Raw genomic sequence first — 72,089 nt, forward strand, 5'->3', positions numbered from 1 at the left:
TTTCTATTGCAATGTATTTATTGCAAGTGTCTTTGAATGTTCCCAGAAAAAAATGGGGTGAAAATCCAAGAACAAATATTATATTAGACTGTGCTATTTGAGAAATATTATCTGTTCCTTTAATTAAAGACTGCTGTAATGAACACATGCAGAGACAAAGTTAAAGTTGTACGTTCCACAGAACAGACTGAATATTTGGCACAGCTATTTAGGAAACAGTACTATACAAAAAAGAATGAATTATTTGACCAGCAATAGAACTGATCCAAGGAAAAAAATAAGGGGTGTGTGAGACAATTTTCACAATAAATGTCCAAGCCATTAGTAGGATGCATTATCCATCTAATAATAAGACACCATAAAGAATGGGCAATGTAACACTTAACACTGCAACCTCATCCATCTGTTTACATCGGTTCTATAATATAGAACAAAAATTCAGGGATAGTTTATATTTCTGGTCATCCTTAAAATCTTCTCTGTAGCATGATATCAATAGATGCCTTTTTAAATATTCCCAAATGAAAATATTTTTACCTTCTTTCTTCTTCCTCCCCCTGCCCCGATTCAATTTGCACTTAATCTTTGAAGTTTACTCTCTGCCTTTAATTAGCTTTGATGGACTGGTAAGACTCCACAGAACAGTTTATAGACTTAGTCTAATATATCATAAATGAGAAATCTCCTGCTTAAAACACCATTTTAAAGCACCATTTTAAACTGGAAAGGCACGTCACATTGACATACACTCAATAATAACATTTCACAGCTTTTAACTAAGCTGGTAAGCGTGTTTTGGTTGGGGGGGGGGGGGTGTGTTACCTTTTTTTTTTTCTTTCCCCTCTTAGAGACAGCTGTCCATTCCTGTTCATATACTGTTTCTGTCAAAACTCAGATATCTTTATTTAGGGAATTATAAAGAATTGCTTGGAATCTTCTGCAGTTTCAAAAAACTAGCCATTGAAGGGGAGGAGGATAAAACCTATTCAGAAGACGGATGACAGCTTTTCATCTGGGGATCACACAGAAGGATGCTCCCTTCCATAAAAATAGATCCTGCAATGTTGTTTGCTCCTCACATTTCACAAGGGCCAATCATTCTTAAAAAGAAAAAATACCCTTAAAACTATGAAGTCAGCTGAATCCTACAATCCTCATTCAGCCAAACTGGTATTTTTTTCAATTATTAGTATTTTACACAGTAAGGCATGCGGAGTTGGCTCCTGAAAGAAACAGATTGTTCTCACAGCCACCTCTCCCATCCTTCAAGAAACAATCCCAGCCTGAGTCAAATCAGCTCGCCCAAATTTTGTTTCATAAAGAGACAATTTGAATTGCGTTTGTCTACAGTATCTTTTTTGTATCAGAATGCTGCTAGAGAGGGAAAAAAGCCACAGAAAAAAGGAACATTGTGATCATTATTAAATAAACTGTCATCCTATTTAACTGAATGGAGGAATTTAAATGTCACCATAATGAGCTGTTTGGAGTTTATTTTTTAAATTATAATCTGTTAATTAACGATTAATGTGTGCCTTTAAGACATAGCCCACTGCAGGAGGTACTGGCGAGGCATTTTGCCTCAGCAGGAGTGCTAGGCAGTAGTTAACACAAAATAAGCAACTGGGACAGATCCTCAGCTGGTTAGGATTTAACTTTGTATTTTCTGGAGTACAAAAGAAACTATACTTTCATATGGAAATAGGTTACAGAAGCGTCTTTCAGCAGGTGGGGAAAGGGTAGGGTTGGAACATGGGAGGGTACCGGTTAATTGTATTCCCCAGGGATGGAAAAGAGGTGATAACGCTGGAGTTTCATTAGCAATATAGACAAGCCGGGATGAGCCATTTAGCTGACCCGCTCCTACCGATTACACCAAGTACTGAAGGATCCCTGACCCTGCTATTTGTCAGAGCAAGCGTTTCAAACTTAAATAAAGAGCAAAGCGAGCAACCGTGGTACTTACAGGGTGGCAGTAGGGGAGTTACAAAGTTTGTCATTCCTATGTACTTCCAGGGCTCACGGAGGGCTGATGTCTGGCTGAAAGAATTCGGCCACTGAAACTTTCAGTTTCAACTGCACTAGTTAGTTATGCAGAAATGCAAAGTAAATATGATCGCATTTACTGAGTTAATATCGAATTGTTCTGTTAGTCCAGTTATTGGGTTGATGATTGCTTTGTGCCATATGAACCAATGTCGTCTTAACAAATAATTAAATAATGGAGAAGGCTCATGTCTCTTTTAGGTATCAGCCGCAAGTTAGCTGACTCTGTGCCAACCATTTCATTTAGGTTCTGGGTGAACAGTTCGTTGGGAAGGTCAAATTATCCCATGTGACTCCTGACCACATACCTGTGTGGATGCCATTGGTCCTTATAACACCAAAAGCCTTCCAGTCCTCTACAGATAGAAACTGGAAATTTTTATTTAAAATAGATGTACACTCCACCCCATATTTATATAAGATGATTGTGCAGTTTTTGCAATTTTCTTCAATTTCGCCATGCCAGAATGTGCTTGAGAAATGTCATCTGAACTTTTTTTTTCTTTCTTAAATTAGTGATTAAAACCAGTGGCTACAGGTTGCTCAGCTAATATCAGATCTTTGAGATTACACATTACTGGCATTTTGTTTCATCTCACCTGGTTTAAACTGGGAAGAAACCTCAAACTCATTGGTATTGCTTGATTGTCTTGCAGAGTTAGAGGACAGCAAATACGTCTGTCACGTAAATGAAAAGCTGTATCTGGCACTTGTAGAAAGACTTCCTCTCTGCTGCGTTCAGGTTTGCAGCCAGCTGAATGTTTCCTATGTCCTGCCTGCCTGTACAATCATGGCCCCAGAATGGATCATTTGCATTTTCATTCTGTATTTTTATGCCTCTTGCCTTATATACAGGCTTCCTTCTTCACTGAGTCTGAATTTCATAAAATATTAAGTCACTATCTAAAGTCCTCACCATATTCTGTGGGTTTTTTTCTGTTTGTTTGCATTGTCTAAAATATATTTTTGAAATACAGTTGTAAACAAGTTATAATGGCATAAACAAATGCAAGACATGTTGAAGAAGTTCAGTACAGAGAAACAGAGAACTCTTAAAAAGGGAAACATTTAGCTGGGCTTAAAGGAAAAATAATGCAGAAAAAGGAGCAGACAAAGGAAGAGGAAAAGATACTTTTGAGGCTATTTGGAAACATCAAGGTTTTAATTTAAACACAATCATCAGCTATGCTAGCTGACACAGGACAGCTTGTGTTCATGATACCAGAATCTCTGCCTAATTAACGAGAACTGCTGTGGCCCAGGCCAGCTACTGACCCATCCCCAGGAAGTCTACGTGAGAGTGCCGGGTGGCTTCAGCCAAAACTGCTCAAGGAGCAGTACTAATAACCAGAGGCCGTAGGTGAATGAATGGTTCTGAGAGCGTAACTACATGGTATTTGAAAACAGAGTTTGTGCTGCGGAGCTGTGGTTTTTGTCCGATTATTCAGCCTGTGCTGCAGCTGCTAGTACAGTTCTGCACCCTCTCTAACGAGCCCCTTTCTCACCTGCGTAGTTTTGAGGTTGGAGTTGGATCACCTCAGGGGTGCTCTGGTTGAGCTCAAATGTGCTTTCAAAAGGCTGAGTAGACATCATCCTTGGCTTCTTTACTATTAGATGGAATATAAACATGGTGTAAAACTAGGCCCATAGGATATGACATATATTTTCTATTCCCTCATATGAAATTTGATTTTTTTCTTGAGAGGGAAAAAAATATGTATCATATCAGAAATAACAATTACAATTCTTTATTCTACTAAAAATTATTATATCCTTCACTCTCACTCCAAAAAACAAAACAAAAAAGTTGTGTTTTGTTTTTTTTTTCTTTTCTTTTCCTTACCAGAAAGTCTTATGCTACAGTGAATTTCATATGATTATTTCCAGCACTTTGCTTATCACAATGCAGTCTTCAGATAAATAAAATAACAATTTTCCCCCATTCACTACAAAGGGTAAATTCAGAGATAACAGTGATCTGGGGATTTAGAAATTGTACTAAATTCATATGGTAATGAACATCTGTGATGTTTTGGTGACTCACTTGCTCAAAAGGATACAATCCCCAGGTTTCATCATTGTCTTTGAAAACTTGCAGGAAGTCCCACACTGAACACTGATGACAGACAACACAGGATGGTTTTAAGCAGTCTCCCAGTATGATACAGGGCAATGCTAGGCTACATCCCAGTGTGATACAATGGCTAATGTCTAATACAGGGAAAACTTCTCAATATTTTAGTGTTTTAATGACATCCTCAAACATTAACAAAAATGTAACTTAATGAATCACCTTGACTGCGATTGTAATTTTTTGCTTGTTTGTTTCTTTTTCTCCATTTGCTGAGGTGGCACGAATCGAGCCACCTGCCAGGAAACTCTCTTCTGAATGGCTTAATTCCTTTCTTTTGCCTCTCCTCCCACTCCTCCCTTGACAGATAAGACTTTTTTTCAAGTGTGTTCTGAGAATTTCGGAGCATATTTTCCTATTCAACTGTGTTAAGACGCTCAGCCCTTTACACCGGAGGATTTTCTTTCACAAAATAGGAGTACCTCCCTCTCAAGTTATTCTGTCACTGGGCTTGCACCAACGCAGTTTAATATGCTCAAGCAATTCAAAGTGAGGAAAACACTAAAAAGCAGTTTTGAAAGGAAAGCCACGCCATACCTGTTATTCAGAGAGTTGTGGAAAAGCCAAGAAAGGGTAGGATAATGCAGAAAATCCAAATGCATGCTACTATGCAGAATAGAAAATGAATGGCTAGGAAAGGTACTAAGACGTGAAAAGTATGTTGCAGGTGAAAGCAGCCAAACTGTTGTAGTAGTCTGAAGCATTACATCTCTGCCAAAACGGTCTATATTCCCGGAACACAAGGGAAACAGCACTAAGCCCGTGCCAAGGCAGCGCGTGCTACGTCAGGCCCGCTGGAGCCTGTAGTGACAGGAGTGTGAAGGTAAGCTGCCCAGGTGGGGAAGGAGGTAGCTGGACAACAGCATCCACCAACCAGCACTGATTTTATCCATCTTCTCCTGTGTGGTCTTGGCCACCATTAATCCTACTGAGCAGTCTGCAGCAGGTATTTTTGCGTCACCAAAAGCTCCTTTTGTACAGGGTCATCTATGTCTCTTAAGTCTTGTCAATAGGAAATAAAAAATATTTTCTTCCTGAGAGGAACATGAACTCAATACATGCTGCTTTCGAATTCCTCTTTTTTCCCTTCTCAGTTTTTTTCACAAGATGCAAGCATCTTTACAGTAACTCACAGGATAATGAACTTCTTATAGGGTTAAAATACATGTAAGTATTTTATTGGATAGGTGACATACTTGGGTTTTTTTAGTCTAATGGTAATTCACCTAATGAGCCTCATAAAGTGACATTCTTGTTATAGTGGAAAAGAAGATTTGGAGACACTGCATTTTTGTGCGCATTTTTCATCACTGCTGGTTTCAACATGTATTTAAATTTTTAACTTGTGCCCAGATATTCTAGTCTTCCTGGAAATCTTTTAGTTCTCTGGAGACTGTAGTTTCTGAAGCCATAATCTGAACCAAAAAAGCTGAACTTACAGATTGATATCAAAAGTACATGGGATTTTTATAATTAACAACAATTTTATTGAAGCGATCTTTACATTCAGGCTTTGGGGTTTAAGCTTTCTCTGATATCAAAGATCAGGAAGAGACCTAACTATAAATGCAGATTTTTCTACACTCTCTTGCTGTGAGCTTTTTAGACCTTTTTTCTGAAACTCTTTGAACTGGCCACAATACGAGACAGTCTATCAAACCTGACAGATTTAAAGTTTGGTCCATCATAGCAATTTCCTTTTTTCCTGAGAATGCTTACAAATCTGTTTTAACTTTCAGGACATTTGGCCAAGCCATAAATCTCCTTTCCAATCACTTAGCTCTCTTAAATCCTGGGTAGTTTAAATTGTTCTAAACTTTGTTGGAGGGATTATTCTTTTAATTGCAATTATACAATGAGTATTTCATGATCTGTATTCATTGTACAATCATAGAAAAATTTTAATCCTAAATAAGATGTTGAATAATAATTAAAACTACTGAAGACTTGATTAAGAGTGCTCAGGGATTAGAAATGAGAATTAAAGATGGCTATTGGGCCCAGGGGTAAATTCAAGGACTTCAAACACCTTTTCAAGGAAAAAAAAAAAAAAAAAAAAAACAAAACAACCCCACACAAACAAAACAAAATGAAACATGTTTTTCAAAGTGATTAAGAAATTTATTGGACTAAGGATTTCCTCCAGGAAGCAGTTTAAAAAAGCCACATAAAAACAATAGAATCTACTTGCTGAGCTCCTCAGAGAGTTCATTGTGTATCACGGGGGACACAATCTCTGATTAGCTTCAGAGGGAGTGTTAAATGCCTGAACCGCTAAAGAAAAAAAAAAAAAGTCATATCTAATAAAGAAGTGGAGTAAAAGAAAACTTTGAGGTGAAAGAACAAATCAGGAAATGCTGGCTGAATTTTATTTCCCATAATAAATGTTATATGTTTATAAACTGGGCAAGTACCTCATATTTTCCTTTTTTCCCCAAAGAAGTTTCATTATAAAATGTGCTTTAAAACCCCTCTTATCTAAATCAAATGGAGGACATTTTGCATAAATTACAAATACATTTGAAATGAATGAAAGTGAAGTATTTTGTCCTGACTACCACAGAGCAAAAATTCATCCTCTTAAGCAAGCTAAGAACTTCATACTTTGCCTAAGCAATAATATATACATATTTATATGTAAAAAAATGTACATAAGTATGTATATGTATATGTATATGTATATATATTTTACTTTTTACTGCAGCTCTTTGCTGTTCTTCATCACAGTACTGAGCCTTAGGTTGATTGCATATCCTTCATTTCCAGTAAATGAATAGAAGATGTCAGTGAAAGTGCAGAGCAAATCACAAATGTGTGAATCTTGAGAAATATTTTCCAAAAATATCAGCACCATCTATGTTTTAAAATAAAGTTTTATGGGAAGATTCTGTTCTAGTACCAATTGATGTAACTCTACTGGCTTCGGTGATGCTAAGATGATTTCTACCAGACAAACTCATTAAAATACCTAAGGTCTCACCTTCAAATTACACATGTGGTCATGTTCATAGAAATGCTCACTTCCTAACAGAAATAGGCCAAGAAGTGATTCCCCCAACAAAAGCAGCACCCCTCTGACATCTCTGAGGTACTCAGGCACTTAGAAGCATCTAGCTGGAAAATGTGGCGGACAAGGTCGCTTTCTGATTTCCTTTGTATAAATTTACCTGGGAGTCACAACAAATAGGACTTGACTATTTCGAAATTGAACTCTGCTACTTTCACATTTTCTACATTTTTGCACAAGCTATTCTATATTTCCTCATCAGTGTATATTAAAAGCCTCCTGGATATGCAGCTGAAACTTTATATCAGTAAATGATGAAAATAACTCATAAAATCAATTAATTTGCCTCTTGTAAGGCATCAATTTTACATATGAATAGAAACAGTAAATCTTTCTGAGCACTGCAATTTCCCTAATACCTTTCTTTTTTTAATTCCAGACTGGAACAAAAATTGAAAAGGTTAACATTTTTGATTAGAAAACAATCAATTTTGATTTGATCAAAAAGTGTTGCTAGGGTAGAAATAATATGAATGTGATTCGGGCATATTGTATTTTCTGAGCTACATATTGAAATATGATTTATTTTCAAAGAATGCGTTTTAAATGAAAGCTTGAAGAAGTCAATAGCAAATGCAGAAATGGAATATTTTTATACTATTAATAAGTTTTGAATTTTTTTTTTTAAAGTGTATCAGAAGATAATTCTTCCGATTTGACAATAGAGGGCTTGTTTCATTCTTCTTAAAAACCCTCACAAAACCTACACGGTTATAAGAAACATATTTCAGAAAAGGCTTTTTAAAATACAAAACAGCTTTGATTAAACTGTCTAAGTGGTCATGATTTGATTTAACTGTATGAGGTATGGCACAAGCTTTTAAAGTCATGTAAGCTTAACCTCCGCCTTGAGCATCTCTAAAACAATTTATGTAGGCATGTAGCTAGTGCTGACTGATAATTGCCTTTCCATGTTATTCTGAGAAGGAATTAGCCTGTCAATCAACAAGAAATTAATTATTATTATTTTCAGTGATCTCACAAACTGACATTGTAGATTATTGACAGAGGAAGGAGATGCAGTACATATGGTCATTGCCCGAGTGTCACACTGATAGAAAAGCCTACACCCAAAGTACCAAGATAATTCCTCTTTGCTTTTGCAGTCAACTGTAAAAAGAAAACAGTGAGCTATAAAGCAGAACGGTGCCAGACCAGAGGATACAGATTACTAAGCGCTGCTAATTATGCCTCACATGTGTGAAGTGGGGATGACAGCATCATTGTGAGTGACAGCAGATACTAAAACTCCCTGTGGAAAGACACAGTCTTAAATGATGTCCCACAGACAGATGCAGAAGTAATACAGGTCCCGTGGCTTGAAATTAAAATTCAGCAGAATTGTCTGTATCAACTGAGAAGCTGAAGTTGCCTGAGACTGAAAACAGGGTGTATTAGGCTCCATGACAGCACCTTTAGGCAGCACCCCAGGCCTATATCCTCTCTAAACCTCGTAACTTTTATGAATGATTTATTATTTGTCATTATTCCATCTAGTGCTACATGTGTTTTTAAATACTAGCCTTGTAATTATTTGTCCCTCTGCACTTTATCAGCTCAATTACACCTGTATTCTTCAACATGCCGAGAAGTAGGTGTTTATCATGGAAGATTTCAAACAATTGATGATAGTTTTATAAAGCAATTATCATGAAATTATTATTTGTGTGAATGTATTACTGTCTCCTGCCTGATGACTTAATTCTGGCTGCATACATATGTCCTTCTGCATCTCCTGTGGAATCAGCTATTATGCATGTGCAGTGACAGGTACCTGCAGATGGGAGATTACAAGTGTTCTGTAATTTCCTTCTGTGTATTCCTTGATAATGTGTACATTTTTGAATTTGCAAATTCTCTGAGCCAATGAGGATCATGCATATTTTCTGTGAATTTCACTCTACATTTTTTATGGCATGAACTATAAAAAGTATCTTTTGAATATGTCCAATGAAAGAGATATACCTGATCTCAAGATACTTTAAAAAAAAATTAGATAAAGAGACTTTGTCCGGAGGCAAAGTTAATAAATAAAGGAGAAAAGCCACTCTGTATATTAAACTGCAGGGATGGCTGGAGCTTCAACTTGTTTAAGATAAATATTCCAAAGCTCACAGACTTTTAATTCATTATTCAATCTCATATCCAAATTTATCTGAATTACTTGAAGTTTTCTTAAATGTCATAAGAATAGGAATTTGTATGAAACATCCTGTGTGTGCTCCTCACCAGACCATAGTATCAAAAACAAAATTGGGTTTAGGTATTTTGCAGAAATATACAATTATGGCAGTGTTGTTTTTTTTTTTTTTTTTAACTGAATATTCGTCCCATCAAAAAAAAAAAAAAAGGATGTCTTCAATAGAAGTTTTGTTTCCATAAGACTTCAGGAAAAGTTGACTTTCAGGTTTGATTTCAAAAGAAATTCAGATTTGCAGCTCTAGAGCCTGATGCAAAGCCAAGCAGATCTACATTAGATCTACTACACTCAATATGTTTAAGATAATGAGAAAAAAATGCAAATTTATGTAAATTTTGTAATTGTTAATTTAAATATTTTCTTTTCCTTTTATTTTAATGAACACAATTCACATTTTTTCTGAATTTAAAACCATCTTACTAAAATACTTAAAACAGTTTCTAGAGCTTTCCATTAATACAATTTACTTGCTTGCTAGAACATATTTAATTTTATATTATCTATTGCTTTGCTTATAGATGGAGAAATTTAAATTAAGTACTATTTTTTTTATTTTTCAAAATTAACATGGCAATCGCAAAAGGATAAACTGCTCCATATGCAGGAATATATCATACCCATAGGGGCACCTTTCCTCAAGTTCAAAGGGAGATTAATGCACTTGTTAGGATGTAAATTATACTTCTAGCACTGACATGAAAGAATTGCTGTAAAAGATGTACTGTAAATATATATAACTTTGGCACCAGATAATACTTATGTGCAATTAATTTAGAAGGTATATTTTCCTCTGTAAAGCCCTCCAATAGGATACAAACATTTTTTTACCTGCATGTCTCCTTTGTTCCCTCCCAAAAAGATCCACTGTTTCTCAATTACATATGACAATTGAAATATAACTTAGAAATTCACATCTATCTGAATCCAGGATGCTGGGAAAAAAGTTAACTCCCTATATTGTACTTTTCAATCTACTTTTACTTTGCAGTGTATTAACTTTTAGATATGTGAATGTTTTTGTTATTTGTTTGAGCAAGTCTAATGGGTTTTGATTTTCCACAGAGATAAAGCATATTTGATTTTCATTAAGGATTTTTAAAATATTTTGGAAAAAGAAAAAAAAATAAAAAAACCCAACGTCCATGGTTCGTTATACATTTAACATTTTATTTATATTGATGAATTGAAAATATATCCTCAGTTGGCATTTTTTCTTCTACTGTAAGTAGAATTAACGCTTTAAGCTGGGTAACCTATGACCCAGAGTGTATGAGATCATACAGATTGCAGCTTGACGACACACTGAAGGCAAAATAAAGTAAGCAACCTGAAAGTCTGGCTGAATGCAACCCACATCTAGATTATTTAGACTGAAATTTTTCATATCTGGTGTTCAGTGTAAAGGAAAAGCCTGAGACATGAAAGGAAAGAAATACCTGAGTCTTTGGGAAAGCCTGAAGTAGCAATAAGTGGTAAACCTCATTGCTATCTAAGCAGCATGACTGAGGTTAGAAGAAAGATGAGGTATAGGAGTGGGAGCTATCAGTTTTAGGGAAGAGAGTCTATTAGACCTTCAGACGACTCAAAGACACAATAAGTAGGTCTTTAGCACGAGCAAGCAGGCATCACAAACTCAGGAAAGCAACAGGTAGAGGAAGGAGAAGGGAGGAAAAGGAGATCTAGGAGAATGAAGGCAGAGGTACACAGAGGCAGAGTGTAGGACATCAAAGATAGAGGAATTATCCTTAACATTTTTAGCACTGAGTAGTGTTTTGGGGCTGCAGGCTTGCGACTAGGCCATTGGCTAAGCCCTGGCCTGAGGTTAAGCAGCAGAAAAAATGAGTCTTCCTGGTGTGTATGGATCTTTTAGCAGGAGCAGAACAAGGTTTTTGTTCTGGAATCCACCATGATGCACCCATTGTACGCTACTGTTGCTATGGTATAGAACACATACAGTTTGCACAAGATGCAGTTTTAGGACCAACTAGCTCTTTGACCCACCATACCTACCCTTTCAGAGCTATACCTACAAAACTACTGACCTGAAAAGTAGCTCCCTGACAACCAACACGTTCAGAGGAAATTCAGCTTTGCCAAATTGACTTGGCCTATAAGTGTTATATTAAATATAACACAATACTGAAAAGGAGCCAAAAATGGGTCAGGAAATGTTTGCTTTAGATACTGGCAGTGTAAACAGTTATGCTGAAAGTAACAGAGAGCTATTGCACTGTGTAAAGTTTTATTAGGTTTAATCTCCCATTAAAGTTAGTTCCTCTGCAGTTCAGGAGTGAAGAATTATTTTATAAGCACTGCAGATCAATATAAAATGGAAGCTTAGTTTCCAGATAATCTAGTTCTCATGAAACAAATGCATGTCCTAATAGGAAGAAGAAGAAACCCAGGATACTAATTCTAATATTTATAAGTGACCAATGATTTTACAGCTTCAGACAATGTACTGGCTAAAAAAAAAAAAAAAAAAAAAGTCTTTTTAAATATTGCCATGCCAAAGATTGTATCAAGGAGTACAATGGAAGAAAACAAAAATAACTCTAGTTTTACAAGGAGGTATTTAACATACTTGTTTTTGAAAAAAATGCATTATATTTGCAGAAAATTAATTCCACTAAGTCCAGCACAAATAGCCATCTTCAACTTCAAAGTTTAATATCTGGCCCCCAGGAAGGCAGTGGGACAGCATCCAGTTCATCCAAATGTTCCATGAAGGGAGGTCATCATCTCTGAAGACCCATGGAGAAGGATCCATCCCCTACAACCTACGTACTGTATTCATTTCCTCTGCCTGGCAAATGCAGAGACTCTCAGAGGATGATCTAGCTTGCTAAAAATAGATACTTATTAGATACTCCAGAGAGTAGGAAATTAACCGGAAATATTAGGCATCTCTCTTCACCTAGTATCCAGTTCCTTGCCTGCAACAACACAGAGAAGAGGTCATGTCTCTGTGGTTAGAGCATCTGGATGTGGGAAGAGAGCAGCTCTGAGCTCCAGGCCCTGCCCCACCTTAGGGGTCTGAACAGCCATGCCCTGAGCAGCGCAGCAGTCACAGGCCCCAGTGAAAGGGAGATGGGGCCTAGATTAGAGTTTAGGGCACTCATTTACAGTCAGGAAAGATACAGGTCTCTCCTCCTGGGATTCTGTCTTCTTTCATCTTCAATGCACTCACATTCCTGGAAGCAGGGAGCACTCCTCCGCATGGGAGACTGCAGCCGAGCCCTTGGAAATCCTCAGGGAGGGCAGGGAGATTCCTCAAATAGCTGGGCAGCTTCCACCACTGCTGAAAAGCAGAGTGAGTTGCTTTAAATGGAACCTAAGAAGGCTTTTGGTGCTCCGTCCCTGTTCAGGTGAACAGGATCTTTCAGAAGGAAATCCATGGAGCCTTTCAATTATCCCATCTGCTATGATAGCTTCACTTGAACTTAATTCTAGTTTCTAATGAAAGACCTGTTCTTTTCCTATTTAAAAAGATTTCCTTTAACTCAGTTTGCAGCCAACTTACCAGGTTGCCAAATTGGTACAAGGATGCTTAAAAATAAGTGATCAGGATTTCAGCTATAAGTTTCTAGATCCTGTAACTGTGAGTCAGATTTTTAGATGGGTTCTGAGATAAGTATTTTCCTTATTTCGAAATAAACCTATAAGTGTATTCTACTCTGTATTATTTCAAGCTTGGCCTTTTACACTGCCTTGAAGTTCTGATGCAGAATAAGACAATAGGATCTATCCTCACAGTTCCTTTGAGTACTATTTTTCTCTCCCTCTCCCAAACACTTTCAGTGTATGAATTTCAGTTTTAATTTTTAATATTATAAGAATAAGGTTATACTAACTATAACCCATTATAAATGGTTATAAACTGTTATAGTTTTGTTGGGGTTTTTTGGTTTTTGTTTTGTTTTTTTTTACATATGATCCAGCATATAAGTCAACTGAGGCACTAGGTGCAATGATTATTTTATAAATATCTCCTGTCAGAGAACAGATTTTATACCCTCATCATTCAGTAAAACTTATTGTATACCTGACTTCAGGTAAAACTCTTACATATTTTATTTTGTGACTAAGTTTATATAATAAAGAAGAGATCAGAAAAGACAGTATTTGTCCTGTTAAAATCATGAGATTCTTAAAATAACAGCACAAAGGAACTTAGATATAACTTTATCATCACTGTATTTTTTTTATGAGATTATCACTTTATTTTTTTTTATGAGCTGACTTAGTGATCTTGAAAGTGTATATTTTCCAAACTATATTGATGCTTCAGCAAATGTAGTCCCACAGAGCTCTTTAAGCTCTGTGGAAGTGCCATAGGCATAACTAAGCCTTGGAGGCTTAGGGAGACTAATATCAGCAGGAGACACTAAGATGCAGAATACAACTGACTGGGAAAATAACAACACAGTGGAATTTCCCACAGTTACAGGTGACTGGTATGAAAAAAGAAGCTTGATTTCAGGATAAATATTATATTAATCCAGATGAACATTTATTCCTGCCTGACGGCACTGGAAGTTGTAATGGCCTTCACGTGGGACAGAGCTAGTCAGAAAGTAACGCTGTGATGGAATGTGACTCCTTTCTGCTGTCTGTAGGCTGCTAAGGTAGTATGGCTACAGTTGTGACAGTTCAAAGTGTAGTTTGAAATTGTTAATCATTCATAGGAAGAGGACTTTCTTACTTACAAGGGTCTGGGAATTTTGTTTTCAAGATTTACCCGACTACACCTAATGACCTTGAAACTGATTCCCAGCCAGCAGAAATCACTGAAGGCAGTAAAAAAAAAAGTGGTGATTTATCCCAGCTGAGTTTCTGGTCATCTTATCTTTCCAATGTTTTTTTCTTCCAGATAAGATTTTTGATATCACTTGAAGCTATATTGAGATTGGAACTTTAATTTTCTTCACATTTTCTGTTCCCACTCCAGAATTTAATTGAATGGACATGTTGTTGTCATTCCTATTATTGTTATAATTATTCTTGTTGTTCATTCTTAGGGAAATGTGGTATGTGCATTTGAACCTAAAATATATTTCCCACATTCACTTGTTAGTTGGCATGTTATTATGCATGTCTCCTCTGACCAATAGCACGTACATATTTATTATTGCATTGGATCTTCTACCAAACTCAACATGCCTTTTTAACGCATACCCAGTAAACTACTAAATAAGGTGAGCAAGAAAAGTTCATTGAAATAACAGGGAAATGTTTCCTCTTTCAGTTCATCTGGACAGCCAGAAATAATTGTATTGGAGTTTAAATTTCAAACTTCCATTGCAAATATTTTGACATCGATGCATTGAAGGTTTGGGTAATTTGGTATGGAGGAATGCTGTCTTGAAATTTGACAGTATTGTGTGTGTCAATGCATCTGATCAACGTGTTTGACATGAGACATTCTTTCCCTAGAATGCTTCCAGATATTTGTCAGAATGTATTTCCTCAAAAGAAGTCAAACTGCTAAATTCATTTTGCCTTCTAACAAGAACCATCCACACTGCACAGCAAAGCTAAAGCTCCTGTGTGGAAACAACAGCAGGAGATATTCAATACAATTTTACACTCTGGTTATTGCTGAACACAACTGTGAGTAGTGGTGACTCTCAAATTAGATTGCCTTAATACCAAAGTACTGTTGTTTCATGAAGCCATGTAAATGAAAAATAAAAATCTAAGCCTCCTTCTGGGAAAAATGTTGTATCATTTTATATCTGCTTCCCAAATCAAAGTGAAGCAAAAATTAGAGAATATGTACAGTGTACCTAGAGAGTGCAGGGGTTTTATTATCTTGAAAGAAGTTAGTAACTTCAGTCAAAAGGTTAGTCATGACACATGGTAAGTTTTGTCTTTATGAATGCAATGGAACTTGCATGTTCTAGTAGAAATATACATTTCCATTATTTTCATCATCTTATGGTATATGTTTGCAGACAGAAATATAGCTCTAGCTTGTCACGCTTCATATCATTCAGCATTTGAGTGACAGTAAATACAAAGCCATTATGATCATACTGCTTTGTCTTATCAGGGATAGCTAGCTATTTTGTGATTTCCAGTTGGGAAAAGCTTGTATAGCTCATCTGTCTTGCTGGAAGGAGAATTATCTCTTGGCTCATTTGACAGACTTAAGTGGTGGCCTTGGAGTAAGATACCCATGTTTTACAGAAGACGAAAGTACAGGGACACTAAGATAGAAGACACTTTGGGGAGGAAAGTCCCTTTGGTTCAGAAGTGAACAAATGAACTTACTAGCACTGTTCCGGGAGTACTGCAGTCACCAAGGTGTAACGCAGTGCCACCACCTTCCTGTGATGACCTGTTCCATAGTCCAGCTTGGCTGTTGAATTGTGAAACTCAGGCTGTGCTCCTATAGGATCCAAGAAGGCTCACATAGACACAGAATGAGTCTCTTTTACCTGCTTTTGGCTAAGCCTTAGCTCAAACTTGACAGTTCATATTTTCCTCTCGTCAGCCCATTAAAATGTCCATCTGCTTTTCAGTAGAAATAATGAAATTATCTCCAACAGTGAAGCTACTCTCCTCTCTCCATGCATACACACCTCTCATCCCCTGTTAAGGCGAGCCACATGTTAAGTCTCAATCTATGTACACCATGGTAAATTATTGGAAAATGGAGAATATTATCCCTCATCTGGCCACTATTTGTAAACAATGAAATCCTTTTAACTTAGCAGCTAATTTTTGCTGAATATTTTATCTCAGAATCAGTTCTATTGTTATGGATCACATTGAACCATGCAAAGTGATTCACATCACCAGAAAGACAGTGTGGAGCTTCTTAAAGTAGAATTTTTTATATATATTTAAAAATATGCATCCTTCATGCTTAAACTGACATAAATGTTGACTTAGTATGTGATGTCTTCTTATAGGAAAAAAACCCAACAAATCAAAACAAAACAACCAAAAAACCAAACCAAAAGGTAAATCGAATGATGAAATGGCATAAATTTCACTTTGGTGTGTTTAGCATCTAAAGCAAAGGACTGAATTTCCTTTGGACATTTTCCTATGGATATTCCATACCATATGATGTCATGCTCAGCATATATAGCTAGGGCAAGAAGGAAAGGAAGGGACATTCAGAGTGATGGCATTTGTCTTCCCAAGTAACAAACTGACCAAAGGGATACTCCATATCATATGATGGGCCTTGGGGAAGAGGAAGGACTGGGGGATGGGGTGGCAGCATTGGGAGTAATGGCGTTTGTCTTCCCAAGTCACCATTACGTGTGATGGAGCCCTGCTTTCCTGGAGATGGCTGAACACCTGCCTGTCCATGGGAAGTGGGGAATGAATTCCTTGTCTTGCTTTGCTTGTGTGCCTGGCTTTTGCTTTACCTATTAAACTGTCTTTATCTCAACCCATGAGTTTTCCTGCTTTTACCCTTCTGATTGTCTCCCCCATCCCACTGGGGATGGGATGTGAGTTAATGGCTGCATGGTGCTTAGTTGCTAGCCAGTGCTAAACCACGACAAATGTTCAAGTGATGGTCTTAATATTTGTTTGACAGATGTTTACAAAAGAAAAAATACTGAGAAAAGAAGTCTGTTGTCCTTGGTCAGAACGAGATAACCCAGCCATGTGTCCAAGGAAACTTCTGACCCATAGAGGAATCTTTTGGGTAACCAATATTAGCTGTCCAAATCTCAAGTATGTCTGGTTAAATAAAGCTCTCCACTGACATAAGCTGTTGTCTGGTCTCCCTGACTGCATCAATAATGGTAAGCAAAAAGTAACGGCAGATACAGACAGAACTGTCCTAAGTTCTAAGGCATTGTTTGTTAATGAAATTAGATATTATTCTGGTATGCATACTTACCACTACTATTACTAAAAAGGTAATTTGAACAATGACAATAAGGCAGAGCCACATTCTGTCTTCAATTTCTGACCATGGGCACCAGATTGCAAAAAGAGAAATTCCATAAATAAACAGGGAGACAGAATCTAAGTAATTTTAAAACATCTTTCTACATTCAACATGCATAATTTCTGGTAAAGCTTTTTCTTTTGCATTAGTTTCCCTTTCTCCTGCATGCACTATGCAGTCAAATTTATAATCACATCACTGAATCCTAAAATGTATTTTGCAGTGTTTCCATACTAATCACTGCCTCTTTGTATCTCACTGAATAAATACACATATATATATATTTCTAATACTGTTTATAATTTCTTGTCTATGAGCTTACATTAATTAAAGATTTTCAGAGAGCTAGGCCCTGATTCTTAAACTGAAAGACTGGTTTTACTCTAATGCTATGAGACAAGAGGTAGCAGCTAATGTTTATATTATTGATTTATCAGACACTGAAAGGATTAGGTTCTAAGATTGTTTAGCACACAAAAATCCATACTTATTGCATTAAAACAGATTTTGAGACCTTGTTTATTGGCTATATCCAGGGTCAGGCATCTGGGATTTATTCAAGCTGAAATGTCTATATTATATGTGAACATAAACCAATCTGTTAAGAGGAATATCTAATGTTGGCGACACAAAGGCATATAATTGTAGTAAATTACAGGTCAGTAATTGAAAAAGACCATTTATGCAAACACTTGTAAATTTAGAAAAGTGCCTAAACATTAAATATATTGAGTAAATAAAGATGAAGTTTGGACTAGTACCCAATTTTGGCTACTGTTTTCTTTGCTTAATGGATTTTCTATTATGTATTCATTTTGTAATTTTCATGGATAAAAAATTTCATTGGCTTGGCCATAACTTCTACATGTGTACTCAAACAGAACAATGTGTCTTATTGCTCTTTGGTGTGTAATATACTGGCTTGTGCAAGCAAATACTAGTTGCTGTTCAAAAGAGAAAATATCATAGCTACTCAAGTATGTGGGGAGGTGGATCTTTGAGCATGTGTGTTTGTGCATTTTGAGCTGTGTACATGTATGAGATAGTGACTTTCTGAGAATGAGACTCATTCAAGAAATGTAAGAACTGCATTAATAACTGATAGGAAAATATTTATTTGGTGAATTTAAGCCCTTGCAATAGTTATGAAACATCTACAAAGAAAATATTGTGTTTTCAGGTTTATTCCGTATTTGTTGTAAGTTGACATGCCAGTTTGACACTTAAAATAGCATGGTTTAGAATCATAGAATCATAGAATCTTTAAGGTTGGAAAAGACCTCTAGGATCATCAAGTCCAACCGTCAACCCAACACCACCATGTCTACTAGACCATGTTCCGAAGTGCCATGTCTACACGTTTTTTGAAAACCTCCAGGGACGGTGACTCCACCTCTCTGGGGAGCCTGTTCCAATGTCCAACCACCCTTTCAGTGCAGAAATTTTTCCTAATATCCAACCTGAACCTCCCCTGGAGCAATTTGAGGCCGTTTCCTCTTGTCCTATCACTTGTTGCTTGCGAGAAGAGACCAACACCCACAATACACAATAACAATTTTCAGTTTCCTGCAAAAAAAGTCATGACAATTCCAAAGGTCATAAGTCATGTATAAAAAAATTGATTTGGATTCTTAAGAAACATTTTGATATTTTTACCCAGAACTTTTTAACAGTTTTGCTGACTTGAGGTACAATCTCTAATTGTCATCTTGCAAACACTTGCATGGATGTATACAATGCTACTTTAAAAGAGTATACTTTCTTTTTTCTGTATTTCTCCTCTGATAAATTGATTCAAGGAGAATTTATTTGGTGAAAATTTTTCCTGGTTTTGTTTCTGTTTGATACTGTAGTATACTTAAATCTTACATAATAGTATTTTCTAGACTAGTAAGTGATTGCTGGTCCACCTTTCTTTTTGTCATTCTTCCTATAATCAGGAATTAACTGTATGTAGCAGCAATTCTATTGTCCTGTGGCTTTCCATCCTTCATTTTGTTTTAAATGTGAATAGGGAAGGAAACATTTTTGTCTTCCCCAGAATGACATTTTGCACATCATAAATACTTCCACCAGGCCTATCTCTCTGAAGGTCTGCCTTTTTCAATCTTATTCTGCTTAAATGGCCTGTCTTTGGACGTATGTAATATCATTGCCCAAATACACACGCCTAGATTGAAGCTTTACCATACGGTAGGTGGTGGTGTTTTTGACAATAGTTTCAAACTGCACACTGCTTGCTGCTGTTCCCTCTATTTCCCACCCACAAGGACTTCGTAAAATGGCCCATGACTTCAAATAAATAGGTGATCGTATGCAAGACACGTTTTCTTTCTGCAACTGTTCTTGCAACACTGTTTTCATTTCTATTAATTATTGCCAAGAAGAATCTTGACACAAACAAAGTCATGGCTTGTCATTTTGAGCTCAAAGTCCTTTAGTTCAAATGCCCTTCAGATTGAAATGTTTTGTTCTGATTCCTTGCCTCTAATATGGGAGCCCATGTTGTGTTGCTGGAGGTTTTGTCAACAGAAAAAAGTTTTACTCCTTATACCAATATAGTTCTGACATTTTTAGAAATGCAATCCCCCATGATAACAATCTTATTTAGAAATAAAATTGCGTCTTTAGATTAAACCTCTTCCTGAGTGATATAAAGTGGAATGATAAAAAATTTCCTTATACAAAGTAAAATCATCTGGATGGAGAGCTAGCATATGTCTACGTAGACAAGGTGTAAACAATACATATAAATTGAAATTTGTTCAGATATAGAAATATTACGAATTAATGGACTGTTTGAGGGGGAGGTAAACAGACTATATAACTGCTTCTTTAGCAGAAGGATTTACTACCCCACCACCTATTTTTTCTTTACACGAGTAGCTGTGGAGGCTATAAAGGACATACAGATCATCCCAGACTGAAAATATGCTACTAATACTGGACACCAAGAAGGTAAATAAATTTGGGAAACTAAACATTGCACTGTAGTTAACTCATATGATTCAGATAAAATATGAGATGATAAAGACCGAAACTTTACTGTGTTATACAGTGTATATATTCTAAACATGTCTACTCTGTACTCTTTATCTTTTTACCATTATCTATGTTCCAGTGTCAGATTCTGCTACACTATCTAGCTGATATGCAATGTATTTTCTTATTCCAGCACCTTTCTGCTTAATTCTAATAGAAATGTTGCTAAAATCGATTTAGTTTTGCTTGGTTTTCCAAGTGCCACACTATTGGCAATTCAAATGGTAGTTAATGCCATTTCGTGAATCATTTTTTTCAGTTTCATGTAACTGTTCTTTTCAGTAATAAAATAAGCATTTAACATATAAAAATGTAGTGAAGTATTTTTAAAGAGAATATAAAATATAAAAGACTCCATAAAATATCCATTAGCAAGAATATTAGCAAATACTTGTGTTTTATTTTTTCCCCCTACTTTTCTGGTGTAGCAGGAATTTAATCTGTAGGATCATTTACAAAGTTTAAAGTAAGGAAAAATCCTTTTTGCATCCTGAATTCTTTGCATTCATTTTCTTTCTTTTAAGATAAATTTGAACTCTTGCTATAAAAAATTCTTCAAGTGATAACTTTTGATGTTTTACACCTTTTGATGTCTTGCATTTCAGGAACATTATACGTTGCATTGTCCTCTACAAAGGGCACTTTTCCCTACTGTGCCGTTGTGTTAACATTGATCTTGTGGTATGACCGAAGCCCTTCCCTCGTACCCCTTCCATCTGACTGGTGCAGGAAGATGAACCTGGGACCTGGACCAGGGCTGTTACAGGGCACAGCTACTGCCCTCTGAATGAGTTCACTCTCCAGTAACTGGACAGAGAGAAGGCAAACACGAAAGGGGACTCAGCAGAGCTTTTGTACCAGTTCTGCCTTTATTCTCTGACCACAATAGACTTTTCAAGGACTGCAGTAATTTACTTCCTTCTGCCTTTTCCCTCCCATCCCCACCCCACATACACAGCAACAAAGAAAGCAAGCAGGACATGTTATCTCTCTGAGTCACCCATGCAGAATCTGGCCATTTCTTCTACTCCTGTCATGCTGAGTTCAGATTAGCTCTTGGATAGTGTTACTAAAGCTGAATACTTCTATGTAAAATAATCAAACTAGGAAAAATTCCAGCAATCTTCCTCACCAACAAACAAACAAACTAACCTTGCATTTGTTTCTCCTTGGAAGTTTGCAGATTCAGAGGGTAACAAAAATGGGCACAGTTTGTCTTCTAACAGATTATGAATGCCACGTGTGACATTGCTTGAGAAGATGGAAAATGTTTATACAAACTGTCAGAGATGGCTAAGCTAATTTGTGGCATGTGGCATGCATGTTTTTGAACCAAAAAATTTGTCATACACCTACTGTTTGGCTGTAGAATGTATGAGAAGACAGATCTTGTTGACACATCGCAGCTGCAGCTCAATTCATTGTGAAATGCTTTGATTTCAACAAAATTCACAACATGTGCCAAAGAAGAAGAAAAAGGAGTGTTACAGTCTCCATATCTCTTAACGTCTTTCCCTGAAGATGAACTACTCTGATTTTGCACCTGTAGCAAATGGGATAAGTGAAGCACCTCTGCCTTTTTTTGAATGCAGACTCCAAAAAGAGGTAAATATGACCTGCTATACACTGCTTTTTCACAGGAATGAGGGGTGGGAGTCTGTCACAGCTAGGGGTTGCCTAGAGAGGCACTGGTAAAGAAAGTGGGAAGAATTGGCAGGTAGCAGTGATGGCGAGGGATGCAGGTGAGGTACACATGCCTTAGGAATCAAAATACTTGGTAAGGCTTTGGCTGGCATTTAACAACATTGGAACACAATATGCATTTATTTTGCTCTTTTAAAGTCTCTCTCCTGACCATCAGACTTCCAAACCAGTGAATCTTCCTCCTTTTCTATTAGACAAAATGCTCTTCTGTAGACATAAGAGAAGTGGTGAGGAGAAAAACTATAAAAGTGTAAGTTGAAAATAGTCTTGCTCAGCTCAAATTGCAAGTGCAGTCCTGACCATATATCAGCCATAAGTGAGAGGATGTTCTGCAATGTTATTGGCTTCCATTATTTCTCACTTCTCTACATCAGCATTCCCAGGAAGACAGTCCATAACTGGCACCAGATGTTATCTAGTAAATTACTTTTGTCCTGCAAACTCTGTATGCTTTTCTTATATGATGCCATTTGGGTCAGATTTGCTCTCCGTCTGTTACGTGGTTTTCTGCTTTCTCATTTTGCTTCCATGAAGCTGATGATTAAGTAAATAGTCAGTAAATAGATTCAGAAGTTAAAGTATCATTTCCATTAATTTTAAATTAGGTACATAGAGTTTTTTGAGGAGCAAGAATACTTTTCAATTATTTTAAAATGTTGTCAACTTGTGTATACATAGATTTCTCACTGCAGTGTGTTCTGTGCTATTTTGTAATATAGGTCCATCTTTTTTCTTACCTCCCTATAAAGCCGAATCATTTTCTTATTAAGATTTAAGGAAAACTGGACATGACCGTATTGCAATATTCGATGTCAAGCAGATATCTGATGGAAATTATATAGTGTTTTCTATAATAATGAACTCTTATTATGAACTTCCATAGTGAATTTTCCAACAACCTGAAATGATGCTTTCACTGTGGTCAGGGATGTTTATTTTCTTAGAGTACTTGTTACTCACATTCAAATTGATTCTACTAATAAAGGTTTCTGAGTCTATCCTGCCCCAATACCTGGCATCATAAGGTTTGATAATATGAATTGTTCAAAAAAATTGTTTCTCAGGAATCATTCAGAGTAACTATTGAAATACATACAAAGACAGTGATGCTTAAGGATCAAACCTATTCTACAATGGAGAATCAATCAGAACATAAAAACAGCTAGGAAAATTCTGATTAAATTTACAAGCCTCAATATTTTTACCATTATATTCCAAAATATATTTCAAAGTTCTGCCTCTTCACCTACTGTTAGTGTGTTATAAATATACAGCTTTTTCATCTCCTCCAAAAAATTTCAGAGAAAGTTGAACATCCGTCTTCTGGGATAGTTTTATAATGACCAGCTGTCCTTGATTCCCAGGATTGCACATATACCTGTCAAATAGACCATCTCATTCCCAAATTCCTGGAAACATGGAGAGGTCATCAGATGACCTTTCTAGAAAGAACTATCTAATAAGATATTTCCTGTCATTGGTAACTCCCTAGAAAACTCATCATATTTTTGAGCTTTGCATCCTTGACTTCATTGCAGCCAGATGGGCCTAATACAACCTGCAAGTGAGACATTTGCTTAAGGAGGGAAGACAATAAGTGCTATTATCCTAGCCTATTTGGGATGAATGAGATGATAGAAGATAAATGGGCCCTGAAGTCCTCCTCTAGAATAAATAAGGAATGAGGGAGAGGATCTAAATGTGGAAGCAAGGTTCTGTTGTGATTTTTTATTTCCCCCTGGTAGTATCTAATTATACCAAGGCCCTGAACGGATGCACTTGTTTCAAACAACTTCTATAAACTGGTTAAGAACTCTGATTTTTGACTCATACCCTGTAGATCCAGTATTCTGTAAATACCTAGGTAGAGGAGTGTCGTGGTTTTACCCCAGCCGGCAGCTGAGCCCCACGCAGCCACTCACTCACTCCCCCCGCATCAGGATGGGGGAGAGAACTGGAAAAGTTAAAGTGAGAAAACTCATGGGTTGAGATAAAGACATTTTAATAGGTAAAGCAAAAGCCCCGCGCACCAGCAAAGCAAGACAAGGAATTCATTCCCCACTTCCCATGGGCAGGCAGGTGTTCAGCCATCTCCAGGAAAGCAGGGCTCCATCACGCCTAACGGTTACTGGGGAAGACAAACGCCATCGCTCCAAATGCCGCTGCCCACTGTCCTCTCTTCCCCCAAGCTCCTTATAAACTGAGCATGACGTCATATGGTATGGAATATCCCTTTGGTCAGTTTGGGTCACCTGTCCTGTCTGTGTCTCCTCCCAACTTCTTGTGCACCCCCAGCCATCCCGCTGGCAGGGCAGCGCAAGAAGCAGAAAAGGCCTTGGCCCCGTGTAAGCACTGCTCAACAATAGGTCCATAGAACAAAAATATCGCTATGTTATCAACACTGTCTCCAGCACAAATCCAAAACATATCCCCACACTAGCTGCTATGAAGAAAATCAACCCTCTCAGCTAAAACCAGGACAGGGAGAAATAAGAGGAAAAGCATAACAGAGGTCATGTTGCCTGAACAAAAATTTCAGAAAAGACATATCAGAATCAAGTCTCTAAATCCTTAGTGACTGGAGGTGCTAGCTGAAAGTTAGTAAATATTTTGCATAATAATCAATGACCGAAAATTAATAGTAAAGCCTCAAAAATACTATTGTTGTGAAGTGGGGTTTTGGGATTTTTTTTGGCTTTTTTTTTTTTTTTAATGAGACCATGTTAATGAGAGTCAGGCTGAGTAATTGAATTTCAAATGCTGACTAACTGAAGCTACAGAATTTGGGCTGAATCTGACAGGACCTTATGTAAAATGAGATACTGAAAAATTTCACATGATTTTAAACAAATCCTGGGGATCCCCAAACTTGTGCCACTACAAAGAGTGACTGAAGCTCAATCAGCATAAAGTTCCTCCAAGATGCAGATAATAACTGTTTTCTGTCTAAATTTGTCTTGGCATTCCCTTGGACCCCCTCAGTATTGTCAGAGCCCTGATAGGTACAATTTTCTTGGAAAGGAGGGAAGTAATCACCTTCTTTCTGCCTCAACCACTGTAGAGTTCTTCCCTGTCCTGAAAACAGAAGACACTTTGATTGCCCTAGTAAAGGCCCATTATTGGTTATACAGTATTGTATCTTGGTATTTTTCCATTTGAAACTACTCAAGGAGATTTGATATTTTTCTGTAAAGTGGTGGGAGAGAGAAAGTGTATCTTCATGAAGAGTAGCCTATAAACGGATGGTCAGGACGGTTCTGGGAGGTGGGAAAGAAAGTCATGATGTTTAAATCTTCTCAGGCCAATGATGATGAATTTTGATCCTACTTATGTGTCAACTTCTGTAGGGTTATTAGATAGCAATACTAGCAAAGCACATATGTGTAGCAATACTAGCAAAGAGTAATGCCTGCAAAACCCTTCTACCAGACTATCGTCAGCAGCAAGATTTGGTTTGAATTTAAGAAAATCATTACAAAACCACATAGAAATCTGCAAAAGTCTTATTGAACATTATGATGATCAGGGAGATAACTCTCTTCAGTTGCACATATAAATCATATAGCTAACAAACTGTATTTTTATTAATAAGAGAAGAAGAAAACTCTGACAAGACAGGTAAATAGGGTAAGAATAACTCGATAATAATTTATAGTCTCTTTTCTTTGGAGAGGTAATTACCAGACATTCTGGTTGTTTCCTACCTACCACATCACTGTTTAGGATCTTTCAGTCTTGCTGAGTAGCCAGGCCTGTTTCAAGCTGATGTGATCCATTTCCTTGGCTTGTTTCTGTTGGTTGCTCTCACCTGCTGACCACCCACATTAGCTTACCTTCACATTGCTCCTCGTCCTGCCAGCCCACGGAGAAGACATGATGGGGGCATCTACCTTGAAACAGGGCATTGGAGTGAGGCTTTCTGGGATGCAGAATAAAGAGGAATTTCAGGTGTACATTGGTGCTTGGCATTACCTAACAAGTAGCCCTGGATTGGTTTCAAGCATCTTCTGTGTTACCTCTTTCCACTCTCGTTTGAAAAGCTCTATTCAGCCCGATATACCTATGCGGAATCAAATGGCTTTGTTTCCTCCTGTGTGACCTTGAATTAGGTGGTGTATAAATCCTTTATTGGATCTAGCCCCCATTATTTGATGGGATTCATGTTCATAAAGAATATATCAATACTTCTGACTTTTCCATCCAAAATCACATTTGAAATGAAAATTTTGAAGTATCATTATGAATTTTAATTCAAATATACATAAAAATTCAAAAATGGAACCAATGTATAAGATTGTCTAGCATTTTGTATTTTTTGAACTTGCGCTAAGAATGAGTCTCTGAAGCCATGAGACCACGATTTTACATACTTTCTCAGTATACCGGATATTGCACAATTTTCTTATGTTTGAAGGTCCCTTTTCAGTTTTGGAGAGCTATAGATTTACTTTCTAACTGAGATCTTCTAAACTAATTGTCATTTAACCTTAACTAGTCCTTTTTCTAGGCTTGTAAACTCAAAAATATTCTAACGTATTACTTGAGGTATTTGCAACAAAAGTTATCATAAATTAGACAAAGAAACAAAGATAAAAAATATATATAAAAAAACCTTGTACAAGGAAGAATTTCTTAGTACGTACACTGAAGTAGCCTGTGACCTGAGACTTCTTGCAGTGGACCTTATAAAAACATAGAGTCTGCTTGAAAGAGTTTCAAAATTTAAAAAGGCATTTGTCCTCAGAAAAAAAATGAAAGCATATGGCAAACAAGTAAGTAGGCAAATTGGTACAGCATGGTTCAAAATGAGCAGTACCTGACTGAGCAATAGCCATTGATTTTAACGGTGCCAAAGGAAGAGTAAGATCTATGAGTTCTTACAGATTGGGATGAGGCACGAAGGATGTCAGAAGGGGATCAGATTATAAATTCTGTGCTTTATAGAATGAAAACAGGCTGTGAGGTTGGGGGCTACCAGGCTGCAACATTTACCGGGATTTCTACTCCATTCTTCCTACGGCAGTACTGCAAATGGATCTGAGAAGAAATTCAAAGTCTGAACTGCACTTGACTGGAAAGATCAAAGGGCTGTGAAACCTGAACTCCTGGTGGTGTTCTCAGCACGTAGGGAGAAGTTGCGGGGACCATCAGACTGTTTGATACCCTTGGTGTCATATATATTTGCATGTATCTGTGTGTGGAAAAGAGAGAAAGAAAAAACTAAGTCTAGGAAGTGAGAAAAGAAGGTCTTTTAAGGTTGGTGCAAAACTGAAGGTACTGTTTGTGGTAAGCAGCCCAAAAAGCCAAGGATTTTGATAGTCTGCTCTATTCTGGCTGTTTCTTCTGTAAGGGCAAGGGAGGAAAGTGCACTGATTTCTCTCTTGCTGGTCTGGTTGTCTTCTGGGGCAGGAACATTACACGTCACTGTTTCAAATACAGGCTGTCACTTTAGATGATAGAACAAAGGGAAGTGACTGAAAGTAAATAAAACTTGAATTCACACAGGTATAAAAGGACCTTTTTCTATAAGCAGGCAGTTATAAACATCACTCTGAATGGTTTGTGAGGCAAAAATAATGGGCTTGTTTGAGAAGCAATTGAGGTGCTTTCTGACAAAAATAGTATATTAGGAGATTAGTCTCCAAGGGGTGGATAACCTTTTCAGATTCTAAGTATTTCTTCTGTTCTCATGTGTGAGTTTACAATCTGTTAGTCTCAAAATATATCTGCAAACCCACAGGCCCACCTTCCTGACAGCTGCTCGAACAACAGAGCGGAGGAGCAGAGAAAAAACTCTGTACCGTCACCCGCCCAGCGATTCTGAAAAGCTTGGTAAGTTACTCATACAATCCAGAAATGCCAGTCAGGGAGGGAGGGGGGATGGAGGCAGTGGGAGAGAGAAGGCTCTTAAAGTGCAACATTTGCAACACACGCTCGAAAACTAAAGGGGCCAATTAGTATAATAGGTTTGAAATCATTTCAGCACAGTCCTAAAGACAAAAGAAAAATTGTCCTTCAGAAATGGGCCTTATTGTTCAGACGAGTATAGAGATGAACAATGAATTCTATCAGTTTTGGAGGCAACATTCCTTCTCCTTCATACTGGACCATACATTATTAATGAGCACTATTTTCGAGTGTGAAAGAACTGTTTGAAAAGCATTAACGTAGTCTATTGGATGTGATTGACACTGTCATCCCTTTCATTTTGCTATTGGCAAGAGGCATCCCTGTAGATTTATGTGCATCTGGACATTACTAATATTCTCCTTGTTATGCACTCTGGGCAGCTGTGATATGGAAATTTTTAGCACGTTTTTTGAGGGGGAGGGAATTTACTGTTGTTATCTGCACAAAAAAGGAATATTTTTTTTCTCTGAGATTTTATCAGCCAAAAATATTTGATGTCTGCTTCCCTAATAACTCTATTCTGTTTTCAATATGTGCACTTTTAAAGGAATTTCATCAAGATTACATGGATTCTCCAGATATTTCCAGTGACTCTTTTCCAGACACAGTTTAGCTTCCGAGACTCATGTCCACCCATCTTGCTTCTATTTTAACCTCCATTTCTCCAGCTTGATTGCATTTTTAATTCAGTTGGTGCATCAAGGACTGCAGCTAGTGTCTGCCTGCTGTTTAGAACCACCAAACCTCTTCTGATTTGCCTGTGTAATGGCCTTTAATCACAACAATTAAGACCAGCGAAATTAAGAACCACTGAAACAATGCATCTAAATAACATACAAAACAAAATTAACAGAGGTTATGGGAGGTTTTTTTCCAAGGTAATGCTATTTATATTGGTTTTATATATAGACTTAGAATTATTTTAGTTTCTCAGGCCACATAAGAACATATATCAACATTTTATATACATTAATATTGTAATGTATAACAAAGAAGAGAGGAAAAACCTACCTAACAGGGTGAAGACTGATGCTAAACAGGATGATCATGTAGACATTGCATGAAGAAAAGAGTTATCAATAAGGAGGTTTAGTTTGTAATCTAGATTTCTTAGTGTTAGCCTTTATATATCTATGTACAAGTATATAAAATGTATAGATACACACTGTTAAATAGTTTATTCAAGGGGCTTAATTATCATTCTGGCTATAATTTTTGAATCTATTTTAAGGAGAACTCTTTTGCTACCCAGCCATCTCATGAGATGTCCTAACCAGAATAGATCTTAATGTTAAGGATCTGTTTGAAGTGTTGGGGTACAAGACAAGGTGATGCCATTGGGCTAGAAGATAACAACTCAAGGCTATATTATTTTAAAGTATCGACAGATATTCTATGCAATAGGGAAGCTATGAGTTTTTAACTCAATGCAGAGTTATCTTCTCCTCCATTCTGCTCCGAATAGTCTCCATATTCACAAAACAGCTCACCTCATCACTGTTTCATTTATATAGCCTTATGCAACTACCAGTTTGCATCCAGCTATTAGAGGCACAGGAGCAGCTGCTTTCTGCTCACAGTCAGTGGGTCTGCTCTTTGAGTGACATGTCCACCACCTTCCTCAGAGGTCAGGCCCAACTTCTCCATGGCATGTCCATTGTTGGCCATCCCAGGCTGTGAGAGTTCAGCACTGAGGTCCCCTCCTGCTTGGCAGCACAGGGAACTGCCACCGCTCCACTAGACAGCCTAATTACACCAATCAATCTTGTAAAATAGTTTGCATGGCTAGAAGTGGAAGGTTATAACTCATAAAGACACTTGCCAACTGAAGAGGTGGGGAAAGAAAATGTGAAGTCAATGTATAACTTTAAAAATTCCAAACACGCTATCCAACAAGATATTCTTAAACTGCTCCTCTTAGTCAGTTTTGTTTCTTTGGGCCAAAATCTGAATGACATTTATAAGATATAGCCTTGTAAGTCAGTAATTAGTTACAAGACTTAGTACCTTGCTTTTTTGATGTGGTTTGAATTTTAGCAATTCCAGTTTCACAGCAATGTAGATTTAGTTATTTTAAGGACTACTTCTTACTTCATACGAAGATGACTTTGTGCCATCCTGCAGAGCATAAGATAGCTATGCAGAATAGTCAGCATAAGTTCTTTAATCAGAATTTTGAGATTCTTACATAGCTTCTACATTTTGTTTTCCCCAAGTTTTGTTTGTGGTATTTTAAAATTTTCCTTAGTAATCATAGCTATCTGCCACTTGATACTGTTTTATGTTTACTGTTAGAGGGACAGGCATATAAATGAAGATTCCTTTACCTTTCCTTGAGAAATTTCTTGACAATTCTCCTTCTTACTGTGTAAAGTTTACTTCACCTCCTTAGCAGAAGAGTGGTTTTATGTCAAAATTATATTTCTATCAGGAGAGTCACCGGCATGTCCCACTGTGCTGGATCAAGTGCTTCCCAGAAACAGTTCCTTGCACAGGTTCAGGACCTAGATCCATTCCTTGGTATTTCTGAAGACATTATCATTCAATAACAGGATTTAATGTATGACTGCCAAAGGTCTTTGCTGAGTGACTTAACTACGAGTGTCAAAATATCATCTTCTCAAATGACTGTACAAATATTTTTAACCTGCAATCATACAAATGTTACAAAACTAACCTTATAACATTGATTCAATCATTACAAGTAGAAAACACATATGGATGAATACAGAAGTTCATTTTCTTATGAATGAACACCATTTTTTACAAGTTTTTTGAAGTTTGCGGTGTAAAATAATAGACGTTTATCCCAATATTTGCCACTGTCCAAAATCTATCCTGCTTCCATTCTGAAGCGGAGGTGCTTAAAAAAAGAGAACAAAAGATTTCATGGTGTTTTGTGCTCATGTGAGAAGTTCAAACGGAAAAAAAAAAAAATGCTTTCATTGGAGACTTCCAGGTCAGATTAAAATTCTCAAGGAATATCTGGAGAGTTTGAATAACAAAACTTCTCAGTGTCTCAGCTGCTAGAGGTGCAGTTTATTAATTTTCCTTTTCTATGTTGGTATAAATACAATGGTTTTGTCTTAGATTTAGATGTAGCTTAATCTGTTTTAGGAAACAGCTGAGAATTCATAATAGAGAATTTAAATACTTGTGCTCCACTGAGTCAAAACAGGAAGAGGAAAAAAGGTGTGTATTGGGAGCACAGACTGTTATCCTATTGCTTGGTATTTTCCTTGTGCAATGCCCCTGAGTGATATGTATTCATGTCTAAATATCAGAAATTAATCCGATAATGTATTTTTGGGTCTGTTTTGCTTGAACCAGGTTGGGATATCTACCCACAGAGGTACAGACAGATACTGGAAAGTTTTGTGGATTTTAACAATTCATTGTTTCCTGTTGCTGGGATTTGGGGTACACAAGAACTTGCTGACAAAACATGTCACCCCTCAGAATGAAGCATAATACCAGGTGAAGAGCTCAGTTAGGGAGTGTCCTAGCAACTGTCCAAGTTAAAAACAGGACAGTGTTTCACTGTCAAAAAACCTCTAATGGAAAGATCCTATATAATCTAACACAGAGGAATTACAGGAATTATTAAAAACAAGCAAAGACTTCAATAAACAATAATAATTTTGCTACCATGCTCGAAGTCATCTGCTGTTTTTTAATTTTTCCTACAGGAATATTATATAAAAAGGATCCTTAAATCCCATGGGAGTCAGCTATGCATCCTGCAGTGGATTTTCATCTTTCTGAACTCACTGATAGCAAAGCTGAAACAGAGCAAGACCCCCAAATCTGTGCAGCTCAGGCAAGAAGCTTTTTCCTGCAGGGAGATGCATTTGTCCCTTTGCTAATTTGTCTCTTGCCACTTCCACTGCCATGATAACTTTCACCTTCCAATCCCTAATAAATTCTCCAGATACTTTCTTCATTAAAAATGAAAAATGAAAAAAAACCCACCCAAAACCAGACAGATGCTGTTAAAAGCCACCTAAAATTCAAATGTTGGCCATAAAGTTCATGAAGAAGCTAATGAATGGTTATGGAAATATTAGCTTTGAAACTTTAGACTGGATTGGGTATAGTTTAACTGTAAAGTCCAAGGAATAAAGGTGAAGAAAGCCATATTCACATATGAATATTTAAAACCAATTAAAGTCTGTTCAGAGGAACTGGAATTTCTTTGTTTGATATGAAACCTTTCTAATTATTAACCAAATGATGCTGTGACAGCATGTTTTTGACCAGTGGAGATGATTAGACATTAGTTAGAGATGTCCTACAGCATTTGATGAACATTATTTCCCAAGTCTAGTTATGATGACGTAAAGTTAATAAATTCACTCTTGTTAAGTGTTGTGTATAAAAATACAGTCACATTTTTAAATGCGCTAAGTCAACCTGTAAATCACAGATTTTTGAAATTGTTTTCAAATTAAAATTGTTTGTTTACAGTGCTTTGATAGTTCTCCACTAACTCTTTAATATTTAATTTACTTTATACATTTCCTTACTTTTCTGTGGGGAATCTTTCTTGCTGAAGAGTCTAAAGTAAATTCTAGGACTTTCATCATTATGTTTTAGTCTGCTTCTCCTGAGAACTTCCTATGAAGCAATAAATACTGCACACCAGCAAAATATTCCTACAGTACTCACCTTTTTTTGCTGCTTAGTTAGGTTTGTGGAGAGTTATTTTTTCATGTCTGTAATCGATATGCCATGGCTGATGATTTTGATTGAAGTAAAAAGATAAAAGAATATTTCCCACAGGAATCTCCAGGGAGAGTAATGTTTGAATGTATATAAAGGATATAGAGTGATTGCAGTTATATGCCTGAGGAAATTCAGGAATAGAGGATATTGTAGTAGGTATTACAATCACTGCAAAATAGTTTTAAGTTTAAAAAAAAAAAAAAAGTTAAAATACCAAGCTTACATAATACAGTGTAGTTTTGAGATGTTGGGGTCCCTGCCCACTCACTTCTGTACTTCTGTTTTGTAAGTCTATCATGTCTTTTCCCATTGCTCAGCTACACAAAGGAAAAACAGAGTTCAAACCACAATCCTGCTATGTGTAGCTTAAGCAAAGACTTGCAGACTGTGTGACAAAATAAACAAAAAGTACTGTGTGAATTCCCACCTATTTCCTCATATCTTCACCTGATGAAGTTTCATATATGTGATCAAAGGTTGTGACTATAGCATGAAAAGCCTGGTTATTAGTGATGGGCCACGTGGGCCATTAGGTCTGCCTGGTTCAGAAGGGGGCACAGAACACCCAGTTCACATCCTCACGTCCCCAGATGAAAAATGTCCACAAGATGTTTAGTAAATATGAGTCTTGCAATAGAAAAGTATGAACTTCCCAGGAGGAAGCTAAGGTCAAATTCATCAGCAATATCTTTCTACTGTGGAAAGGGATTACTTAAAGTGATCTTTGAGGAGGCAGGCCTTTCACGTGCTCCTTATGAAGCAGATGACTACTGTTTCTCCTCATCCCAAATTGATTCTTCCTATTTACAAACTGGCAAAAGGTAGCTCCTTACTGTAAATCGGATTACCTAAGTGCGAACAAAACAGATCATCTCAAATCATATTGTATCTCATTTCTAGCTTCAGTAGTCTTCACTGACTCTAAAGAAGTTCCACCTCTCCCCTAGGTTCCTTCTAAAGTTTTCCAGAAGACAAGAGAGAGAAATAAATCCATCCTGGCTCTGGAAGGTGCCCTGCACAAGCTTTGAACTAATTAGTTTTTATGCAATACAAGAATGCAGCATCAATATAGTGAAAACATTGCAACGTAGTCTCCTTTCAAACTGCTGTGTCAATACTAGATACACAGGACTCTGACTGCAAGAAGGAACTCTGTGTCAACATACCCCATTTCTACCCTTTGGGGTATTTATTAGCAGTCAAAAAAGTCAGTCACTATTTATGTAAATCCAAGAAAGGACTGCATTCCAGTAAAGGAACTAGCAAACCATTTGTCAAAGAAAGTACCCAATATATCCCTCACTATCTTATTTTTCCTCTCACATAATAAATTCCCCACAAACATCCATTATATTTATACCACTTTTTAAAAAATTAAAATACGTTAATGAATTCTTCCATTTTATGGGTTACCTTTAAAATATCTGTTCAAGCTGCTTCTTGACTATTGACTGTCCATTTTTTATGAGAAAAATATGTAAATGGTTGTTTGTATTAGTAAAACAGATCTTGGAACACTTTCCTCTAATATTTGCTTGCTCTACTTAGAAACATACAATTTAACAATTTGATTAATTCTGCAGGAAGCAAAACAAAACAAAACATGATTTGGAACAACTGAATTTCTAAGGAAAAAGAAAAGTAAGTATAGCAGAAACTTGTTTAGTGTGAATTCATGAAACTTCTCTTTTTTTGCAATATATCCACAAACCAATCTGTTCAATAACGTACACTTGAGGTTGTCCCTTGACCCACTAAAATTAATGGGAGTTTTACTACTCATTTTAATGGGAACATGATGAGGCCTAATTTATTGTATTCAGGAAGTTGGTCCTTCAGGAAGACAAAGTGGAAAAAGTGAGAAAGGATATGAGGAATTGATGCAATTGAACTTTGCCCAGGGTCCCTGAAGAACTTATTGTTCTTATTATCTTGTTTTTGTCCAACCATAATTTTTTCTTTTAATTAATCTCTTTGTTATCATATTTCTTTTCTGTTTTCCATATCTTTTTTTGCCATTGTTATCATTTAGTTATGATGGAATTCTCTTTTCCTACTCTCTGGGTTAGCAAAACTTAAAAGTTCCAGTGTTTATGGCCCTGAATTTACTGATAGTAATTCTAATAATAAATATACTTCAAAAGTATAGATGCTTTCCACCTGAAGAAAACCAAAGCTCCTCAAATATTAATTACTATTCGTGAGACTCAAGAAGTCACTGATGCTATACTAGGATATTTTCAACTACATGTCACTATGGTCAGCTGGAATAGAATTTGCCATGAGATGAGGAAACTAGCACTGAACGTCTGTATGTAGACATCCACGAGCATGCAAATTATCTGGTCTTTCATTATATTCAGTGGAGATTTTGTCAATACAGTTAATGAAGATTAGAAAGTAATTAATCTGAGCATAAACAGCTAAGTTGGGATTTGTTTGCTTAAATATTGCTGTCTTGTGCCATTTCAAATGCTAGAGAGTACCCAAGATATGTACAGAAGGCTGACATACAAGTCACGGTGTTATACACCTTTCTGGAGCAGCAGCTGGAGATTGGGTTGGATGGTGCTGTAAGGCAAGATACCTCAGAGTATCTGAAATAATTCCTGTATTTAACTGAATAACTCCCCAGGCTTTATCACTTTTATGGCTTAATTCTCCATTGACTATGATATAACTTCTGACACCTAGCATAGGTGACAGACACCTTCTGACACCCAAATGGAGAAGAATTTTTTTTGTACTGTCCTCACTATTCAGTCATTCCCTAAGTTACTGATTAGTAAGCTAAATCAGTAATTTGGAACACAGACTAAAGATGTAGATTTTATTATTAATGCTTTGATTCAGAAAAAAAATAAAACAAAAAATGCTCAGGCAGCTCTGTAACGGCACCACTGATTCAAGGACTTATACCCAAATTTCTTGCAGATTTTAATATTTTAACTGTTATTTTGTGAGTCTATTTCCTTAATGATTACATTAAATGCTCTATAGCATGAAATTTCTAAGCATGTGCCATGAGAGGGGAAGTCTGAATACAGGAGTGCAAAGTCTTCCCGTGCTGTGCTCTGAGAGCCAGGTTACTGTGAATACAGACTTCCACAGCACGCAGTGAAGCGGCAGGAAATCAGTATGTTTGTTGAGCAGATAACTGCAGCGGATTTTAACTCACGTGTCTCAACTTTTGAAGACTGTTATAACTACTAAGATATGAGCTGTATGTTAATGACAGGTCTTTTTATGAGTTTTAGGTAGATAGATTTATCATTTAGCTGATCGCTCTTTTATCTAAACAGTGGTCCAGTTATTCTATTTTCCATTTGTGACATTTTATTCTTGTGAAGTTTTTCCTTTCAATTATGCTTAAGAGTATTTTATTTTCTCTCCTGTTCTTTTCTCCCAACATATTTGTTTTATTTTGTTTACAGTTCTGGTGTAATTCCAGAGTAATTTTCTGGCTTCAGTGGAATTTCTCCAGATGTATATTGATGATTAAACTGAAGGAAGATTTTGTCCATAAGTCTCTTCTTCCTTTGTATTTTTTAATATTTTGAACTTTCCACTATCTTACATTAGTCCTTCAGCAAGAGCTTCTTAAGCCCCAGGACAGCCCTCAAAAGCAGTCTAATGTGGTTTAGGCAAAAAAGAATGCTTGACCTATTCCATAATGGGAGCATGCTATTTGCAGATAAGGAACCATGAGTTATAAATTTCCTGCCGGCAGCTCATGATGCATGTGAGAGTTATATATTCACATTCTCTAGCCAAAACGTGCCTCCTTTATACAGTGGAGAAGGAAAACAAACAATTAAACATTTTACTTCCTATTAATGGAACATTTGAATGGACTGCCATAGGACACTACAAAAGGGTAATCTAACATTCTCTGATGATTCTCCCACTGTAGAAACATACTATGGGTGTTAATTGGTTCAGACGGCTTTAAAATGAGTAATTAATATGAAAATTTATAGGTGGAAATCAGACTTCTTTTGAAAGTAAGAATGAGTACGGTGGGGGCTGTTCCTTGGGAAAAAGTTGATAGAAGATATATGTCATTGTTAAGATGGCCAGGCTTCAGCTTATATGTACAGTAAAATATCAAGCCATACGATTGGTTTGTATGGCTCTTTTCAAAACCTGCATTTCTCACTCCTTGCATCTATTTATCCAAATAGGTGACTTCAAAGGCAAACTCCACTTTTCCAAGGAAGGTAGCACACGAAATTTCATTTTGTGCTTCTCTGATTCCTGTAAAAGTAATACAGCAGCATGTAGGAAAGCAACATTCATATTTCTTCATGTTATAGAAACGCTTTATTTTAAAGCAAGACATTTAGGCATTTTCTGAGAAGTGTTACCAATTCCAATTCTGTCTGTCTATGTATAGCTTGAAAGCCCATGAGGGTTTACACAGATGTGGTCACTCAAGAAGAGTGCAAAGATCTAGGCTGTAGCAATGTCAGTTAGGAAAGGGTGCTATTTAACCACAACGCTCTGTAATTGTTCCAAGGACAAAGTTGTGTTTAGAAGTGAGTAACAGCGTACCGTTTAATCCTTTTCCTTGGAGAAAATGGAGGCGGAGAATGTTTGGTTTCAGCTGAGATGGAGTTAATTTTCTTCATAGTGGCTAGTACGGGGCTATGTTTTGGATTTGTGTTGGAAACAGCGTTGATAATATAGAGATGTTTTGTTATATAGAGGTGTTTTTTTGTAATTGCTGAGCAGTGCTTACACAGAGCCAAGGCCTTTTCTGCTTCTGACACCACCCCACCAGCAGGGGTGGGGCAAGAGTTTGGGAGGGAACACACACAGGATGGCTGGCCCAAACTGACCAAAGGGATATTCCATAACATATGATGTCATGCTCAGTTTATAAGGGCCTTGGGGAAGAGGAAGGATTGGGGGACAGGGTGGCAGCATTGGGAGTGATGGCATTTGTCTTCCCAAGTCACCGTTAGGCATGATGGAGCCCTGCTTTCCTGGAGATGGCTGGACACCTGCCTGCCCATGGGAAGTGGGGAATGAATTCCTTGTCTTGCTTTGCTTGTGTGCACAGCTTTTGCTTTACCTATTAAACTTTTATCTCAACCCATGAGTTTTTCTCACTGTTACTCTTCCAGTTTTCTCCCCCATCCCATTCTAGGGGGAGTGAGCAAGTGGCTGCGTGATTGCCTTGGTTGCCTGCTGGGGCTAAACCACGACAGAATGTGAAGTAGAATTCAAGCAAATGCTGTATGTTGTTGAGATCATTGAGATATTTTACCTTGAGCTACCGTAGCAACCCAAATTATACATTAGTTGTTTGTTTTACAAAAAAGGTAAATTGAAGAGATCAATGATTTTTTTTAATCATCTTTACTGGTCAGGATAAAAGACAGGCTTTAGCAAAAGGCACTCAAAAGGGTTTTTGTTTTGTTTTTCATATAGGAGTATATTCCAAGTTGGAAATTGGCTTAAAATATATTAAGAGTAGGGATAGGCTCATTTCTTTCATTATTCTATTACTGGACTGGATAGAGATAAATAAGCAATAATTTTCTAAGGCATATTGGCCTTTCAGAACATGATGCAGATTCATAAATGGCATCACTTTGAGTTTGGTTCCCATATGTGTTGAACAATAAATATTGATTCTTCAGGAGAGTGATACAAAAAGTTAAGATGAATTGAAAATAGATTGCTCAAGTCTCTTTACATTTGAGTTAAAGGACTAGGCCAAGTATTTCATCATTCCATTTTCCCCCTTCTTTTGTTAGAATTATTATTTATATACTTTATTTTAAAAAAAATGAATTACTTTTTCCCTTTTAAAGAAGGAAAATGAGATTTTTTTTTTGGATGAAACTCTGCCATAATTTAATCTATACCTATATCCAAAAGACATTAAACATCAGGTGTCCTGCTGGAAAATATTATTAACATATCGATAAAAAAGAGAAGTCTCGTATCTCTGGATGGTGGAATACTAAAGGATCCTATGAACTCTTCCAACTTCAGATATGACTAAGGATTTGAGCCAGTACAACTTACCTGTAGCTTCGTGAACCATCAAAGCCTGAAATGGTATCACTGTTCTTGCAAGAAAGTCTTTAACTTTAAAGTTTATACTGTCCCAGAAAACATAAAAAAATATAGAAAATAAAATAAGAAACTAAACAGAGAAGAATATATAATTGGTTCCTTCAAATAAAGAGCCTGTAGCTGAAGAGCATGAGAAAATTTTTTCTGCCTGGGCAGTTCTAGGTAAGGTAGTACTGACAGATATAATGATCACAGGTTTATGAGAAGGACATATGCATAATTACGTGTTTAGTAGATGAGGAATGTGGTTTTCAGGAAGTTTGCACCATCTTCAGGCTTCTTATACAGAACTTAATACAAAATCCACTAAGTCAGCCAAGGTAGATCCTCACCTTTTGACACTGTGGAAACTGGAAGTAGGTCTGGCCTAAATGCCACCTAGTATTTTGTGCTGTAAAAAACATGGCTCAATTGCATTGCAAGCTCTGTTTGAACTGAAAATTGCTCAGCACTAGATTTTATGTTCTGCCAAAACAGTCCACAGGTATCTGTGGCCTCCTATGAGCATTCAAGAGACTAGAACGCCCCCAGCAAGTACCGTAGTGAAGGTCAAACACTCTCTGTAGACAGTACTGCACAGAATCCTGAATGTCTCTCTGACATTCAGGGATTTAGCTTCAGCCTTGAATGTCACGAAACAAATGACATGCAACACTCAGGCTGGAGCATGCTTCCTGCATCAATTCATCTTAAAATGCTTCTGGGAATTAGGCAGAGTTTCACATAATTTGTACAGAATCATTTATGACTACCACAGAACACTTTTATGAAAGAAATGTTATCACAAAGCATTGCCTTAATAAAGAATTAGGCTGATTTTAATCATCCGCTTTCCTTAGTTAAAAATAAATATACTAAGCCTTCTGCAGTAGTGCGTAAATCATGCTGGCTTCTGAATTGTTAAGCATCACTCACCACACTCCAAAGCTAAGAGCAAGGATGCAGAATCCAAATAGACGTAGTTACATGGGGAGTGCATGTTATTCAATGTCTAGAATCTGTGGCTACGCCTGTGCTAATAAAGAAAATGCACGACAAACTATTCTTTGGCCCTGCTGCCAGCTGCCTTGGCACAGCTTATTTCTGTACAGATAAATTCTCTTTTGTCCCAAACCATAGTAACTGCATCCAGATTGCTTGCGAGGAGGAGTCCCTGGCCCATGCTAAGCATCAAACTGTGCCTGGGCATAGTCTCCGAGAGTGCTGGTTGACGAGTCCAAAATTATTTCAGGGGCCATGCTAAGAATTTAACAGTGTGAATGTCCACATTTTGGTGTGCAAGTCTGTGCATTGGCCCTGTTTACTTTGCCAGAACATATGTATTCCATGTTGTTTGGTATCTGCCAGTAGCGTTATATGTGTACGTGTCAGGAATAATGGAAACAGCAAACATGACGGTATTGATATCAGGAAGAAGCGAATGGAATTGGCTTATGGTGAAACAGGAGCTGTGCAAAACTTGTAACACTAGTGGAGGGTGAATTTTCTTCTTCATTAACCTTCAAGTTAAATAGCCAGAAGAACTTCCTCATGTATGTGAGATTAGTTTTAATATTCAATGCTGTCTAGCACCGTATGTTTTCACCTTAGAAGCCTGACATCATATTTATCCTGTGTGTGGATGAATACAAAAACCATTTTGATATGTTAACGCAATCTATTATGTGTTTCTTCTGCTGTTGGAAAAAAAAAATATATACAAAAATGTATATATGAAATATGACTCTTTCTGAAGCCACTTCAATATGATCAGCCTCCAACAAGCACTGAGGTCATTGAGCATTATATATGATGTTACACAATGGATGGCACTTCAGGTTATTAACACACAGTTGACAGCCAAACCTAATTGTGACATAGAATATAAGAACTCCAGCCCTTCTACAGAACAGAGCAATGCTGTCACCCTGTTGTTTATGAATCACATAGACCTATGCACATACGCTGGACAGAGGGCATATTTAAACAGGGGCAAAACCTTCTTTGATACCGTTGTCAAAAGGAAATGTATGTGAAAATACATATATGTCCATTATTATTTAATCAATACTTTGCTTTTAAGTTAGGTTGAGTAAATGATTTATATGGTAAGGTTCACTGCATTATATATATATATTACTTATTGCGGAAAAGGAAATGAGTCCAGAAGTTGCAATATTTAATATTCAGAGAGAATGCATAATTGTACAAAGCATACAGACTCCAATCTTATTAATGTTAATATCAATAACATTAAATGCCAAAAATAAATATATACTAGGGCAATACTGTATAGAACTACTACACACTTCTTTAATTCATTTTAACTCTTTACTGTTGTAAAGGCAAGAGTAAAGCCTCATAAGGAATGGTCAACAACTTACACAAAGGAAATCTGCAAGATTCTTGCAAGTGAAACTCTGGTAAAAATATTACTAATTCCCAATCAACTTTGCAAGCATTTGATTGGGTTTTTTGGGTTTTTTCAGCATAACAAATACAGAAAAAATATAAACCACTGTAAATAATGTATGTTGAAATGTATTGCACAGTAAACCTGCCGATGTTCTCCATTCAGACTCAACTAAGTTGTTTCTGTTATATGTAAATTCAGTTGGATGCTACTTGTGTATGTCTGCTTTCACACACACATTTTAATACAAGTTCAGCCAATCCATAGTTCCTGTTTCATAGTGTGTGATAGTTAGATTCCTCAAGACACAAAGATCCTTTACAAATATTCCAGTTTTCTGCAAAATAGTCTGGGTCCAATAATTAAAAACATTTCAGCCTGTAGATTAATAGTTGACTGTTAATATGATGACTTAGATGTTGATATACTGGAAATCTGTAGCCTATTCTCAGAATGGTATAGGCTATTAGCACATCCCTCCTTATTTTTTCTGTAATATTTTACTCTACAGAACAACATCTGTTTTGCTCTTAGCTCAACCAAGGTGAGAAGATCTACATCTTTGCCTCCGTTGCTGTTTGATCTTAAACAAAAACAGAACCCCAGTGTGATGCCTGTAGCTGCCTGAAGGTTTTACTGACAGCATTGCATCTAGAAATGACAACTGCTTATGCCCCACTGCTTTGTCTTACTCCATGAACATATCAGAGTGGACCAAACTACCTTAATGAATAACACATTGGAGAACAGGGTAATATTGTTATTCTTTTGTAATATTTCAGTCATAAATGAATTTGACATACCGGATTGTCCCATAACATTTTCTTTAACTCCTATACCTAAAAGCTTTACCATCTTTCCTTAACGTTGACTAGATTTACCATCTTTCTATAAGGACGACTCAGTGTTAAGCAAGATGTGAATAACTGTCATCCGCTTCCTTATAATGAAAATTTTCAACATGTTTTTTGAAACTGTTACTAAATATGCCTAGTCACTATCATACTGTATTCCTGTATATTTCTGGACTTCTGTCTCACCCTGATGTCTGGAACTAAGCAAACAGATGAAATCCATGATTTGTATCCCTTGCTTCTCTGTCTTTCTTTGGGAGATAAAAGTAGTCCCTACAATACAAAACAAGCTTAAAAACGATTAAACTGCTTAATTCCATTTAGACATCTGTTAAACCGCAGTCTAAGTTGCTATTTTATTTAAAATATTCATTACAATATTTTATCCTTATGGAAATCATTTAGTGGTGACTCTGCTAGTTATGTAATATGGATTTAGAGCATCTTTCAGTCCAGAGCACAGGCTGGAGTTGTTCATCCCTATCATTCATAGGCGTAGCAGAGCTGTCGCTAACATGTCTACATACACCATCAGATTCCATAGTTTCTCCTATGCACTGAAAGCAAAAGTGTCTAAGGACTCTCAAAACCAAATCTATTTCCTTCATACTTTAAACAAACCAATCCTTGACAGAGCCATTTTACAAATATTAATTATCATAGTAAAGTAGCAGTAATTAAAACCCTGACGTTTATAGGAGCTATATTCCTCCTATTGCATGCAGCAGTTGATGTTTTGCATCTATGAGTTTACCTTTTGCTGCATACATTTCTTCCATTCCTTCTTTTCACTGACTGCTCTCCTTGGAAAAAACTGATTTCCAATCCAGAAACTAACAACACTGTGATTTCTTAGCTGTCAATGTGTAACATAATGGTTATCTGAGCATCTCTTCAGATGGTCCATTCTAATAGGTGTTGATGTTGATCCTGCTTCATTCAACAACTTCTTGTTTCCCTGGAAGCAGCTTACATCTGCTTGGGCAAATCCTGTCATCACTGCCATTTAATTTGCAAATGCCATCTGTCCTGGAACTCCCTCAGGAAACAATCTTTCTTATCTGACTCATGAGAGACGTCCACATCATTTGCACTTTTTCAGCAATACTTTCTTGAAGTGCTACGTGTCATGTAAAAGAGTCACCTCAATGCTGCAAATTAACAGATATCATTATCAACTTCACAATTCCCTGTTTGTAACTCTGCACATCATCTGTCCCACTGATATTAAATATCTTTTTAGGGTAGACTTAAAACCACTGAGCTTTCATACAAAATTTCTCCATTGCTCTGCCCCTGGAAAGTCTCTTTCTGAACCCTGAGCCAGATTCAAGCAGAGCGTGGTAGCTTTCCCTATCTGTGTTTCTACCAACACGGGTAAAGCCCTAAGAAATAGGTTATTCATTGTGTCCAAATAGTAAAACAAACAGATTGCTAATTGCCTTATAGTCAGTATGTACAAACATGGCTGGAGGGTTTGTTATTTCCTCATCCCCATCTTTAGTCAAAGAAGAGAAGAGTTTGGTCAAAAGCTGATAGAATCTTATGTTCATTTAACTTCCAGGAAAAGTTCTGCTGTCATCTTGAAGAAAGTGTCACCAACTGTGACAACGATGCCCACATGTGATATCAGGACTCGGCTTTCTTCCAGGCCTATGTCTCAAAGACAGCATAAACCAATATCATATAAGCAAAGCTGGATTGTAAATGTGGTTTTGGCAGTACTGTGATGATCGTTGCAGTTCCTTGTTGCTTTGCAGACATTTCCATGGCTCCCACGCAGAAACAGGAAAAGGTACATTCGGACTCTCTTACACACTGTGTCAGACAACATTAAGATTGATTTAGTTTAGACCGGGATTCGGTAGTTAATGTTCTCCACTGGGCTTCTGTAGCACGGAGGGAGAAATGAGCCGACAACCAGTGTACAACTACACAAAGACACCTAAAATAATGTCTTTATTTCAGCTGCTTTGCACTAATCTCTGATAGTACTTGCAAATGCAAAAAATCTTTCTCCAATCTCTGTTTAAAACTAGTATTGAGCATCTTCTGGAAGGTACAGAGAATGCTTTTTCTTTTCAAATAGTTAGTGCCAAATACCAGTGTCCACAACAGCACAGGCTGAAATGTCAGTCTTATGGCTGAAGATGAAAACTAGAACAGTTTGCTGATCTTCTGCTGTGCATAAGTAACATCGACTTGTCCACATTTTTGCTCTTAAACAGTCAGGATTTTGTGTCCAGGGGAGGAGATGACTGAAGGTACTGAAATGAACTTTTTCAAAGGAGAATAAAGCAAATTCTGGAAAACTCTAAAGAAAATGAAGTTATTAGGTTTAGCAGTAAGGACAGGTCATAGATTACTTTGTAATGTCCAGATAATAGATTTATTCACTTATGTTTTTCTAGTTTCTGTACTTGTAGTAGCATCATTTTTAAACAAAATACCAAGTCTCAACTTTAAAATTATATTCCCAACATGAATTAGCAGAATATGTTAAAAATATACTTACATATACTATAAATATACTAGCCAAAACGATAGGAGATTGGCCTGAATACTACAGTTATTCCAGTTACCCCATGGGCTTGTTTGCAATGGATTAATTTACTCAAGTGTGTTTTCTAGCTTCAGTCTTCATTACTAGAATAGAAATGTACACGTAGTTTGGCACTATGCCAATTCACCAATCATCTTTTTTTTTTAATTTAAAAAGAACATGAACAGTATTTAGTTCAAAATTTCAACTTTTGAGTGTATATAAAGAAAATGTTCCCCATTTTCTACATGAGAAGACAAACCAATCCAAACAATTACAGTTAAGCAAGAACTTGACTTTTCTATACATGCATCATAAAGGAAGAATACACCAATGACTCATACACATGTGTCAAAAGTCCCCAAGAGTTTTCAGTTGACCGATGCATTCATATTGACAGGAAGTTGTATTTTAATAACAGCATGAGTCAAATAATCTAATTATTTTTTTACCTTTTTTTTTTATTAGGCTATTCAATGATTATTATTATTTTATCTAAAAGCGTGCAAATTTTAAAACCATAACTGTGATGCAGTTTTAGAAAACTCAGCTCAGTACAGCAAATATCTCTATGTAACTTAACATTGCCTGCCTAGCTCCGTCAGCAGACTCCAACTCTGCAGACTCTCAGACAGGGATGATAATAAAATGAAAACACTGAGCATGCAGTAAATAAACAATCAATATGACAACAATGAGTAACAGTTTCAAAAGAGAACTGGACTTTAGAATACTGTTACCTATTTTTACATTTTTCTTCACTTTTTTTGAGGAAAGATGTGTACTTACTCCACAGCACACAGTATACTCGAATACAGCTCATAACTCTTCCTCTGAATAGTATTTAAAATAAAGATGTTGTTTAAATTAAAGATATTCTATTTGTGTGAACACAGTAGTAATACTTACTCAGCAGATTTTCAAATCTTGTATACTCTCACTAAAAGAGGAAATGCTTGATTCTACTTCAATTAGTAGTATACACATCTTTTCATAAGAAATTTAAAAAGTATTTTTCCATATTTCCTTTGATTTTCAGCCTTGATCAATTTTCATTTGAAAAGGTAATTGTAAAGTCCCATGAGCCTCAAAACCAACACTAATTAGATATTTAAACACTCATTCAACCAAAAAATTTTATCAAGGAATGCTAATGATGCAAACATCTTTATTTTTTGTCTAAATACATTGATTGTTTTAATTGCAAACTGTAGAAAGTAAATAGAATCCCATTGTTTGTGGTTTTTCTTTTTTTCTTTTTTCTTTTTTTCTTTTTTCTTTTTTCTTTTTTTTTTCTTTTTTTGTTTGTTTGCTTGTTTTTTAAAAACCTTGTGTGTATATAAAAACATCCTACCGGGGAATAAATTAGTATTACGATTTTCAATATCATTAGAAATTGGGCATCATCCCGAGTAAAACACAGCCAAATATAATTTGGAAATCTCTAATCTGTTGGGAACATAAAATTTTGGTTATTTTGAATCTTCACCACGTAGCTGTGTTCAGCTTTGTCTTCCAGCTGTGGAAACATATCCTCATATAGTCACAGCTGTTAGTCAAGATGGGAAACAAAAGCCAGTCTCTAGACTGGGTGGTCCACTGGGCTACTAGGCTTAAAACAGTGCCATTTCTGAAATCGGTAAGTGATAAGAAAACATCATTGTATTCAAACACTTTTGATATTCCAAGCTGGAAAGGCAACTATCTGTCTACAGCTAGGTCATCTAAGGGAGTGGACTTTGACACAAATTAGGCCAGAGACTCAAAAGCATGCTTGCACATCTGGAATAAAATGCCTGAAATGCATCACTGCCACATCCCTGTAAGCATTTGAATGAAGCGAGAAGGGTTTGTTGGTTGCTTTTATTTATTTCTTTGTTAATATTCGTGAGGTTGTAAATGCAAAATTGTAACATGTAAAGTAAACCAAGATGCTCTTTTGTATGTTTGTTTGTCAAGGTTGTTAGGATGAACATATCTCGATCAGCAACATATTTTTAAACAATAATTTATTTTCCACAATTATGTAAACATTTAAGTAATACTTATTTTTGTAAAAAATAAATAATTACTTGTTTTATTCTCTCCTAGCTATATATGAAAGACAATATTCACTCCATTGTTAAAAGGAACTCTAGTATTGATCTTTAAGTGAAGCACATTTCTATACATAGTCAAGTAGAGAGTTCCTTGGAATACACCCCAAAAGTAATAAATGAGTTATTCAAGAAAAATGAAGTAAAATATTCTGAACACCAAAGAATGTCTGGCTGTCCACAGACTGCTTAGTAATTTTTCTCATTTCATCTGTTTTCTGAAAGCTTTCTCTGATCCTCCTATGGGATAAAGTTACAGAGATAAAGAAACCTCTACATATTTATACATTATTTTTCTTCTTTTTATGTCATGGAAATGAATAGCCAAATCGTGTCTGCTTTCTGCGAGAATACTTTAAAGATGCAGAACTGCAGGGAATCCCCTTCTGCCTGAGGCTCCTCCCTGCAGAAAATAGGACTGGATGTTCCCAGTGGCCAAAGGCAGAGGAGGACGGATGCTGCTGGCAGTGAGGCAGGCATGGAAAAGGGCATGCCCCTAAGCAGGGTGCAACGTCCCATGGAACCAGCTCACAATTGTGGAGCTGTAACCGAGAAAACTTGTCTGTGCTTCTTGTACAAAGTCATCAGCGTTACCCAGCAGACAGCGTGCAGTACCCTTTGAAGCTTTATTGAGTGTGCTGAGCTAGTGTGCCCCAGAAATCCTGTAGAGAAGTTAAATCCAGCTTGCCACTGAGCTGATGCAACCTCAAACGCAGCAGTTCCAGCCCTCCTCTAGCTCTACTAAGGTATATGTCCTAAGCTGACCTAAGTTGCATTTTGGCTTTTTGCATGGCTGTCTGTGCACATGGAGACCCGTGCCAGCCTTTAATGCTTGTCTCTGTCCATTGTGTGCCTGTGTATATGCACACATATAGCAGTAACAAGACATGCCAAAACAGTGAATTATCATTAAAACGAACTTTTTTCTATCCAGCCTTCCTATGAGAGGAGATAATAATGAACTAAGTGTGGTATTTTACTTGTCTTTTGAAACAATTACCCAACCAGAGCTTGTGATCAAGGGAGAATTGACAGTACTGGTACTCCTCCAACTACTGTGTGGTTAGAAAGAAGTTTAGATCATATTCTGAGAGAGAGAGAAAGGTCGCTGATTTTACTGCTTCAGGGTTTTGCCTCTAGTCTTGAAATATACAGTTAAACTGAACACTTTTTTTTCTTTTGTTATGATCAATTTACCATCAATTTTTTCACTGTATGTTGAACATAAATGTTAACACTATTTTATGTTAAAGTACTGATTTCCTCACATATTCATGACTTGCCTTTCATGCACACCTCAATAATCTTGGAATTGAGACCTTCTTGTTTTCATGGTAGTTCACAGGATTTGCTTATCTCTCTCCTCATTTATGTTGCCCTAGATCTATAATTTTACTGTAGGGAAAAATACCGTTAATACAAATTTTGTCATGCGATATTTGTAGTAGCACCTCATTTTTAATCTTACTTTAATATGTTTTGTGTAATTCCAAGCAGCAAAGATAATGAAAAAAGACTGTCTTCAAAGACAGATTTGCCCAAAGAAATATGTTTTCTATGTCCAAGATGGTATTACATTAAAAATACCATTTTGGATATATATTATATAATTTATATTACTTAAATTTCTACTGTTTATATTCCTACTATTTACATTTATAGTTATATTTTTATTTAGTAGTATTTACCACCTTCACTTTCACTATATTCTCAGTTAATTGCAAACTAATTAAAGCAATGAATCAAAGTAAACACAGATATTCTGTACTCCAATTTTGAAATTAAAATCAACTTGTATAGAAAATGGCCTAAACTGTTCAATTTAATTCCTTCCTTTATTCAATGCTTTAAACAAAATATATTTTAAGTATAATATCATATTTAGTATATGCAGTTTTCAAGTGATCTGGTGATTTTAAAATGTTTAATGTTTGTATGTATGTTTATTGTACATATTCTATTTATAACAAAAATCGCACATTTTGTTCTGTGTTTTTCCCCTAGAGACCTTCCTATATTCTTGTACCTTTCCTATCATGTAGGATGTCTTAAATGATGACACAAGTAACTATTTAACATATTTTGTTGTCATTTCTTTCTTCCTTTTTTTCTAAAGTATACTTATCTTCCTTGAGCAGAAGGAACAGAATGAATTTTGAATTCTTTCTCTGTTCTTAAGAATGCATTTGTATAGTACTTAAAATTTTGCCCAGAATGTGCGAGGTGGAAGGCAACAACAGTCTTCTTTCAAGCAAAATGTTGTGATTTGTCCCTTACCAATCCGTGATGATCTTGAGCAATTTAATCTAAATAGACTCTGCTATTTTCACACATGAGTGGGTAACAATTGCCTCTGAGGTGCAAATGTGATGAACCATTGACCGTGTCATTCAAAGGGAAAAGAAGCCACAAAAGCCATAATATATGCAGTGAACATAAGGCTAAATTGTTATCTTCAGATAACAAGTTATTGAACTTTTTTTAATGTAAACTTTACGTACACGATGATCTTTCCTGTAAACTAGATAGCTAAAAAGACATAAAGGTAATTATTGGAAACCAATTGCAGTGAACTGCAGAACAAAAGCCATTCCTTTTTATGATGATAATTGAGCAGAGCGCTAGGCTTAGTAGGATAAAATGATTTCAAGCCTCTTTACATTATGTTGATTAGGGGATTGAAAATGTGATGTCTTAATAAAGAGAAATGTACAGTTCTAAAAACCACAGCTCCTTCTCTGCATTATCTTAAATACAGGTATTTTTTCTTTGTCTTTCACATAAACTACAATGGTAAGGGCCAAGTCCCACAGTTACAGGTTACTTTCCATGGCACCCTAATAATTGCCCCAGTATGGCTTTGTTAACACTCAGTCCAGTGAACCCGACCATGTACTCTCTGCCAAGTCAATCTTCTTTCGGTGGCCCACAGAGCAATAGGTGAATGTCTTCCCCCCTTCTATTCTATTCCCAGTTTTGCTGAGGCTCAGAAGGTAACTTAGGGCCTCGGAAACATCAATCACAAAATGACTCTAGTAGTTAGGAGGACAAAGTGACATTTTCTGTGACTGAGTCCCATATGCAAACTTAGGCAAAGCATCTGAGACAAGAAAAAAGTGGAAGCCCTGAATAAGCAGCGTTGGGTGGAGGTGGTTCTTCTGTTCCCTAAAGTCATGGAGCATTTCAGGTCACTGACATCAAGAATGATGTCCTGTGAATGATGGCCTGAATCTCCATCCACGTTATTGTCGCATAATTCCCTTTCTCTATCTTAGCTATGGGTATTTGCTCAGAAAGAAAACAGCAAATGTCATGAAGGTAGCTTATTATATTTAATCATCATGACACAATGTGTATAATTGCCCCAACATGAAACATTTCTCCATTTAAAATTATTTTGAAAGCTTATCTGGCAACTATGGATTTCCAACTGCTGATGTACCCAAGTGAAGGGAGATCAGGTTGGAAAGACTTCTGAAGTCAGGAAACTATTTACCTTTTGTTTCTGCTGTTTTGTTTTGGTTCTTATCTTTCTGATTGGAATTGGGTTGCCTACAGGCAATGATTTGGAAATCTGACTACAGAGATTTTTCTTCCTATAGACTGTCCCTAGGGGATTTCTAACCTAGATCCCATTTCATCCTTCTTAAAAGCTACTTGCATGTGAGATGTGGAACACCAATGTCATACAGGACAGTTCTGCACAGATGTTGGCTGTTGATAATGATACACTACAAAGCTTTCAGTAGTCACAGTTAAAATGAGAGCATTTTCTTTTTCCACAACAGACATGGCCTTCTGCTTATTCATACAGCTAGAAGCTCTTTTTTTTTTTTCCTCTTCTTTTTTTTTCCTTTTTAATGATTTTGTCATTAAGAGGTAACATTGTTTCTTGATTTACGACAGTTTTTGCCTGTCAGGGTGCAAAAGGGGCAATTCCCTCTCCCAGTCAAAAGCAAGGCATAACATGCAGCAGAAACATTGTGTGTCAGGTGAAAAAGGGAAGGACAGATGGCTGAACGGCATCCTTCATCCCTCCATGCAATGAGGGGCAAGGAACCTCAGACAATGCTAGTCAGGACTAATCAGACTAAAGAGATAACCAATGAAACATGTTGATTTGTTAAAAATAAACTCCACATAGAAATACATTGATTTCAGTGATTATTTTCCCTTGTGAAATTTTCTTTCATTAATTTTTTTACCAAAAATGGGAAAGAGAGAAAGGAACCCTGCAATAACTCATTGCCTTGTGGTTAGGGTATTCACTTGAGATAAAAGACCTGAATTCATGTCTATAATGACCCATAAGATGCAGAGCTGTAAACCTCATTATCTAAAACTGGCATGTAATACCCTTACTATTAGTTATTCTGTCAATGAATTCAGTTTTGAAAGGTCTCATTATAGTCTCACCTAGGAAGTGTTGTCAAATTATAAACATTCTCCAAGAAATAAGGAAAATATGTTTTCCTGTTTGCTTTTTTTTTTTTTTGCCTTCCCCCACCCCACCCCACCCCACGACAGGCTATGTTTATTGGATTTTCCCCAGTTCTGAGTCACTGGATTTTCCCAGTATGTCTGTCATCTCATGCTGCAGTACCTGATCTTCCATTAAACAAACACAACCTCTAACCTTTCTAGTTGCAAAGATAACCTTCAAACTGTGAAGTGAATGTATTTATTTTTATCAGCAATGTCTCATTTGGTCTGAAGCATGAAATGAATGCAAATTTTTTTTTCATTTATCACACTGTTGAATATTAACTAATGCAATCCAATTTTAGTGTCAAGAACTATTTCTATGCTGATCAAAGCCTTCAGGAGAAAAGATGGGAGGTCCTAGTGTATCCTTTGTGCCTCCTGTGAGTGTTCCTTGCCTCCACAGTCTTGGGAAGAAAAGTGGGAGAAAAAAAAAAGAGTTTTAGAGGCAATAGTCCTCCATATCTGTCTTAATAATAACTGAAGCTCTTGTCTGATGACATCCATCCAATTTTCTGGAGGTTCAGAGCCTACAGAACTCCAGAGACATTATGACTGCATACCCAAGGACAGAGTAAAATGGTGTTTCTCACTGTTACTGATGTAATGGAAATCTAGCACAATTTTGTTCAGATAAATTCTAATCTCAAAAAGGGACACCTGAAGTTAATTGTATAAATGTCTGAAACCTACTCCCTATCTAGTCTTCCATGAAATGTTTGAGCAAAGCCGGTAGAGTCATGGGTCTACTTTCACTAGGACTACTAAGAAAATGCAATGACAACTGCAATATCTAGAAAAAAAGAACTCATTGAGCCTAAAAGAAGTTAGATTTGTCATCCCTCTTGCCAAAATTTACTTAACTGCCAAAAGCAATCGAAATAAAAAATGGCCAGGAGACAGATGTTCCTAGTGATGTTAAATTAAAATAAATAAATAAAAAACAATAGAGACACAACTTTGTAACAATAACTGTAATGTTGAATTAGACTAGAAGCCCAGGAGGCAGGAGAGAATAAGGTTGGGTTGGGGTTTTTTGCTGGTTTTTTTGGTTTTTTTTTTTTTTTTCATATCACACTAGACTGTAGTTTGAGAAGACATTATACGTGTTTTACGTCTAGGAATTTCAACACTTTGAAAAGTCAGTGTTTGTATCAGGCTGTTTTAATATGTTTATGTCAGATATGATTTACTGGCAGTTCCTGATTGGAAAAAAAAAAAAATCATTTTACTCAATAATTCTCCAGAGTAGAAAAAAAAGCAACAACCCCCAAACAGTTTTTCTTGATAATTTATCATGATTTTTTTTTCTTTGTAACAGAATAATAAATGGTACACCTCTTAAAAGTGTGAGGGGTTTCGGGGATCAATTTTTTGCTGGTTTGGGTTTTGGGGGTTTTTGGTTGGTTGGTTGGTTGGTTTTTTATAAATGATGAGACCCAAGGGAAAGGAAACTTTAACTCAAGTAAAACTTTTATTTAATCTGATGCTATGCCAAAATAAATTGCAGTGGGAATTTTCCTCTTTTGCACTGTAGTATAAAGAGGTTTGGAAACAACCACACCAGATTTCTACTGTGTATGAAAGTTTCTCATTACTATTAAGATGAAGGAAGTGCAAGCATTTCCATTTAACCTTTTCATTTTCCATTGCAATCTATTCCACTCCACATACTGACCTTCCCCTTCCCCACCCCACCCACCCCCCCCAATAGTCAGTGTGGAACTGATGATTTGTACTCCACTTTATTTTATATAAGTTTTTGAACTGCACAAAATACGTAGCTGAAATTAAGTCCTAGAGTAATAACATGAGCTGGTTTGGGATGGGAGGATGGTGATCAAAACCATATTAGCGCTTCAAAATCCTTGCAATATTTCTTAAAATAAACTGTGAATTTTCCTGCACACTGGGCTTCATTCCCCTTCACGGAGAAACTCATATTTCTATTCTGATGTTGATGAACTTTCCTTCCCCTCATTCTATAAAAATTACCTTTTTCTGTGATATGAAATTTTCTTTGCCTGCACTGTGGCATAACTGGAGTGATTTACCTGCGAGCACACAAGAAATCTGTAGCAGAGAAATTCAGTGGCCTTCCATTCTGATTAAAGCAGTAACCACTGAATTATCCCATCTTTTTCCTAAGTAGATGGAGGGCAAATATTTTTTAATAGTTAAGCAAATAAATAAATAAATAAATAAATGATCAAAATAATTTTTATATAAAAATAAATTATGTATATAAATATTTTGTACTCACTGAATTTGCATAACTCCATTTGCTTGGGTGAGAACTTCAGCTACTTAAAATCAGAGTTGCTATACAGAACTGAATAAGGCAATTCTGATTAGTGTTCCTAGGTAAGGATCTTATCTTTTACCCTCATTCAAGTATTAGCCCTGTTAGCAATGAATCCTTCAGCTCTGTGTCTTGATGATACTCTTGACTGAAAATGTTATTATTGACCTATTCCTTCAATTCTCTACAACCATGCTAATATTTTTCAAGTTAGAACCTGAACTAATGCTTCCTGAGACAGGATATCAGATTTCAGTCGCTTGTCTCCAGAGCTATGCCAGCTGGGCTTCCCAGCTCAATTCTAAAGCCTAAAAAGCCCACGTTACTTGCTGAAATGAAAATAAGACAAGAAATTTGGGAGGACAGGCCATTCAAGAAAGAACCAGGACCTGACATTCTCCATAAACTCTATTTTTAATTAATTAAAAAATAAATACACAAACTACCACCCCAGACACTCGATCTATGTAAGTAGAAGTCTGAAGAAATGTTTTACTGAGAAATTATGCTAATATATTCACAATGTGTGGAGCTTTCCAATCAACTATCTTTCTTGGCCAAAAACATCTAAGTCAGCAAAAAACATATGTAGAGGATTTCTTTCTTCCTTAATAAACCTGTAAAAGAAGTAAGCCTTATGAGTGACAACCACATTTTCTATGCTCTTTGCTGGAACATTTGCATCTAATTCCTGATAAATATGCTGAATAGTTATGTTTTACATGCATTTTTATAAAAAAAAATGAAATACTGCAAAACCAAAATAATAACTGCCTTTGCTGTCCACCAAGAGCAATATTAGAGCTAAGTATTCTCTCCAAAATACTTGGCAAGTAGTTCTAAGAATTTGGCTCATAATTATTAAAAAAATACTGTCAGGGCACAGAAAAAAACCTGGGCAGCTCCACAAGGGAAAATGAACCAGGAGCAGAGGGGTGCATGGGTAGAAATCCCAGATGAGGCTGATGAGGGTGGCTGAGGTCTGTTGGTGCACTCTAGGAGCACGTACCACCTCTGTGTTGCTTGGTGGGTTTCTGGAATGCTCCTCAGGTACGTAGCCCTGATAATCAACAGGGCAGTGATGCTTTCCCTGGGTGAGTTTCGAGTTCAACATTTGCTTTGCTTGGGACCCTGGCTGCTCCTGCTTCCTGACTGGGGGGAGCAACCAGTGTGGGAAAGATTTTTAGGTGATGAGGCTTTAGGAAAAAGATGTGAAAAATAGGGTGAATTTTCAGGGACCGTGGGAAATCTAGCCAGTAAGTAATCAGATAAATTAGGTCTGTTTTATAGCCATCTTAAACCTACTTGAGGTCAGTTTTGCCTGGGCAAAAGCAAAAAGTGTTGATATGAAATAATTCCAATTAATAATTCCAATAATTTACCAGAAACACAAGATCCACCAATGTCATATCTTGCAAATCCTCTATGAATGGCCCCCAGTGCCAGAAACACTACTGCATGCACACAAATTGAAGACTGCAGTTTGAAGTAGGTCATTTCCCTGAAAATGCTTTTGTGGATTTTCAGTGAACATTTCCCTAGGTAGAGCACATCTTTTACTGCTTTCTAAGGCTATATGAAAATTATTAACAGGCTGGTTTCTTGCAAAGCAATCTGTAAGCGAGCTATTTGTAACAATGGCAGATTTAAAGAAATTTCTTATATGATTACCCACTTGCTTCCATCTAGAGTATGATTTTAAAAGTTTATTTTAGCAATAGCATTTGTTTGATCAATATTTATCATAAATATAGCTGATTTGTTTTCATTCTTCCTTCTTTGTCTGTTGGTAGTACCAACCTGTTCTGTCTTATCATGGACTGGGCTAGTCAGAGCTTTTTCATTGTATGGGTAAAGACTATATAAAATAATGGGGCTCCAGGTTTTGACTGGGGTCTTTTTAGCACTGCCTAAAGAATAATAATAATAAACTGATACACAAAATCTTATCACAGAAAAGACAACTGGTAAACAAGAAGTCGTATTTCTTGTCAGAATGTTGCATTAAAAAAAAAAAAGGGCAAAATCAATTATATAGATTATAATTTAAGAGTTTAAGAATGTCTCTACTTGACCAGACCAAACCTGTCTCCAACCATGGCCCAAAACAGGATGTGAAGAAGAGTGTAACACCGCAAGCACATATTGTACTTCCAGAATGGAAGAGAAACATTAAGAAAATTCTTACTTCTTTACCAGCTCTAAGCAGAAACAGAAATACCAGAAACTGGGATAAGCATATTTGAATACTCTTCAGCCTCCGGTTAATAATGACCATATTAAAGAACTGTGTGCTTTGAATTAATTTCTGGAGTTTCTCTCTAATATTTGCTCTTCGCCGTTCATGAGGTGCTGAGAAGAGCAGTCATTCAGTAAGTAAAAGAGTTCCAACCCAGGCCCCCGATCGTTTGTGCTTGAGAGATATGCTCATTCAGAAGTAGTTTGTTAAGTATTTATTAAGCCTCAGTAGATATCTCCCTTGTAATTTTGTCCAGAGGGTAACTGAAAACACCTATGGGTTGCCCAAACTCTTCAGGCCCATCACACCTGGCTTCAGCTATGGTTGGCCTCCATTAACAAAGACATTCAGACCCCATTTTATGTGTATTCTTATAGTTCAGTAATTTCACTAGTTGTGAAACTCTCTATATACCCATGGTACAGAAACATCTGCTGTGTAAGCATCTTGCGGTTCCTCACAGCAATGTACCTCACATCTATTCTCATGGGCATTAACTGGATTGTGCAGCAGAGATATGCTAACGTGCACTGCAGGTCCCGAATACCCAGATGTCCAGATCTAGGTTGTGACTGCCTCTATAGCCTATTTGTACGTGTGCATTTTTCCCCTGCATAAAGACCAGAAAATGGCGTAAAGCATATGTTCATGTCTGTCCCTACAGCGTGTGGGGCTCTACCCCGATGCCAGAGAGCAGAAGTACGCCTCTACTTTGCAGTTTGGACATAGTATAGGCATCATCTCAGAAGTAAATGTAATATTTTTACCGTGGACACATACTTATTGTGAGATAGCTGTACAATGAAATTTTGTCTGAACTTAGCAATTTGATTTACATTTTCTCTTGACAAACAGCTATTCAGATAGGAGGAGAAAAAACAAGACTAAGTTCTGCTCCTCTAAAACTCATTTTCTTATAAAGTAGATTTGCACTTGGACACCACACATAGAGGACTAAACAACTTAGTAACTCTCCTTGAGGAGACTTTGAAAGAATATTGTTTTGATGGACTCATCTAGTCTTCCTTGAAACACCGTAAGGGTAACAGTATTATATGTTAAAGTCAAAAATATTTCATCTTTTCAAAATCTTGAGAGGTGTTGAAGAAATGAAGGTGGAGTGGGTTTTTACTCAGAACACAAGTAAGTTTGCTAAGATTTACACACTCCCACCTATCCACCTAGAAAGCAGATTCTGTTAGGCTCCAGAACAGAACTGAATGTGAAAAAAAAAGACAGTGAAGTGACGCATTTTTGGACCAGATTTATTGTGTCTTCGTGATACCCAGATCGACTTTCCGGTGTAGGAAGTTAAATTATCAGACTTGCAGGCTTACTGTGGATGCAGGACAGCTCATGAACTCCAGCAATACCTGACTCTGCAGGTCAGACTTTATGCACTCAGCCATATATCTGCAGTGGCTTTATCAACACCTCAAAAATATGACTTCTTTTATAGGCTTGCTGCACTTTTTTTTAGCCCTCCAACTGTTGGTGCTGATATTAGGAAGCCAATCTCCCTATACACCTCATGAGATCAAGTGAAAGAAACACGTTCTTCCAAAGGTGGAGAGTCGGCTCCATCTCTAACTGTCCTCTGCAGGAATTAATTCATTTTTAGAGAAAGGCAAGGAAATCAGCCTCATAACTTAACCACCCAGATACCTAAACAGCCCAGATATCATCTTTCATCTCGACCCTTTCCCACAGAGGGATAATCTCTCATTAACATTGTTATTTTCTATTGATGTTAAGTTTGACCTATCTATCAAAAATCTGTTCTAGAACCAATTGTTCAACAGAAATTTCAGTATCAAGACACTATATATAGATGATAAGTAGTTACAGTTGAACAGTTCTTACTTCCTGATGGAAACTTGGTAGGTGTCATCACCATAGAAAGCAAAGATAATTATGCATGACTATTAAATATGTGCACCAATTAAAACCAAATAAACAACAAACCCCCCCCCCCCCCTCCTTTCCAATCAATATTCTCAATCATTTTTTTCAATAAAACTGTTGGGCCTGACCATGTTATGCCACTCAAATTATATTAATGAAAGCACAGAAGCCAGGAAAAATCAAATGAATGTTTTTATTATGGCACCTCTGATCAAATGATTAGTAAAGAGGGGCTTCTCAAACTTAATTTAGATACCTTCCTTCTCCTTCCCCTGATTAGAATAGCTTCTCTGCTTAGGAAGCAGCAGCGTAACACTGCCACCCACTGCCTCGCTTCACACAGGTGAAGTCATAAGGGTAGATAAAGGTTCAGGGGTAACCAAGTCTTTCCAGGTATAGTCATGACATCTTTATTAAGCTTTGAAAGCTCCTCAGGGTAAGTTGGGCAGGCTTACTTTGTTTTGAATCAGATGGAGTATGATCTTCACTTGTTGCAGTAAATTGTCTCTGAGCATTACAGTACCTTTATGTGTCGGGTTTTGCTTACCCACTTTCAGATGTCACCATCTTCCTCTACAACTAAATACAGTAGTGCTTTGCTGCAGAGGAACTCATCCTCTGAGCTATCTCAGAACAACAGGCAACCTCTGTGAAGAGCACCCACCTTATCTAGCGTGTTTAGACAAGGAAAGCTGCTGTTATAAAGTTATAATGCATGACATGACGAGCAACATTTCAGCAAAGCTGAAATACTTACTGCTCCAAACTTTTCATTCTACCTTTCTGAATCACTGCATTTGCATATTTTACATCTATTTGAGGGAAACTTTTGCATTTCTCTTATCAAAAATGACATTGCTTTCACTTTGCTGATGCAGGAATCATTAAAATTCTGCTCATATAGGTTCATGGACGCTATTTGTTTTTAGTTATTCGTTAGTTGGAAAAAAGACTAGAATCACTTTAAGCTCCCAACAATATGATTTTTTTTTTTAATTGCTGTGTTTGTGTGTTGTTTTTAAATCATACGTTCACTTCTGTTTAAAATTGCGTTTGATTTGAAACTCACTGTCTCAAAAGCCAATTGGAAATCTTGCTGATTATTTTTTTTCCCAGTTTCTGAAAACCTTCAGTCACTACTGGCATTCAAAATACATGAGGCATAGGACATAAGGTGCTGCTGTGTCTGGATATTAGAAATTACTGCAAGGTCTTCTCATTTGAGCCCACACCACCATGCCCACTTCTGGACCTCTTGATATTTATAAATAATAAAGAGGAAAATTACTAGTTTTGCTCTCAAATACTCAGCAAATTACTAAGCACTGCTTTCACTCATGTAAAATTAATTCACAGGCTTAGTGCCTGGCAGTACTTTGCTATAAGAAATTGCATTGTATCTCCCATGCATTGAATATAGGACTTAAGGAAAAAAAAAAATCAATAAAAGAAATTAAATATAGCCAGCCTCCCTCAAACAATAAAAATCAATGCTATGTTATCAGGTACCTAAGAAGCAGATTTATTTTCAACATTAATCTGGATAGTAGTTTCATGGTAATTGATTTTTTTATACTTAAGCTGTCAAAAACTATAACAAGCAATGATTACTTGTTATTTTCCAAATTCATAAAAGAATTGATTCTGTGGGGATTGTGGGGGGTTTTTTCCCCTTTCTTTTTCTGGCACTGAATTAGTTTTGTCACTGAAACAATTGCTAATCTTTCTTGTAGTGATGACAAAATTGAAAAAAATAAATATTCACCAGGCGTTAAATGGAACAGCTTTACGACTGTAGTGAATTTCTGTTTGTCAGTAAAAATAAAGTGACCAGATCTTCATTGTTTTGATTGCTAAACAATGTTGCAATTTTATCTATGGCTGAACTAACTGTTGCATTAAATATTATGTTTTCATTAAATGAAAAGGACTTATTCCTAAAAAAATTAAGCTAAAAGCAGACTATGCGTTGTTAATTTATTTATTTATCTTGCAGGAAAAAAACCCAAGCATATTTACTACATGTGTTGTAGTACTTTTTTTTTCTCTGTGTTGTATTTTTATTAAAGTTTTCTATGGGAATTCTGAAATGCTGCGAATCTTTAATGTATGAAGGTGAAGTATGAATTCGGGATTTTATTTTTTTTCCTTAGTTCACTTATTTAAGGATGAAGAAAGGAATGCAGGACCAATCTGTAAGTAACCAAATTGCATACAATCTAGAAATAGAAAATTTAAATATAAAATCAGATGCAAATTAACAGAAGGTTATTCCAAAATGAAGACATATCATCCTGTTTCAGGGATTAACTTCAGCTTTCAGCAGGTCGGGGGAGGGGGGAGAAAAAAAAAACAAACCAACAACACAAAGATTCCTGTACAAAACGTAAGACTGGCTATTTTCCTGGTTATTTTATACAAACCTTATCCCATTATACCATGTGCTTAGAGGAAGAATATTATCTGGAGAGTAACTAACAGATAAAACAATCTTTACATTCTTTTGATTTATTCTGACGCTCTACATGTATAATTCCTTCCAGTTCCCCAAGACGAATCAGAGCAGTAACCGTCACACTTATTCCAGGCAATTTGTAACTGTGCGAGAGGTTTATTAACACAAACTTGCTTTCCATAAATAGCGGTGGCAGCTGGAGCAGCAGCCAAGTTTGAGCTGGCAAAATTAACACAAGAGAGGGGCACACCCCCCTTCAACAGCATCGGTATTGGCAACACCGCGCACAGTATCCGATCACATTTATCACGAGAGTGGCATGGCTGTAGACAACCCAGGAGATGATATGTCATTAATATTGACATGCAGTTCTACCCCAGAAGCAAAAGGGGCAGACACAAAATTCCTCGGTAAGCATTGTATTTTGCTTGTTATGATCTGTGGAATGGAGTACTACAGGCTATTTTGTGTTATGGGAGAGGGATAGCACTTAGATGCAGAAGACAGATAGGAGGTTTTTGACTCTGTCACTCTACCCAACTGTGAAAACACTCTTCAGTACATTAAAATCATTTATTGTCCAGTCTGGTTTTAAATGTCTCAAGCTTTGTAGTTTCCAAGACTTGCTATGCAAAAATATTCCATATTCCAATACCAAATATTATTAAGATTTCATTCACTCCCACTCTCTCTCCAGACATGCAGCTTAAATCTTTCTTTTTTTTTAAATTTCAACACTAATTATTCATCTTTTCCCTTTTGTACTGATTACAGACTTATGCTAATAGCAGATTTTTCAGTGTTTCAGCTAGTACAGAAGAATTTCTATGATGATCTTTCTCATTTAGGTGTGTGAGTCAATTTGTAATTTTTAATAAATTTTCGATCCCATCTACTTTAAACTTTCTTACACTATCACCTTCCTCTTCATTGATGCTGAGGTACAGTATTTCTTTTCCTACCACTGTATTTTAATCTTTTCTATTCCCTGATCATTTCTGACATTTTTTTTAACAGTCACAATAATTCATCACTCCTCTACTGGCAAAAAGATGCCAAAAGACTCAATCAACGCTGCAAGCCAAAGATATAGGGAAGATTATAAACCTTTGTAAACAATGCAGCCAAATGAACAATGTATATTACCATTACTGTATTAAAATACAACACTATGCCAGTATTTAAGCATTCCTACATTATTAAAAGAGCCCAGAACCTTCATTAACCATAAACTTTGGGCGGTTTTTTGTTGTTGCCTTTTTTTTTCCCCCCTCTCTGATGTGCAGACAATTGTATTCTGATAGTACAAGTTAAAAGCCATAGGATTTCTCTGTGAACAGATTACATTTTTTTTCAGGTGAGATGAGAATGTTTTCCTTTTGACATTACGTCCTGTTTCTGTGTATTCTTCATGTTAGACATTGTTGTCATTATTGCACTATAGCCAGATATCTGCCCTGTAGAAAGAGTAGCAAGAATTTTTTTTTTTTTTGTGATGACTTACTATATGATATAATAAAATGTACTGGCAGTGCAGGAGGTTATTAATTTTAATGGTTTTCAAACAAAAAAGAAGAAAAAATCCAAAATGGGGAATCGCTCCTTAGATGGAAGGTCTTGCAGAAGCTTCTCCATTTATTAGTCAACATCCACCAGCATCCTAAATCTCAGCCTCTCAAAAGACCAGCTTATGGCCCATATGAATAAGAGAAGAAAAACAAAACAAAAACAAACAAACAAACAAACCAAAACAAAAGGCAGCAAAGACAGCACTTCGGGGAATTCTTCTACGTTTCTATTTTCATATAGCTATCTGTCACGATGGTATCTTAGGACCCCAAATGTTAGCCATTGTGACGATAGGCACTCCTAGTCCTGAAGAAAACTCACAATAAAGTTATGTTGCAATGCCACCTTCTAAAAGTACTGCACCAGCAGTGGGTAACATGAGCTGTAATTTTCTTTCAGTTCCTCCAAGAGATTAGAGCATGGAAATAGAATTGTGTACTCCAACGTTTAAGAGTAATGAAACCTCTGTAAAAATCCAATGTCATCTCATTCGATTTGACTTCCCATTGCTTAAAAGAATAGAAGCTCTTTGTATGAACAGGTAATACTTTCCCAATACAGGGAAATCACTTATCAAATATACTGAATATTTTCTTTAAGTACTTGCAAGTCTGAAAGGTTAAGTGACAAGGTTAAGTGTCTAGTTTTGCACTCTTTTTGTTCCTAGTGTGCTCTGAGGTTTTTCTTAATGATAGGATTAAATATGGTTTCCAGCTAGAAACAGTTGCTTGTTGTTCCCTGTAGGTTAGTCTCTATATTTTGTGCTTATCACAAACAAAGAGGAAATAACTTTCTCAGTCTTTGTGAGTCTCTTAAAATGCACACACTTTGGGGAAATCATATTTTCTTGAAGGAAATGAGGCATGACCAATCACACAAAACGTGAGAAAATCCCCTGATAGATGACCTTTGCCACGTGTAAAAGAAGCTGTTCCGTGGCTGAGGTTTCATGGATTTCATGCATGAAAATCAGATTTTCTGGCCACCAGTGCTGTTCAGTAAATAAATAATCCATCATTGTGTCAAACAGTAGAAACACGAAGATACTGGCATTGCTAACTGAATAGAGGTTTTTAGTTAGCAACTTATGAAAACCCTACGTTTTGTCTTCAGGAGCTGTGCATGTCTTTTTTGCAGTGTTTAGTTTTCATTACTTGAACTTAGGTTATTCATGTTTAGGATAAGTGTGAATTAAGTCTGTGGTAGGGACTATATCAGCAGTTTGACTGTATATACCTAGATGCATATATATAAAAAAGAACAACAAATAATACTATCATATAATACACTCTAGGAATGTTTTTTGGAGCCTTTCACAGAGTAAGAAATCCTTCTGCACTATACTGTTTTAGATGAATACTTCTCTGAAATATATTAGAGGCACAAAGAACCACATATTCAACACAAACTCATTTAGCTATGTTTTACTTCAGCATGTGATATAAATTTGCATGAACTGCTAAAATATTATTTTCTCATCTTTATTTCATAATCCCTGATCAGAACCTTTGTTTGTTAATCAAATATTTTTCTCACTTATGTGTAGAAGATACTTGCCCCTGTTGTCTTTGCACTTTTTCCTTTTTTCCCCTTTTTCCTTTTTTTTTTTTTTTTTTTAAACAAAGGAGTGAGAAACTGGGTATTTAGCATGAAATGATTGCACAAAAGGATTTTTAAAGTCATTGAATAGTTGTCTCTTCCTTAGACAGGAAATTATCTACATTAGCTTTAATTTTGTTTATCTAAAAAGTATTTCATCAGTTGACATATTTAGTCTCATATCTAGAATTCTAATTCTTTAGTTTATTGTGCACAATTTTAATTGCCACTGTTATAAACCCAAGAAATATTAATTATAATAAGGCAAAATTCTTAACTCCTTAGAACTCATCACTGTAATAAACTCATATTTTCCCATTTACCTTCTGGCTTCTCTGGACAAAGTGGCGACGTGACTTCTTCAATCCACCACGTAACTGACACTTACTGCTTAGTTTTCATCTCCTCACCATTCCCACTGCTGATATTAAATAAATAAATAAATATAAAAATATACTTGCATATTCTCTTCATGACATGACAAACATCTTTCCTTTACTACTTGTGTCCTTTTGGTCTTGGGAACAAGTCTTATTTATCCAGTTTATAAGCTTATTTATCCAGTTTACAGCTCCTTTCTAGCTATCAAATACATCTGCAGATAGGTTACTGTAGTCATTCACTCATTTTAATATGCTGCAGTATGCACTCAGTGTGCTTTATCAAAAATATCAGGTGTGATCTACAGTTACATTAAAATGCGTTAATAATATAAATCTATGTAACTAGATGTAAAAATAAGTTAAAATAATACTGTTGGTTATTTTTGTTATTCTATTTTTCTTAGAGCAATTTTTTTTTTCCCAGAGTTACAAAATTTTCTGCATCATTTTATAAATCCACACTACTTTAGCACTTGAATATGAAAAGATTTATTAAGCTTCTCCTTAGTACCCATCAGACCGATCAGAAATTCACTGTTGGCCTCCAGCTATGGATCAAGTAAACAAATTAATCTGACAAAAGAAATGTTGGTTGATTTGCTTTCATAATCTTATATATCAAACTTTTTAAAAGTTCTAACCATTCAAATATTTAGTGTTCCTTTTTTTCTCTTTTATTACTTCCTTATAATGAGAGGTTGCATCAGGACAAATATTAGAATCAATTTCTGCTTTTGTGCATGTACACACAAGCACACAATGTTTTATTGTGATTTGTCCATGCTGGTGTGAAAACCAAGACAGAACTGCTTTTGAGACAGTTGGTATAAGACAACTGTGTGTTCATGCATATATAAATTTAGTTGTTCTGGTTTATTTTAACTTGGTGATCAGATCAAGACTGCATGCCAGCTCATCCACATTTAAAAAAAAAAAAAAAAAAAAAAAGTAATTCACAGCAGGCTTAGAAATCATCTTCATGAAAAAAATCCACATCTGTTTACAGGAAAAAGATGCAGAAAAGCCCAAAGACATTTAGCAAAAGTCATATGATGCTAATCTTTTTGCAGAAAAACCCTGAGTCTTGCACTCAACAGCTTGCTTCCTTCCCTTAAAAAAAAATAATCCAGGTGGTCTGTGCTGGTCACACTTCTTAAATCAAGGCTTTCCACATGCCCAAGGCTTTAAGTTTGATGAAAAACAACAGACTGTCCGCAAGTTCTTCTAGAGTAATCTGTGTTTTCAGAGAGGACAATTATGTAGACCAAGCATCCCCCTAATCTGGCCTCTCCCTCAGCCCATATTGGATGTGTACTTTTTTCCGGTTCTGTCCTGTGACAGTTCTGGAAGACTTCTACAAGTGCAAAAGTGAGTGGCTGTTTTCACAGAGATGACTCAGAATTCCCTAGGCATTTCTTCAGTTTTAAAGGAAACATCTGATATGCTTTTTCTTTCCTTTGTAATAAAATTCTGAATGGTATTTCATCATTATTAGATGGCTTGTTGAGGAAGCTGCTTGATTTTTATTGTAACTGAAAGTAGCAGTGGGCATACGTTCTTTGAATGTAAACAGCGTGACTTCTATAAAGGGAATAAAGAATGCAAGCAAAATGAAGCACACAATAGGAACCAGCTCTTGCTCAAAGTCAGGATCTTGTCTTCAAAAGGAGTGACTGCCATAGCATCATGCTAATGTAATATAATAAGGCAACCCTTGAAAATTATTTTTCTGATATTTTCATCTACCAGTGAGATTTCCAAGACTTTATCCATTCAAATGTGGGGTTCACTCTGTTTTATTTATCAGGAAGCAAAATGAAATCTCAGCTTATTCTAAGTTATAGAAGAGAAAAAATATGATGAATTCCTACAAAGTAGCCATAATTCCTCAGAATTTTCACTGTACGTGAATACAGTTTTCTGTTTATTGAATTAATGTTTGTGGCATAAAAATACTCTTGAATGATTATATGAGTGTAAATTTGGTGTAGGATTCATTTGACCTAAGTTTAAATGTCTCAAAATCTGGTTAAGCCTAGGCCAGTCATGCTAGACCATCTTTATAAACAGTGGAGAAAACCACTTTTAGGAAAAATGCCTCTCTCATATTGTAGACAGCTATTTTAAGATGAGTATAATTGCTTCCTAGATATGACACTTCTGTTGATTGGAAAGAGAACCTAAGTTGACCAGTTTAAAGTCAGATGGTTAATTTTAAATATATAGATTAGTCTGAGATGAATCCCACCAGAATCTTAAAGATTCGACCACAGCCCATCCAAACTAAATCATATATTGCATCTGTGTAGTAATTTTCTTTTTCCTCATATAGTACAGTGAATAATAGAAAATAATTTGGGATTTACTCTTCATGCATGGATGATTCATTTAGCTATGCATTCAGAAACACTAGGCAAGGTTTTATCATAAAAATTTATTCCTTTATTTCCATCTTAAGATGTGAAAAGAATGAAATAAATTGAACTAAATCACTGGATGCAGCCCAACTTTTGTCTCTGTTTTTGCAGTGCTATTGGGACTACACTCACAAACAAAATATGCTGTATTTGCCAAAAAATGATGGAAAACATACTGTTATATGGTCAGTTGACATTGCAATTTGAGCCTTAGTTTTATCTTTCTGATTAAAGATGTCTGCCTTTGGACTATAGTCATCCTACGCTGACTTTATAATCCAGGGAAACAGATACATCCCAAAAGAAGTAAATAATTTATTTCTGAGGTTGACTGACCCTTTCTTTGGAGACATCTTTCCCACTAGCAGCCATGAAAAGAGAGCTAGAAAAATTAAACCCTTAATTTAGGCAGTTTAAAAAAGAAGATGCTTAAATTGAGTGAAATAAATCCAGGCTCCAGTCCACAGCTGGGCTTTAGCCAAAGCTGAGGGTGAGAAACCAGCTGTTTACACCCCTTCTAGAGCCTCTTCTTTACCTAGCAGTGTCAGCAAAGTTCCTGTTACCATTTCACCGGCAACACCATGCCATCTACCTCGTCCCAACACCTTCTGCTCCTCTCATCAGATGGGCCGGTGCCTTGCTCTGTAAGTACCCAGGACCTCACTGTGAGCTAGTGATGCCTGTGTCTCTGCCGCTCCTTTCCACTGCCTCCAAAGGACTGGAAGCTTTTTGGAGAAGCAGAATCAGCCTTGCGCATCCTCTGTCTCCAGTGGAGTCTTCACTCAGCGGCCGTGAGGAAGGTCACGATAGATGGGCCGGCGGAGATGGGCGTTGAGAGGCTGCTGCTGACAGAAGCACAGCAAGCTCTGAGACTGCTAGCTCTTCCTTCCCCTTTCCTTCATCTCCTCCAGATCGGGGTGGTTAGGTAGTATCCCACCATTCCTACCAGAAAGAGTCAATCCCTTCTCCCTGTTTCCTTCCTTTGCTGGTCTATTAAAGTCAGCCAACTGTTGTTGTCAACTGCTTGTCTTTATTTTCTTTATTAAAAAAAAAAGTTCTTAATCAGATATTAAAAAGTTAATGTACATTTTTATTCTGTCACTTGTTTTTCTTTGGAAACAAAACAAATCAGCAGCTTTTCATTTGGCTTCACTTCTAACAGAATATTTTTATTTTGGTTGTTGAAAATAAAAAGAATCCCTTTTTTCTGCCAAATGACTGTGCTGAAAATTCTTCATGAGGAAAAAACTATGAAAAGTAATTAAAAAGGAAAGGAATTGAACTGCTACTTTTACTGCATGTATTTTAAAGAATTATTTTGGATTTTCTTGTCAAACTTCCTCCTTTCTCCTTCTTGCACCAAAAAAATCCTTATTCTTGTAGCAGTACAAGTATAAAACTTGCAAATGTTTAAAGAAGAGATACCTTCTCCTCTTGTAAGTGTTGAGTAACCATCCTTCACAGTTTTTAAGTTGTGTTTCTTCATTTTTGAGAGTTTCAACTTTGAATCCAGTAATCATTATAGTACCAATTTTGGGATTCATAGCTAAGTTTTTGAAAATTCTAATTTTAAATTAAAAAAAGCATATAGTTCCTCATAGCAATGGTAGGATATAGTTTACTCAAATGATACATCTATTTTGGTGATTTCTGGTTAAATAATACGTACAGATAAACTAGTGGTGTTTTATTTCTGTGTGTGTCAGCTTGATAGGAAGACACAAAAGCAGGACTTTTGTTACAAAATATTGCAAGTTATCTTGCCTCTATCAATTATAACCAGAAACTGATGCAGAGAGCAGAAGTAAAGCACTGATGAGCTTTTAATGTCATTTTCAATGAAGATTATGAATTTCAAGATTCACATTCAGATTATGTTTTATGCAGAAATCAGTTTTGGTTATCTTTGTAATAGATAAAGCGCTCAATAAAACTAAACTTCTGGAGAAAACAATAATCTTGCTAAGCAATTCTGCAAGATAAAAGAATCACTTTTTTTACATTTTTTTGGGGAATCCATTTTTGGACCAATGAAAGTTCGCTGGAAACACATTGTAACATTAATCCAAGATGTTAAAGAAAGAAAGAGAAAGAAAGTGTTAATATAGATATTCCTATATTTCTTCGGAGCCCAGCAGTATAGCTGGAACATTGCCAACATATAGCATTTTGTGAGCATGTCTACTGCAACTGAAATATAATCCAAGTTAATAAACATTTCCCTCCCAGGAATGTTAGGAGATTTACAATTAGTCACATAACCGTAGTTAGATCCCTTGGAGAAATTCAGAGAGCAAACAGCATAGTACTACACTAATAAAGGCCTCATTTAAAGGAGAAATTTAGGAATTTCCTGTAGTTTCATTACATGGGAATGGTGAGAATTGCTTTGATGAAGTCCGTTTGGGCAGGAAATCCCCTTTGTAAATGGCTAAGTAAAAGAGTCAGAGAAATTCTAAAGAGTTTTAGAGGCTCTAGATTCAAAACCCGGTTCAATCATGCAGCCTCAATGAGTCTGGAAGTAGCCTGAGAGCAAGTCTGCCCTTCTTGATTCCTTTTTAGGTCTAGGAAAATGTGTCAATCTTGCATTTCCCCTCATGTACACTGTCTGATGTCAGCATTTGGTCATAATTTTAACTTCCCTAATTCCTCTCAGACAATTGAGAAGGCAAACTCTGTGTCCCCACAAACCCAAAGAATTAATCTGAAATCTTAGTCAACAGCTGAATCCATAGGGTTCAGGAAAAAAAGGAATGCCTTCTAGTAAATGCAGACATATTGCCTTGAAGAGTCTGTCACTCGTATCAGAAATGAGAAACTAAATCCTGCTTACCTCTGTCAGCCTCCAGCAGTGGAGCACTGCAAGCTCTCTACTTCAACAGGTAGATATGGAAGTAGCAAACGTGGAGCAGCTCTGTGTTCTCCTTCTGTCCTGCCCTTCTGAAGCAGGCAGAACATTCCAAGTGAGATCTGATGTCGTTTACCACCCTACTGTTAATTTTATACATGGCCTACACAATTTGATAAGTTTTAGAACTTGGATGAGCCTATTTCTTCTATTTCAGACAGTGCACAGGACATAGGTTAAGTCATTAGAATTTGCTGAGGGAATCGGGAGCATCGCCCTTGACTCTGAGAGGTGGTAGAACTTGTTTGGTTTGTTCATTCATAACTTAGACTACAAGTATACTGCAGTAGGTGCACACATTAAAGTAATATATTTCTACAGTAAGAATATATTTCTAATATGTATTACAGACTAGTCTATATCTAGGCAAAATGGTGGAAAGCAGACGGTGAGTGTGTTATTTTATTGCTGGAGTATGGGGCTGATTGTTTGCCTGTGAGGGGGAAAATGCTCCTTCTCTGAGAGCAACTGAGTATGGGATGGGGTCATAAGTAGGCAGCAGGCAGCCTAGGCATGGCCTGGAGTCTAACATTGAAAGGAACAGGGGCCTATTGCAGCAATACCTAAGTAAGGCTTCAGAGATGGTGGAAAAGTCATCCAGATTTTGTTCAAACCTAAAGTTTGCTGGTCTGCCAAGAAGAACAAGAGGAAAGGCCTTCTTCCATTTGCTGCTGGAAATATGCAGTGGCCTTGATGTAAATTTACTTTGAATTGTTATTTTATTTGGTAAGCAATCTCAGACAGGGAATCTGCACTTTCCCTGTTTAAATTATGGAAATTGCTGGCTTTTTGAGAGCAAAGGGTTTCAATGTACTTTGATTGACTTATTTTAAAGAAAAGATGAATAGTTCCAATTTAAGACTTCAGCCAGCTCAGGATTCACCATAAACCCCAAGACTTAAATGATATTAGGGCAAAGAAGAAAATACTTAAAATTAGTAAATATAAACCAGGTAAGAACAACATTTTTATGTATAACTTCACAAATATAACATTTCATATCAAAATGCTTTCTGAGATTCTAGTAGATGTCCACACCCAAAATTTTCATTTCTGAGTCTTAGTGCTGACCCACAAAAATGTATGATAATTGATTTTCAAGCCAACAGCTGTTTCAATACTGAAAAACTCTGAATGCCCACAGACCAAACCATATCCTTTCATTCTTGGACTAAGGTGACTTTGAAAGAAAGTTACTCTCTTGTGAGGGGAAAAAAGTTTCCTGTGGTAAAGTATTTGCAAGCTGTTTTTAAAGTACTGAGGAAGTTGTAACGTTACATCAAGATGTGATGACAGGTGATGATATTCTACCTGTGTTCTGTATGCTGCTCTTATATTTTGGATATTACACATAAGTACATGAAATTATGCACGTAATGGAGGTAGAACAAGTATTTGTGCAAGTAGACTTTTCAGCTGTTCTCATTGCAAAAGCTGTTTGAAATTTAAGTGACACAAGGACCAACACATTCTTTCATGACAGCCATCAAGTCACAAGATAGTGTCTTTAAAAAGTGGTGACTCAAGTCCAACAATTTCTCATAGCAGATAAGAAAACAGTCACTTCTTAATGTAGGTGAGATTCCAAGTGAAGAGGTTGGGTTTTTATTTGCTTTTTGTTCTCCAAAGCTCTCGTGTAATTCCATAATGCACCAAACCAAGGAAACAATTCTGCAATCAAAAAAAGTTACAATACACATAGCTCCAGTACTCCTAAGATTTAGGGACAGTGGATGATAGGCAAGAAGAAAACACTTTGAAATGAATCCAATGTCACGTCATTGAAAACTCTAACTGCAAAGATTAACTTTTTTTTTCACTTTTTCAGTCTGCAATGATTTACAAAGCTTCAAATGCCCACAAATCTACTAAGCCAGGCCATTTAAAGAATCTAAATAAGCTTGCACGGTTTTAAGCTTTCTGACTTTGAATATTAGCTTTGAAGTCATGCCAAAAACTGACTGCAGCAGAGCGGCTTTAGAACTGAATTCCTGACACTAGAATTAGTGTTGGGTGTGTGGCATGCCTAATGATAATCTTGACCATGCTTGCTGTAGACAGCCATCACACATGGTGCCTCTGAGTCAATAATTCTCCTAAGATAAGATGTGGAGCATCTTGGCTTTTTTCGTTTTTACAGACTGGTGTTTTGGACACTGTCCATTCTGCAAAGACAGCTTGCCGCATGACACATGGCGTTTTTCCACAGGACAGAAAGATTGCTTGCACATTCCTTTAGTGAGTTCCTGGTGGAAATGTATAGCAGAGGATTAAGAAAAGCATTAAAAGTTAAAATGCCTCACATATAGGCTGCAACCAAAATTAATTGTATTCTCAAGCTTCTTACATTTCTAAATTTGTTATAGCATCAGTGTTTTGTTTACAGGAAAGCTTAATATTCATGTTAATACAAACACAGTCACTGTGTAAAAGAAGTAAATTAGCACGCTACTTCATCGACCTAACAGTACGCAGGTACCATGTCATGCTTTTTTTTGTTCTCTGTGCTGCAGCGAAGAGTATATGCTTCTGCTGTTGAAGGCTTTTGAAGTTACATAGTGTGACAGAGGTAAAAAGAAAATCATACACAAGTAGAGCTTTTTTCTAAAACACATGCACATATGTCACTGTCTTCCTAACAAAAGACTCCTATCCTGTGCTCAGAAAGGTAAACAACAGCATTTTCATTGAATTTAGTGGAGCGGAATCAAACTCTAGGTTCCCAGAAAAGAAATATGTCTTTCATTCTAACATTAGTCACTATGAAAGAACAGATAATTCATTTGAAATATTGAACTCTTAAAATGCATTCTTCTTCCTGGCTAGATGATTTCATTTAACTTTTATGACATGATTAGTCATCCTATCATGATACAGCACAATGTAACTGAGCACATCAGGCATTTCAGATAAGAGTTGCCTTGCAGATACAGATGTTGGCAATGGTTTCAAAGCACATTCTGTCTTGAACGTAGGAGCAGATTACACAAAGAAGGCAAATATCAATAAGTGGTATGTATATTCTTTACATTCTGGACCCTATATATGAATTTTCCTGCATCTCAAATTATATTCCAGTCCTACCTTTGGAAAGAATAGAGAGAAAAAAA

The 72,089-nt window shown here is 36.5% G+C and overlaps 1 long non-coding RNA gene across 1 annotated transcript; it reads left to right on the top strand.

The window, feature by feature from the left end:
- The first annotated feature begins 21,873 nt into the window (after positions 1-21,873).
- LOC129204948 (uncharacterized) lies at positions 21,874-59,906 on the top strand. Its single transcript, XR_008576544.1, has 3 exons — positions 21,874-22,012; positions 27,852-27,943; positions 59,802-59,906. It is a non-coding gene; the product is annotated as an uncharacterized LOC129204948 (long non-coding RNA).
- Positions 59,907-72,089: the final 12,183 nt, after the last annotated feature.

Source organism: Grus americana, chromosome 3, assembly GCF_028858705.1.
Source record: "Grus americana isolate bGruAme1 chromosome 3, bGruAme1.mat, whole genome shotgun sequence".
Classification (NCBI taxonomy): Eukaryota; Metazoa; Chordata; class Aves; order Gruiformes; family Gruidae; genus Grus; species Grus americana.